The 72089-nt window shown below is 46.3% G+C and overlaps 1 protein-coding gene across 1 annotated transcript; it reads right to left on the reverse strand.

Annotated features, from left to right (window-relative positions):
• Positions 1 to 5098: 5098 nt before the first annotated feature.
• Positions 5099 to 46447, reverse strand: NFE2L3 (nuclear factor, erythroid 2 like 3). The gene is made up of 5 exons (XM_040433616.1): positions 45704 to 46447; positions 15390 to 15545; positions 11507 to 11587; positions 9053 to 9154; positions 5099 to 7834 (listed from the first exon to the last, which is right to left on the reverse strand). Exons 1-5 carry the CDS (start codon positions 46205 to 46207, stop codon positions 6599 to 6601), a joined length of 2079 nt encoding a protein of 692 aa, XP_040289550.1. The 5' UTR covers positions 46208 to 46447; the 3' UTR covers positions 5099 to 6598.
• Between the last annotated feature and the right edge of the window lie 25642 nt (positions 46448 to 72089).

The following is a 72089-nucleotide window of genomic DNA, read 5'->3' on the forward strand; positions in this document are numbered from 1 at the left end:
TGACCGAACACTGACTGTGAATAAGGCATTAGCAAATAAAAAGGTCAGGCAGCCTTTCTTCTAGAAGAGATGGTGGAAGGGGCACAACCTCCCAGCATGGTAGGATGGAGATTGGTATAGGTAAGGCTGGTTTCACCTCACCGTTTCATTTTCCGCTCTTCTGAAACGTTAGAATAACAGAAAAAAAACGAAAAAAAAAAAAAAACAGGTTGCATCAGTTATGTACATTTGGCATTCGTTTTAGCCATTTCCATCTGAGATTTTTATTTTATTTTTTCAGTTTTCAAAAAACATCTCAGATGGAAATGGCTAAAACGAATGCCAAATGTGCATAACTGTCAGCATATACAGTGCTGATGTACATGGAGATAAACAAGCTATATAGTCAATCGGTGCTCGTTTCGGGTAAAAAAAAAAAAAACTGCCCATGTAAAAGCACCCTAAATTATGTTTTTATTTTGTATGATTCGATTACTTTGTTAATTTCACCATATATTATAACAGATCTATTTTAGAACTGTTTACTGTAAGTAACATACCAGTTTTGCTGTTTTAGGTAGGGATATACAGTCATGTTTTTGGGACATTAGGAGGATATGTCCATTATTTATGGTTCTTGTCAACTGTGTAGCCTGGGATTACTTGAATATACAAGAGACATCCATCACCCCACACAAAACCATGCAATGAGAAATCCTTATGCATATAGGCTTGCCTTGAAACCTGGCATAGTTATATACAGTTGCAAGAAAAAGTATGTGAACCCTTTGGAATGCTATGGATTTCTGCACAAATTGGTCATAAAATGTGATCTGATCTTCATTTAACTCACAACAATAGACAATCACAGTCTGCTTAAACTAATAACACGCAAATAATTAAATGTTATCATGTTTTTATTGAACACATCATGTAAACATTCACAGTGCAGGTGGAAAAAGTATGTGAACCCCTAGACTAATGACATCTCCAAGAGCTAATTGGAGTGAGGTGTCAGCCAACTGGAGTCCAATCAATGAGATGAGATTGGAGGTGTTGGTTACAGCTGCCCTGCCCTATAAAAAACACACACCAGTTCTGGGTTTGCTTTTCACAAGAAGCATTGCCTGATGTGAATGATGCCTCACACAAAAGAGCTCTCAAAAGACCTACGATTAAGAATTGTTGACTTGCATAAAGCTGGAAAGGGTTATAAAAGTATCTCCAAAAGCCTTGCTGTTCATCAGTCCACGGTAAGACAACTTATCTATAAATGGAGAAAGTTCAGCACTGCTGCTACTCTCCCTAGGGGTGGCCGTCCTATAAATATGACTGCAAGAGCACAGCGCAGACTGCTCAGTGAGGTGAAGAAGAATCCTAGAGTGTCAGCTAAAAACTTACAAAAGTCTCTGGCATATGCCAACATCCCTGTTAGCGAATCTACCATACGTAAAACACTAAACAAGAATGGATTTCATGGGAGGATATCACAGAGGAAGCCACTGCTGTCCAAAAAAACATTGCTGCACGATTACAGTTTGCACAAGAGCACCTGGATGTTCCACAGCAGTACTGGCAAAATATTCTGTGGACAGATGAAACCAAAGTTGAGTTGTTTGGAAGAAACGCACAACACTATGTTTGGAGAAAAAGAGGCACAACACACCAACATCAAAACCTCATCCCAACTGTGAAGTATGGTGGTGGGGGCATCATGGTTTAGGGCTGCTTTGCTGCGTCAGGGCCTGGACGGATTGCTATCATCGAAGGAAAAATAAATTCCCAAGTTTATCAAGACATTTTGCAGGAGAACTTAAGGCCATCTGTCCACCAGCTGAAGCTCAACAGAAGATGGGATGCAACAGGACAACGACCCAAAGCATAGAAGTAAATCAACAACAGAATGGCTTAAACAGAAGAAAATACGCCTTTTGGAGTGGCCCAGTCAGAGTCCTGACCTCAACCCGATTGAGATGCTGTGGCATGATCTCAAGAGAGCGATTCACACCAGACATCCCAAGAATATTGCTGAACTGAAAACGTTCTGTAAAGAGGAATGGTCAAGAATTACTCCTGACCGTTGTGCACGTCTCATCTGCAACTACAGGAAACATTTTGTTGAAGTTATTGCTGCCAAAGGAGGTTCAACCAGTTATTAAATCCAAGGGTTCACATACTTTTTCCACCTGCACTGTGAATGTTTACATGGTGTGTTCAATAAAAACATGGTAAACATTTAATTCTTTGTGTGTTATTAGTTTAAGCAGACTGATTGTCTATTGTTGTGACTTCGATTAAGATCAGATCACATTTTGGGTTCACATACTTTTTCTTGCAACTGTATATATTTTTGTAGCCTATAGAGACTGCTATAAATGCTATATATCCCCATTGTTTCATCTTAACTTTTCCTAGCTTTTAGATTCTATTATATTATACTTATGATTGCATTTCTCCAGATATAACACAAATAGTACCTCGGAATACTTTATAGGAAGGCAAAGCTAATGCTAGCCTCTGGTGAACATATACAGCAATACTGCAGTTAGTGTTTACAGGACTTGTACAATGTCGTACGTAGTATATTTGATTTTATGTCTTTCAGTCAGATGGATGAGAAGGATTAAGAGGGGAAACGTCTTTAAAAGGGGTTCTCTGGGAGTTAAGAAAATAAAATAACTGAAAATACTTAAATATTACTTTATCACAAATATATTCCCAAATACCCTTCATTCGTTATAATAGCTCGTTTTGTCTAGGGAGCAATCATCAGGGGAAACAAAATGACTGCCATCCTATTAGTACACACAAAACCTGTCCTAATCACACAGCAGGATAAATTACTCCACCACACTTAGCTAAAGAGCTGCCTCATCCTCCTCTCTGCTCTACTTGTCAGGGATTATAATCCTAAATACAGCTGATAATATGAATCTCTGTAGGAATGGAGTTCATGAAGAGACATGACGTACAGAGAGGAGGTGGAGATGTGGATAATGAGCAGCAGCACTTGTATGCAGTATCCATTACCACAGTCTGTCCTGTACATCTCTGTACTGAAGATCTTATCTGTATTTAGGATCATAATACCTGATAAGCAGAGCAGAGAGGAGGGAGGATGAGGCGGTTGTGAAGTAACTTGTCCGGCTGTGTGATTAGGACAGGTTTTGTGTGTACTAATAGGACGGCTGCAAATTTATTTATCCTAATTATTGCTCCCTAGACAAAACAAGCCATTGTAACTAATGAAAGGCATTTGGGAATTTATAATAAAGTAGTATTTAAGTATTTTCAATTTTCTTAATTCCCGGAGAACCCCTTTAAGCACAATTTGTGGCATTACGAGACATCTGGCCATTCACTATCTCAGGACAGGTCATCAATTTCTTTGTACTGCACAAGCCCTTTAAGAGGCCTGTGTAGCCGACAGGGTTTGGCAGTCAGGGGGCCACCAGAAGAAATCGTCAACTGATTCCTTTGACTTTCATCTCAAGTGTACCGCCAGTGGTGATGAGGGCTTCTGAATTCTAGAAGCGTTTGTTTACTGCTCAATTATGGTCCTAAAATTTGGATTAGTCATAAAGATTGGACCTTTGACAAAAGTGAAGGGATGTTTGCTAGCCCTGGCAGAAGATGCCTTAAAGCGGTAATCCAAAGTCTAAAATATCCCCCCCAAAGCCCAGGCCCCTTGTATCGATTATACTTACCTGCATCCCTGCACGGCCGCCACATCTCTCCGTTGCATGGATCAAAACATCTGGCGACGTGGGGAGCAGCCAATAGCATGCTGCGACGGGATGTTTTGACCTGCGCAACGGGAAGATGCAGTGGCGGCCGTGCAGGGATCCGGAGCGACGTGGGTGCTGGGGAGCCGGTAAGTATAATGTATAGGAGGGGCCTCGGAACTGGGGGGATACTTTAGACTTTGGATAACCCTTTTTATTTTGGAGCAGCTGTCATATGAAAGATCTACCAGCAGATGTTTATACTAAAATACAAGGGCACTTTTAGATTAACAAATGAACATGAGAAAAAGTTCATACTTTGGCTAAAATGCTTAAAGGGCATCTGTCAGCAGATTTGCACCTAGGAAACTGGCTGACCTGTTGCATGTACCCTTGGTAGCTGAAGGAATCTGTGTTGGTCCCATGTTCATATATGTCACTGCATCTCTGCGAAAAATGAGGTTTTGATTTATGCAAATGAGCCTCTAGGAGCAACGGGGGCGTTGCCATTACACCTAGAAGTTCCACTTTTTCTGCTACTGCTGCGCCCTCTCCACTTTGATTGACAGATGCCCCTTAAGTGTAGTTCAACAATACAGAAAATGCAAATTACTAGCACACAACAATGGCCGATATAATAAGAATACGACACACTGGTGTCTTTCTGGCATACCGATAGATATACAGTGGTCCCTCAAGACACAATGGCCTCAGGATATAGTATTTTCCACTTACAAAGGTCTTTCCTGGGCCACCGTAAATTGAAACTAGATTAAACATACAATACCTCTGATCCAAACAATCAATATATGGCTATTTCTCTGGTAAAACACCTGTATTGGTTGTCTAGTATCTCCTTTTTACAGTACAGTGCGGTACTACATCTCCTGTGCCGCCCTCTGTCTGTACCAGGATGAGCTGCTCCTTTGGATGTCGGGTGAGGGCGGCTCCATGTTATTTTTCTGGCACACTGTGTACTATACAGGACCCTGAAGAAGCTCCTGTCCTCATCATAGATATTGATTTACAGCTCCCAGCAGGTATTCCTGACTGTTCTATGTAAAGACTTGCTTTATCTGTCTTAGTTATCTGCTTATTTTTATTACATCTTCATTTTCTCTTATCTTGGGGTGACATTTCGGGGCTTTGGAACCAATTACTAGCTTTCCAAGGAGTCATGGAGTCAAGTTACAATGGTTGCTGGCCATGTTATTAGATGGAGTATGAAAACAGAAATTCAATCATAAAATCCTGCGTGATACCTATGCTTGTTATATGTTACTCAAATATAGGACTATCAAACTGTAGTGAGATATACAATCTGCATGGGTACATTGGGCTTTGTATATGTGTGTATGTATGTGTGTATGTATGTATGTATGTATGTATGTATGTATGTATGTATGTATGTATATATATATATATATATATATATATATATATATACACATACACACACACACTTAGTACTGGTCGAAATTATTACTTCACATTAAAATGGCGTAAACATTATTTCAATATATATATCATAAGCTTGAAGAATATTTGACATGTTACAGTGATATATGTCTCTTTTAAAAAGTCTAACCTAGTCTAAGAGAGAGCTCCTGGCACTTCAAAACACTTAAAGGGGGTGTCCATTTATGAGCAACCCACCCATGGTAAACTGTAACGGGCTCCCTTTCACATTAGCTCGTTTTTGGACAAACCTGCTGTTTTTACCGGGACCGGATGGCAATCTTATGTGTATGGGGAGCTTTTGTTCTCCCAGGAGGTAAGCCGCCACGAGGCACCTACATGCTTAGATGGACAGAGTGCGTATGTGTATGGGGAGTCTAGAGAGATAGGTGTCGGCCAATGGGTGTTCAGCCAACAGTTATTGAAGGTCCCAAAATATCACTTTTCATCTTATGCAAGGCCAAGAGCTGCTCACTTTCAGCTCACAAAATGATTGGGACTGAGAATAACTTAAGACAAAGTGGGAAGAGAGAAATTGGAGAAAGAGGTTCCAAACTGGGGTTCTGGAACACAATGGTATATGGTTATTGTGTAAATCCCTGTAGTATAAATGCAAAATAACATTATCGTAAATTAAAATTTCTTTTGCAAATATTGCCATGGTACAAAAAATACTATTTCAGCCAACATATACACTGGAGAAATCACATATATCAAATAATATAAAATAAGCAACTCCAGCTTGCTAGAAATGAAAGTCTTAAACACATGACCAAAAATAAAAAATTATCCATGATCAGCCACCAGGACTTCTTGAAAAAGACAGAGTAGAACAAAAACTAAAGTGTAAAAAAAAAAGTACAAACCATAATTTATAGCTCCTTAGACACACCATAAGTATAAATAAAGACATACGTAACATAATAAAAATGTTAAGCCAGAACTTTACATGAACAATGTGCTCCAGTGCGACAGACTAAATCTAAGGTCACTTTGTATTTTAACAACTTTTCTAGTGGCAAGGTCTTTTGTTGATTTGCCGAATGTCCATATTTTATATCTTAAAAAACCCAATTTTACCAGAAAATTGGCCTCATTTTAACTTAAGAATGATCATTTCTTTTGATACAGGTCGTAAATTAAATCTATACTTCTGAAGGAGAGAGAGCTGCATATAACAGGTAATATTGTACGACCATGCAGATATTCATTTGTGGCATATCAGGAGGTCTGGTCAAGTTTAGCGCCAGATTAGGAGGGAGGGTGAAAGCAGCGTCTTCGTAAGATTTTGTGTTCTTGTAAGGACCAACGACTGCGTTCAGCTGCCACCTGAACAAACGATATCTTCAAAGTCCTTTTATTTTAGCCTCTCCCAATTGGCAGCTTTTTTAGTTCATGCCACTACTGTTTTTAGATGGTTTGTCTTAGGTCAACGTTCATTTTTGTTTCTTGTCCTTTTGTGTGTCTTTTTTTTGCTCTGATTTGAACAGTCTCCTTGGGACAACCATGATACTGCCATCACTATTACAGTGCAAGGCATACTGGTTTGGATTGACAGGTCTACCCTGCTCATCTCGTAGTCGGTTGAATACATCTCGGTACAGGTCATTTAGTTTTTGCTTCATATGGCTCACAGACTTACCACACTGAGCTTGTTCTTTCAGTAGCTTTTCCTTCTGAACTTTCAGATGATTGACATCGTCCTCCAAGTTCAAAATTACATCCAACTTACGCTTGCGACAGTTCTGAGCAGCCACCTTATTCTTACCCCGACGCCGAATATCTCGTATAACAGACACCTGGGTCTCAGTCAGATAATGCTTGGTCAACATACTATTAAACATCTCTACAGGCATACTCACAATTTCATCCACTGAGAATGGAATTCTTAAGGATTTTGCTCTCCGTTCATCTCGGCTGAGGTTTTTGTCCATTGCATTGACACACGGGCTCCTTATTTTGTTGGATTTCACTGACCAGCTATAGTGATGTTCTGGACTAGGCTCCGTCTGATTAGGCAATTGATTATATGTATGGTTATGATGAACATTATGTAAAGACATCTCACTGTAATAGTTTGAATCATCCATTTGACAGAACTTGTTGATTTCTGGACCGCTCCCACCTACTGCTCCCTCTAAACCGTCATATGAAGTGGATTCAGAGTCACTGCTGTAGCCAGCTGCACCTTCTTCCTCCCCAAAGGTTATAGATGAAGTGTCAGATATGCTTGCAGATGTTGGGCTATGGCTTGAATTTAAGGAAAGTCCAGAATCTGAGTCTGGTTCTTCAAATAACTGAGAGACTTCCAGAGGATCAAACCCTTCTTCCAGGGCTAGAGACATTAAATTTATTTCATCAAATACATTCTCATCAAGACCAGAAAGAAGATCTTGGTTGGTTGAGTTTCTGGAATTATTGTCAGTAGTTGGAAACAGATTGGTCAGATTTGTGGCACTTAAGGGATCTCCAGGAATAGCACTTGAATTTAACTGCAGTAAGTTCTCTGGTTTCTGGTCCTCACTGGACCTGTCGGCAAGAGTTGATGCAAACATGGCTTCCTGTAGGCTTATATCTTGGCTAATTGCCTCCGTCAGATGCGCACTGAACGGTACTGAAGTGCTGATAGCATTGTTGGTGTTGGAAATGGACTGAATGTCTTCCAATGTAATCTAAAAAATATGTAGCAAGAAAATAGCATGATATACTTTGTTTATATTCTTCATTATTTCCAGAACTACTTTTAACCTAAAATTCTAACTAATTTGCAGAGCGACTTATGATGCAAACAATGAATTTGAGGAGCACACGCTAGCCTTGTTTTAGCTACATGAAGGGCTAAAGCTTCCCTCACACAATTTTTTGTTTGTTTTTTGTTTTGGTGACATGGACTGACTGAGAACTTAATGTGGCCCTGGAATTAAAAAAAAAGTGGCCCCATGTTGTAGGTAGGTCAGAAGGCAGGGCAACACAAGTAGGCAGGACCAGCAATACCATAGAGCAGAACAAAATACCACCATGCAGCACAAAATACTGCCTCTGCAAAACCAAATACCACAGTGCAGCACAAGCTACTGTCGCCCACGCCACAGTATTAAACTGTATCATCATCCTGAGGATGGCAATACAGTTGAATTCAGGAGGGCACCTCAGCCACTGGCCAGGTACATAAGTGCCTGATGCTCCTACATTAATTAATGCTGAGAACATCAGATCTTTATGTACCTGGCTGGCGGCCACGAGGAGGGCTTGGGCGGCACCCTGTGCATCGGCTCACTGGGATATTTCCCTGTAGTGTCTATGGCCAGTTCGCCCCCCTTTGGTGGTAAAAGGGGCCATGTGTTTATATTTTTGCGGTCTTTCACCTGTAAATTTAGAACGGACATTTTTTCAGGTGTTTTTCAAATAGGAATTCCTATGGAAAAAATGCCTGAAAAAAACCAAACAAAAAAAAACTAAAACAAATGTTGTTTGTAGTGAACATCGGTCACATAAAGTGGAAAAAAATGGCATGCAAAAAAAGTAAAGAACGGCAAAAGAAAAACTAATTGTAAAACCAGAAAAAAAAAGAGCCGTCTGATAAAGTCAACCCCGTTTTAAAATGGAAGCTGGCCTCGGTGATTAGCTGGCCTGACATTTCCCCTGCGTGGGTCTCTGCATACCACATGTAGTATTACATGGCGGCCAAATTAATGGCTGTTTGTTCAATGCAGAATGAGCCAGGAGAACTTCTCTATGACGTCCATGTGGAGAGGAATTGTCTTTGGGTTCAATGTGCAACAGTGACATCAATGATACATGAATACATCATAGTTACATAATTAATACGGTTTAAAGAAAGACATAAATTCCATCAAGGTCAACCAGGGGACAAGGTGGGGTCATCTTACATTTAAATCAGGCAGAGATAGGAAGTCTTGCCACAATTCTCCAACTGAGTTTCCAGATCTGGAGGAAGGTTCCGCACTTTGAAAAGAATTTTCACTAGTGCCCTTTAAGAAAAGAAAAAAAATAAAGCGAAGGAGATGATGTATTAAATTATCCCTGTGTTCAGGTGATGACACGTAACAATCATGAGATACAATGTTTTATTACATGGCAATTACTGCTCACCAAGCAAAGTGCCAAATGAGGGCCTGGGAAGCCTTAGAATAGTGGTGAGGGTCGGCAAGGTGACTATTACTTGTGTTATTATTTTAAAGCATTTTTAGAATTAATTTTTTTTGTTTTTTATGTAAAAGTGGCTGAACAACCCCTTTAAAAAAAAAAAAAAAAAGAAAAATTAGATGATTGGCCATAAGACCAGGTAACCCAAAATTCACCCTGACACAGCCCATAAAGCCTAGGACTTGCAAATAATACCATGCTACTACCATCAGTGATACGATGTGTTGGACAATCTGTGGCTTAGGAGCTGCACCGGGACTACTACTCCTCTGGTGTAAAGAGCATTAACAACGAATCAGCTTCACAAGGGAGGGCTTCTCTGCTTCTCCTGCTAGATCCCATTTCTAGGTTTTTAAATTGCTTATTTTAGTTTCTGAAAACCCCTGAAAAGAGACAGTTAGGGGTGGAGGTGCACTTTAAGCTATCAAGTGCTAACATTTCAAGCTTTGACTAAAGACAAGGTACAGTATTGTCTTTGCTACTTAAGCGGCATCAATAGTTTTGTACTGGTGACAATCAGCGCTTTACAAATTGAATGCGTCTTAGAAAAAAAAAATCAATTAGGCGCCTCATCTGTGGACCAAAGAGGTACTGTTTCCTGAACAGCAGTAACAAATGACGGAGACAAAGCCCCAGAGCACAGCACTCATCATCTCCTACAGTGACGTCTCTATGTAACAGCAGCATCGGGACAATGCCTGACAGATGGTTTAGTAAAGGCTTCACGTTTCATATACACAGTCGAGTCACATTATTATGACCACCAGCTAATATCCAGAGTGACCGCCGTGTGCAGCACAGACAGTAGCTAGACAGGCTGAAGGGACTGGTAGGTTGTCACAGGTATCTGGAGCCATGCTGACTGCAGTGCATCCCACAGCTGCTGGAGGGTTTTAGGGGAAGATCCAAAGATCGAACACGATGATAGAGGTCGTCCCATAGATGCTCAACTGGGTTCAAGTCTGGGGAATTAGGCGGCCAGGGTTGTACTTGGAAGGCTTGGTCATACTCTTCCAACCAATGTCAGACATTTCTAGCCGTGTGACATGCCACATTGTCTTCCTGGAAGATCTCATCTGCTGTGGGGAAGACAATCAGCATGTATGGGTGTGTACGCGATTTGCAAGCATGGATTCATACGCAAATTGGTTGAGAGTGCCTTCCACATGGATAGGTGGGCCCAGAGAATGGCGCAAAAACATTCCCCAGAACATAACGCTGCCACCACCAGCTTGTCTTCTCCCAGCAATGGTTGTTTGTTTGCAGGACATTTTTCTCTGATGTTTCTGCCGTGAGACGCCAACGTCCATGTGTTTAATGAAGCAGAAAACGTGACTCATTGGAGAAGGCAACTCTTTGCCAGTTGACGGAGGTCCATTTCCAATACTGCTGCGAAAATTGAAGCCTTTTCTGCTGATGCAACTTCGTTAGCAGAGGTGCAGTGACCATCCTTGGGAGCCTCCTACATAGTGGGGTTCGCTGGACTGTTGTTTTAGATACGTGTCTGGTAGCCTCTAGGTACGTTTTGGCAGTGAGCTGCTTCACAGTGGTATGTTGGTCCACCCTCACGCACTTTCATAGCGGTCGTACACCTCTCGCATCACTGGCACGCGGTGCTCTGGAGTTTCCACCTCGTTTTTCTCTATGGTGCCATTTGACCACTCATGATACACTTTCACCACAGAATCACATGAAGAGTTCACAAACTGCGCAGTTCCATAAATACTATTACTTTTGGCCCGAAAACCAAAAATCATCCGATTATCGTCCATTTTACGAAGCATGTGTGTGCACAGAGCATATTAGAACCTTATATTCCCACCAAGCCGGCTCTCCACACGGGACTTCCTTCATGAGCTGCCGACGTCAAAAGTGGTCATAATAATGGGACTCTACTATGTAGTTTTACAATACCTGGTTATGCACTGGAAATACAGTTTTTACATCTAGATCATTTCATCTTCTATTGATTGTGTGAAACGCGTGCCCATATACAGTATGTGTATACCCATGTATCCTGGACATGTATACAGAACACATCCATAAATGCAAACCATCTTTAGCACCACAATAAGTGCATTATATATACACAGAACAGCGACAGCATATCCACCGTCTGGCTAATAATCCAGTTACCACAATTTCAAATCCATTAGCAGCATCTGAAAGCGATTTACCTCAAGTGCATTTTCAGTTTGTGCCAGGAGCTGAATAAATTCTTCAAAGAACAGAGAAGGCTCGGTGGTGTTCCGGTCAATCTGCAAAACAGGAGGATGGGAGTGAAAGTCAAAACTAATTTGAAACTAGTGACGGTGGCATTGGGTAGGTGCTAAAGACTCCACTCACAGAGTATAAGCTGTTGTAAAGGGCACTTGTACGCTGCTGCAGCCCTTTAGGCTTATAATTGAAATCACTGTTGCCTAACGTGGGTCCCAACTGAATTCTACTCTAAGGCCCCTTTCACACAGGCGAGTATTCCGCGCGGATGCAATGCGTGAGTTGAACGCATTGCACCCGCACTGAATCCTGACCCATTCATTTATATGGGGCTGTGCACACAAGCGGTGATTTTCACGCATCACTTGTGCGTTGCGTGAAAATCGCAGCATGCTCTATATTCAGCATTTTTCACGCAACGCAGGCCCCATAGAAATGAATGGGGGTGCGTGAAAATCGCAAGCATCCGCAAGCAATTGCGGATGCGGTGCGATTTTCACGCACGGTTGCTAGGAGACGATCGGGATGGGGACCCGATCATTATTATTTCCCCTTATAACATGGTTATAAGGGAAAAGAATAGCATTCTGAATACAGAATGCATAGTAAAATAGGGCTGGAGGGGTTAAAAAAAAAAATATATATATATTTTTTTTAACTCACCTTAATCCACTTGTTCGCGCAGCCGGCATCTCTTCTGTCTTTAACTGTGAGCAATAGGACCTTTGATGATGTCACTATGCTCATCACATGATCCATCACCATGGTGATGGATCATGTGATGGACGCAGTGACGTCATCAAAGGTCCTATTGCTCACAGTTAAAAAGACAGAAGAGATGCCGGCTGCGCGAACAAGTGGATTAAGGTGAGTTAAATTATTATTATTTTTTTTTTAACCCCTATTGTACAATATACACTACAACTAACCCAAACCTGAACTTACATAGAAACATAGAATGTGTCGGCAGATAAGAACCATTTGGCCCATCTAGTCTGCCCAATATACTGAATACTATGGATAGCCCCCGGCCCTATCTTATATGAACGATGGCCTTATGCCTATCCCATGCATGCTTAAACCCCTTCACTGTATTTGCAGCTACCACTTCTGCAGGAAGGCTATTCCATGCATCCACTACTCTCTCAGTAAAGTAATACTTCCTTATATTACTTTTAAACCTTTGCCCCTCTAATTTAAAACTGTGTCCTCTTGTGGTAGTTTTTCTTCTTTTAAATATGCTCTCTTCCTTTACCGAGTTGATTCCCTTTATGTATTTAAAAGTTTCTATCATATCCCCTCTGTCTCTTCTTTCTTCCAAGCTATACATATTAAGGTCCTTTAACCTTTCCTGGTAAGTTTTATCCTGCAATCCATGTACTAGTTTAGTAGCTCTTCTCTGAACTCTCTCTAGAGTATCTATATCCTTCTGGAGATATGGCCTCCAGTACTGCGCACAATACTCCAAGTGAGGTCTCACCAGTGTTCTGTACAGCGGCATAAGCACTTCACTCTTTCTACTGCTTATACCTCTCCCTATACATCCAAGCATTCTGCTGGCATTTCGTGCTGCTCTATTACATTGTCTTCCCACCTTTAAGTCTTCTGAAATAATTACTCCTAAATCCCTTTCCTCAGATACTGAGGTCAGGACTGTGTCAAATATTCTATATTCTGCCCTTGGGTTTTTACGCCCCAGGTGCATTATCTTGCACTTATCCACATTAAATTTCAGTTTCCAGAGTTCTGACCATTCTTCTAGTTTTCCTAAATCCTTTTCCATTTGGCGTTTCCCTCCAGGAACATCAACCCTGTTACATATCTTTGTGTCATCAGCAAAAAGACAAACCTTACCAGCGAGGCCTTTTGCAATATCACTTATGAAGATATTAAACAAAATCGGTCCCAGTACAGATCCCTGTGGAACCCCACTGGTAACATTACCTTGTTTTGAATGTTCTCCATTGACTACAACCCTCTGTTGTCTGTCACTCAGCCACTGCCTAATCCACTCAACAATATGGGAGTCCATGCTCAATGACTGCAGTTTATTGATAAGTCTTCTATGTGGGACAGTGTCAAAAGCCTTACTAAAATCTAGATATGCGATGTCTACTGCACCTCCACCGTCTATTATTTTATTCACCCAGTCAAAAAAATCTATAAGATTTGTTTGACATGATCTCCCTGAAGTAAACCCATGTTGTTTTTCATCTTGCAATCCATGGGATTTTAGATGTTCCACAATCCTATCCTTTAATAGGGTTTCCATTAATTTGCCTACTATTGATGTCAGACTCACTGGTCTATAGTTGCTCGATTCCTCCCTACTACCTTTCTTGTGAATGGGCACGACATTTGCCAATTTCCAATCTTCCAGGACGACTCCTGTTACTAATGATTGGTTAAATAAATCTGTTAACGGTTTTGCCAGCTCACCACTAAGCTCTTTTAATAATTTTGGGTGTATCTCATCAGGCCCCTGTGACTTATCTGTCTTCACCTTAGACAGCAAACTTAGAACATCTTCCTCTGTAAAGATACATGCATCAAACGATTTAATAGTCATTCTTTCTAGTGGAGGTCCTTCTCCTTTTTCTTTTGTAAAAACTGAACAGAAGTATTCATTAAGGCAGTCGGCTAGCCCTTTATTCTCTTCTACATACCTTCCGTCCTTTGTTTTTAATTTAGTTATTCCTTGTTTTAATTTCCTTTTTTCATTTATATATCTGAAGAATGTCTTATCCCCTTTTTTCATAGACTGAGCTAGTTTTTCTTCTGCCTGCGCTTTAGAAGTTCTTATAACTTGCTTGGCCTCTCTCTGCCTAATCTTGTAGATTTCCTTATCTTCATTGCTCTGGGTTTTTTTATAATTACAAAATGCTAGGGTCTGGGTACCACAGTCAGTTTTTTTATCACATTGCACCCACGCGATAAAACCTGAACATCGGAACGCAATCACAGTCAAAACTGACTGCAATTGCGTTCCTACTCGCGCGGGTTTGCCGCAACGCATCCGGACCTAATCCGGACACGCTCGTGTGAAAGAGGCCTTACTTGTGGTTTTTGGTGCGGATCTGATGCAGATTTTCTGTAGATCTCATACTTGCATTGAAAAGAGGGAAATCCACATAAAAAAAATTCCACAAATAATTGACATGCTGAATGACAGGTCAATTTCAGCATGGAACGAAAAAGCAAACTGTACATGAGATTTGTCTAATCTCATACCCCAAGGGTATGGGAGTGAAAGTGCAGATTTCAAAACAGAAATTCTATGTGGTTTTTCGTGCGGATTTCGCTTCGAATTTGCACCAAAACCTGTATGTGTTACTTGCAGTTTTTGGTGCGGATTAGATGTGGATTCTCCGCGGACATCACCAGTGCATTGCAAAAATTGCATAATCAATTGACATGCTGCGGATTTCCAAATCCACACGGCAGATCAATTTCCACAGAGAGAAAAAAGCAAAGTGGACATGAGGTTAGTCTAACCTCTAACACTTTGCTAGTACTGTATTACGCTGCAGCTTTTCCGCAACAAACACACGAAAACCCGCACATTATCCACAGTGTGTGCCGTCCACTAAAGGTGCTGTCCCATCTGGAGAAAACCTTTAAAATTTTGTAGCTCCCCAACGGGCCGCTCTGATAGCGACCAATCATGTAATATATCGTTGTGCTGAGATTGTAGGAGTGGGAGCTGCTTTTCCCTGTATAAACATTAGTAGGTCCTATATCTGACCATAAAGTACTATGTGAACATAGCCGTATAAAGAGGTCTTGTGACCAAACTGACCCAATCTGAATACAGCACATCCACTAGAAAATACTTGGTCGTACCTCTGCTCTTATGTCGTTGCTGTCACTTGCGGCGGTATTGCTAGGGTCACATCCTTCACTGCGTTGAGTTACCTCCTCCTCCAGCTCGGCCTTCCCATTGTCGTTGTGAAGGTAGCTGTAGGAGTCTTCACTATATCCCAGTTTATCTTCTTGTTTCTGAAATATGAAGAAGCATTTACAATGGCCGTACTTAGATCTTTGTAAGAGAATTGCTATAATAATAATATTATAATTACTGTATTTTTCGCTTTATAAGACACACATTTCCCCCCCCCAAGTGGGGGGAAAAGTCAATGCGTCTTATAAAGCGAACGTGCCCAGAAATATGGCCGTCACATTGCAGGCTGATATCTAGAGACGCACCTCCAGTGTTAATAATGTGAGGCGGCGCCCTCTAGTAAGAAGTGTTGGGCGGGCGGCGGACATGGAAGCTAAATGCCGCCAGCAGGCATGTTTAATAGGACGGTGTGAGCGCTCAGTCTGCTGTTGCTTAGCAGCACTGACGCCGTGCTGTCCTCCCAACCATACCTCCCCCCCTACTGTGATGCACTCCGGCACTGCTGCCCTGTATGTTGAGCTGATTGGTGGTGAGCACGGCGGGAACTGCTGCTCAGCCGCCTCCAGCAATCAGTTTAGTTAGTTGCCCGACCGCTCGCCACTGCTAAGAAGCATTACTGAACCTCCGGCACCCCGACTACTGGGCTGTCTCTACCTGGTGAGTGACAGCCTGGATATCAAGAAGGGGATCTCAAGGGCCGACCTGGACAAATACCTACAACCTCTCCTCATCTATAGGAATACACCCATGTACTGCAGTACATTGGTGCACTCTTTAGGATGAGGGGGGTTATAGTCACATTTAATATGAACATTCCTATGGATGAGGGGGGTTATAACATTCAGGTGAATTACAATACACTGGACAGTGTTTATATTACATGACTATAACCCCCCCCCCCCCCCCCCCCCCCCCCTCATCCACATGTATGCAACCATGTACTGACATGTTTTAGCCCACCTTTTGGTTGAATTATTATTATTTTTTGTTATTTTCCTTCTCTAAAACCTGGGGTGCGTCTTTTATTCAGGTGCGTCTTAGAATGCAAAAAATACGTGTTAAGAATTAGGGTTACGAGTGCACATCTTGCTGGCTATCCAATAGCGGAGGTGATAACTATGTGGATAACTATGAAACTATTCAAAGGGGTTGTGTTATTGCTAGGATATGCAATCAATGATGGTACCTGGGATCCACAGGTATCTAAAACGGACCATGCAAAGTACAGGAGACTGGACCGCGCAAGCGCCGACGCTCTCCGTTAATTTCTATGGGAGTGCTGAAAATAATTGAGCAGCATGCTCAGCTATTTTCAGAAGTCCCATACAAATGAATAGGAAGCGCCCCGTGCAAGCGTTGCCACCGCTCCATTCACTTCTATGGGGATAATGAAAATAGCTGAGCCGGCAATTGGCTATTTTCAGCAGTCCCATGAACAGAGAAATGAATGGAGGGTGGCCGTGGATGCTCCAGTCTAAAGATAGGTGCTTGAAATGGCACAACTCCTTTAATTCCCTACGTTCTAGAGGTACAGCTTGTGGCACGGCATGCAAAAATCGAAGAGGCCTCCCCAGATCCCTGCTTAGTTCCCAGCAATGAGAACAGTCTGATGGTTAAGTGCTAGGACAAGAGGGATGTCCTTGTACTGACCACAGTTCATGGGAATACCAGCTCCCCTGCCCCCTGTACAAGGTAGACGGCATCCTGGACTACAATACCAACATGAAGCCTTACAGTGCCATGCAGAACACAAAGGTGTGGTACAAAAATCTGGCCATGCACATTGGCACAGATGGCACTGCATAATGCTTTTGTGTTATTTCGATCTGCAAGCCAGACAGGATCATTTTCAAGATGTGGTGACCAAGGCCCATTATTTTTAATACCAGGAAAGGGTTGGGCACTAGAACTTCAGGAAGTGATGGTTCCCATATTATACCAGGGCAACATTTCCCTGCTGAAGTCATCCAAACAGCAAGGAAGGGAAGGACTTAAAAGGGATGCAGAGTGGGTTCCAAAAGGGGGATACAAAGGGACACCATATATCATTGTGAAACCTGCCCAGGATTGCTTCATAGTGTACCACTCATCCATGGATTATTCATTTTATACTTTATGCCCCTTGTAACTTCACCACCTTATTACACCCCGCTATACACCACACAGCTTACATATTCACTTTCCACCAGTCACGACATTCATTTCTGGAAAACACCTGTGGGGTAAGAATGATCACTACACCCCTTTAAAAATTCTTTGAGGGGTGTAGTTTCCAAAATGGGGTCACTTTTTTTTAAAAGAGCATGCAATGTTTTTTTGTCCGGCCGAAAGCCGTCATTTATGGCAGAAAGCGGCCGGATCGCTGCCAGACCTCATTACAGTCCATGGGGATCTGGCGGTGAACTGGAGAATCGGGCAAAGCCTGCTGGATCTGCTTGAAGGAGACGTGAACAAGGCTTAAAGATGGTAGTCATGTTGTGAGCCACGTTCCTTGATGCAATTCCGCCAGAAAACGGATAAAACTGCACTGATAAATGTGTCCTATTATACTGTCATACAACAACAGCATTCATATAGATTCAAGTCTACATTTGTGTTGACTCATTCATTTACTGTGTAGCTGGAAACTTCCCACCCACAGATACACAATCGCCTGGCCCCAGCCACCGTCTACAGCGCATCAATATTCATCAACATCCTCCACTTTCTAGTAGATTGAAGTTCTGTTCTCCCGAGACCAAATGTGAGTGGACCCGGGCGGTGGGAAGACGCGTAGTGAATGCTACACAAAATCTTTACAAAAACCACACAAAAAGAGCAAAGTGTATAAAACAACATAACTTCTAAACAATTAAACAACTCTATCCACATACAATACTTCTAGAACCAGACAAGACATCAAATAGGAATTTGCTAAATATTTGCTGCCGGAAATATTCTACGTTCATAAGAAAAAAAAATGGTAGGACGACTAGAAAATGCTCTTTCCTGTTTTTCGCTGTTGGACGATCTTCGGAGATCCGTCTACGATATTACATACTGCACGAGATATGGGGATGTCTGTGTGGAAAGGAGATGCAGTATAAAGCCGTCTCTACTGGGTTCAATGTCTCCGGCTGACGGTGTCTCGTTGGTCTTGTGCTAGTAAGGTAACTCATCAAAATGACACAAAGGTACCTTTTGATGTATTCGGCTGCACACGAGTCACGGCCAGGTATATACACATCGGGCTGGGAAATAGCAGAAGATAGCACGGACCCGCTAGTGCCATGAATTTCTACTGCAGATGGCGACCACAGTGTGGAGCTACCACGCTCAGGAGAAAGAGCAAGCACACGGCCGATAGACGAAGGCTTAGGGGGCAATATGTCATTTGATTTACACCTCTGTTCATTTCAGGGGGTACGGGGCTCCCATTCTCATGATCTGTGGGTGTCCAAGCTGTAGGACCCCCACCGATCTAATAGTTGTCCTTATCCTGTGGAATACGGAATAAAAATATAACCAGAATACCCCTTTAACTGATATCTGTCAAACAGGTTGTGAAACCACAAGCAGAATATAGAACGCGGGGTGGCACTGGGGGCGGTCAGTCGGAGTAGTCAAATCTTCAACAGATGGGATCCCTTCCCCCAGCAGCTTATAGGCTTTAACATTTGTTCTCTTGTCCACCTGTTATCAAATACTATACGGCATCTATCTGTCCTCCTGCCAAGCACAACCTACCCCTCCCCGAAACTACAGTCCACACAAAGTGGGGATTTTTACTGTTTATTTGTCTTACATTTAGACCTTTTTCTACATCCATAACAGGCGTAGAAAATGGTAAAAGGAGATGGGCCCGCCAGCCCGTCCCGTTAGGCTACTTTCACACTCGCGTTTTGTGCAGATCAGTCATGGACGGATCCAGGATCTGTTTGTATGTATTATCTGTAACATAGCCAAGACGGATCCGTCTTGAACACGGATCAGTTTTCTATTGTGCCAGATTGTGTCATAGAAAACGGATCCGTCTCCATTGACTTACATTGTGTGTCAGGACGGAACCGTTTGGCTCAGTTTCATCAGACGGACACCAAAATGCTGCAACGGAGGCAAACTGATGCATTCTGAGCGGATCCTTTTCCATTCAGAATGCATTAGGGCAAACCTGATCCGTTTTGGACCGCTGGTGAGAGCCCATGACGGATCTCACAAACGGAAAGCCAAAACGCCAGCGTGAAAGTAGACTTTAATCTGTTTGTTCCAGTGTCTGCCCTGTGTGACCTTGGACAAATCTTTCGTCTCCTGGTTTCCTACCATCCAAAAAATCACATTGAGCATTGAGCCCGCATTGTTCCTTCAGTCATTATGGGTTTCAGGTATTATCTCATCACAGACAACCCCTTTGATATGACAGCCATCCTGGTCACTACATGGGACATGTGAGGATACGGCCATGTGTGCAAATTTTTTACTCCAAAACTAGGAGTGGATTAAGATAAAGTTGTATCTGTCCTAAATATGTTCTCTCCTTTCATGATCCACTCCTGATTTTGGCTGCACGGGTGGCCGTACTCCAATATCACATGCAGCCTTACAAAGGAATGGCTGCCCATAGAACATCAGAGCTGCTGCTTGATGGCTCTCTGTTCTGGCTCATATGCAGGGGACCCAAGCAGAGACCCCCTTTAGCGACCAGGTGCCCTAATAGAGTAGATGGAAAGGGTATGTTGAGCAGAAACAACCCGCACAGTTTCACATAATACTGCCCCAATTCAATGATGGGTAAATTCCCAAACAGAACTAAGAATCCAATTTTTTAGGAAATATAAGATCTGAACTGAAGATGTGCGCTGTCAGGGTCCTCTGTTACATGAGCCAATAAAGCGTGCTGACCGAGGATGTACATGTTGATCAGTACTAGTTTAAAGAGCCTTTCAAATGGCCGATGTAAAAATCAACGGGGGACGAATGATCATTATTGCGATATCGTTCGTGCCCCGTTCAGTTTGCATATTGTCGACAGCACTTTCCTGTTCCACAGGGTCATGATTTTAGGTGCTGTGTGAAAGATACGATTACCGCTCCTGATCCTCGGTCCATGTTAAAGGGGCCTAAAGGCACTATTAGACCGCACTATTTTCCCCAATAATCGGGAACAATCGTCCTTACAAATGCTTGTTCCCGATAAGTGGCCTGAATAATCGATCAGATGATGAATGAACAAACGCTCATTGATCAGCTGATAATTCATCAGGATAACAGACGCCTGATTATCCATCTGCCCCTCACTCTGCCCAAAGATCATGCAGTGTAATTCCAACCTTAAAGGGGTTTTCCCATCTGAGACACTATCACTAGGATTTGCCCCCATTGTCTGATAGGTGCAGGTCCCACTTCCTGGGACCCGCACCTACACTGAGAACGGAGCCCTGAAAGTTGTGGAGGGTGCACTGCACATGTGCAGCCGCCCTCCATTCATTTCTACGGAGGCCACCGAAAATAGCTGAGCGCTGGCTTGGCTATTTCCGTCGGCCCCTTAGAAATAAATGGGAGCTGTGGCTGCGCAAGCGTGGTGCGATCCCATTCACTACTATGGGGAGAGCGCTTGGTGGTGGCTGGACCCGGGTCAAACTGGGGTCCTTCGACACCACCTTCCCTGCTCCGTTCTCGGTGTAGGTGCGGGTCCCAGAGGCGGGGAACATATCCTAGTGATATGGCCCCATTGTCTTAGATGGGAAAACCCCTTTAAGGTCCAATTACACCGCACGATTTCAGGCCAATTATCAGGAACGAGCATTGAGCAGCTAATCGGCCTATGAAGGAGCAAACGCTTGTTGATTGGCATCTTTTATCAGGATGAAAGATCCCCGATTATTGGCAGTAATCGGGGATGTGCAGCCGATAATAAATAGAACGGAATGAGGCAGGAATGACTGCGGTACCAATCGTTCCTCCCACAGTCAAAGGCCTCATGCACACGGCTGTTTTGGCCCGCATCCGAGCCGCCAGGATGCGGACACATTCACTTCAATGGGGCCGCAAAAGATGCAGACAGCACACGTTCCGTGGCCCCGCAAAAAAAAAAATAACATGTCCTATTCTTGTCTGTTTTGCGGACAAGAATAGGCATTTCTACAATGGGCCGCCTGTTCCGTTCCGCAAATTGCGGAAGGCACACGGGTGGCTTCCGTTTTTTGCGGATCGCAAAAAACTGAACAGTCGTGTGCATGAGGCCAAAGTTTGCACTAGCTGACGTTCATTCATTGGCACCCGCACTGTCTGAAGATCGGGCAGTGTAATACCATCTTACACACAAAATGCTATAAGAGATCACAAGACCATAAGATCATAAAGCTGTCTGCTTCGGTATTACAGGTAACTTAATCTTTCAGAGGAGGGTGGAAATCTGCAAAGCACAAGCCGCCATGATTAGCACGCAGCAGATGTTAAGTTGCCTTCTAAACGTATTGTTCTCAAGTATTCTGCAGCAGCTGCTCCTCTGTCAGCGAGACATCTGCCCCTCCAGCCATGTGCAAGAACGTTTGTTAATAGATTCTACAAAGAAGAGCCTATGTAAAGAAAAAGGAAGGGCACGCCCATTCAAACAGGGGGTCAGGTTACTTCTCAGTTACCCCCACAAAGCAGATGTAGGTGATGCCTGTAGGAATACTGACGGCTACTGATACTTGCTTTAGGCCTCATACACACGACCGCTGTGTGTTTCCTGTGAGTAGAGGAAAGAAGATGGCGATATCTAGATTGATGTTCCCCTGCTTTACTGGTTATACTGGTTATATTTCAACATGTTCATGCAAAACTGGGGCATAAGGTCTACTCCATTGTGAGCACACTGATCCCACTATAGTGAATGGGGATCCGGCTATGCCATGAACTCCGGCAGTGCGATTTCACAGCGCAGGTGTGAACCCGGCCGAGTCCTGGCATGACCTGGAAGGTGGCAGATTAAGGTGGCTAGGAGCCCAAAAATATTGTGCGCCTGACCATTTAAATCTATATATTCATGTAATATACGCAGCAAAAACCGGTTCTGAAATGTGTCCAAATCTCAGAGGGGAGGTACAGAAAACCAAGCAGACCTTAGATGACGGCAGGAGATGGGCAATTACAGACCTAATAGATATGTCTGCATTCAGTAATTACAAGCTCCTTACTAGAAATGACATATCTGGGAGCTAATAATCATCATGGGAACGGTTAGAATGATAAAGAAAACCCCTGGCTCTTTCTACGAGGGGCCGGGTCACCTCAGACGAGCCCTATTAACTACAGGCACGAACAGGACCCCTGACGCTGTCTATACTACAGAGGACTCCTGAGGGCACGAGAGGAGTCCACTCTATGCATTACTAGGTCAGAAGGAATGACCATCCAGATACACATTACTGACCACAGCTCGCGGTCAGGTGTGCTATTCATGCATTACTGTAGTTAATAGGGCTCGTCCGAGGTGACACTGTCCCTTTTATTTTCCATGCCCCTAGCTATAGTTAAAGGGGTTGTCTCACTTTAGCAAATGGTATTTATCATGTAGAGAAAGTTAATACAAGCCACTTACTAATGTAGTGTTATTGTCCATTTTGCCTCCTTTGCTGGCTGGATTCATTTTCCCATCACATTATACACTGCTCGTTTCCACGGTTACGACCACCCTGCAATCCAGCAGTGGTGGTCGCATGAACACTATAGGAAAAGTGGCGGCCTATATGCGTTCCCACAGTCCCAGCCACCAGAGAGGCCAGTGCTTTTTCCTATAGTGTACAAGCGCGACCACCATTGATGGATTGCAGGTCGGACATAACCATAATCAAGGTGGATTAAAATCAATGATTTTTTTTTTTAAATAAATAAAAGAAAAATAGATTTTTTTTAATTTAAATCGGATTTTGTTTGTATAAAATGCTTTTTGGAGGAAAACATATTACCATCCAAAGGTTATTCCATCATGAAATAAAGATTCGTTTTTTAATTATCTAGAATAAGGCTGTACGTAGACTCCCATATTGTTGAATGGATTAGGCAGTGGCTGAGGGACAGGCAACAGAGGGTTGTAGTCAATGGAGTATATTCAGACCATGGTCTTGTTACCAGTGGGGTACCTCAGGGATCTGTTCTGGGACCCATATTGTTTAATATATATTGCAGAAGGCCTCGATGGTAAGGTGTGTCTTTTTGCTGATGACACAAAGATTTGTAACAGGGTTGATGTTCCTGGAGGGATACACCGAATGGAAAAGGATTTAGGAAAACTAGAGGAATGGTCAAAAATCTGGCAACTACAATTTAATGTTGATAAGTGCAAGATAATGCACCGGGGGCGTAAAAACCCAAGAGCAGAATATAAAATCAGTGATACAGTCCTAACCTCAGTATCTGAGGAAAGGGATTTAGGGGTCATTATTTCAGAAGACTTAAAAGGTAGGCAGACAATGTCATAGAGCAGCAGGAAATGCTAGCAGAATGCTTGGGTGTATAGGGAGAGGCATTACTAGTAGAAAGAGGGAGGTGCTCATGCCGCTCTACAGAGCACTAGTGAGACCTCATTTGGAGTATTGTGCTCAGTACTGGAGACCATATCTCCAGAAGGATATTGATACTTTGGAGAGAGTTCAGAGAAGAGCTACTAAACTAGTACATGGATTGCAGGATAAAACTTACCAGGAAAGATTAAAGGACCTTAACATGTATAGCTTGGAAGAAAGACGAGACTGAGGGGATATGATAGAAACTTTTAAATACATAAAGGGAATCAACAAGGTAAAAGAGGAGAGCATATTTAAAAGAAGAAAAACTGCTACAAGAGAACACAGTTTTAAATTAGAGGGGCAAAGGTTTAAAAGTAATATCAGGAAGTATTACTTTACTGAGAGAGTAGTGGATGCATGGAATAGCCTTCCTGCAGAAGTGGTAGCTGCAAATACAGTGAAGGAGTTTAAGCATGCATGGGATAGGCATAAGGCCATCCTTCATATAAGATAGGGCCAGGGGCTATTCATAGTATTCAGTATATTGGGCAGACTGGATGGGCCGACACATTCTATGTTTCTATATGTGTAATTTTTTTGGTAAATAAATTCCATTAATCCATTCACAATGTCATGCTCTTCCAGAGGTTTTTGTAAGATTATTGGGCAGTTTCTCTGCCTTCAAGATATTATCACAGATGCTTGGTTTACTTTTGCAGCTCTCAAAACTGAATTTGACTCAGCAGAGATCACATGCCTCTTCTTCACAGCAAAAATGTTATAACATGAACAGAGTTGAGAAAAATACCTTAATCCGAACTTCTACAAACCTATGAATACAGAATCAACCTAAACAAACTAATATGAAAAGGTGTTATTCTAAAAATCTTCATCTACTTGCATATTATAAGTTATACCAGCTAGAATTAGTCTTTATGTAGAAAACTATGATTTAAATCAAATCCACCCTGACCATAACTATAGTGTTCAAGCGACCATCACGGCTGGAAACGAGCATTGTATAATGTGATGGGAAAATGAATCCACCCAGCAAAAGGAGACAATATGGATAACAATACATCAGTAAGTGCCTTGTATTAACTTTATCTACATGATAAATGCCATTTGCTGAAGGGACACTACCCCTTTAAGAAAAAAAAATTCTACAATTTTTTTTTAGTATTTCTTTTGGACGGTTTTCACAAATCTGCCCCAAATGTTTCAAGTTCTCATGATTTTCAATATATCTGTGTTATATGCAGTGGCTGAAAAGCAGCACATACCAAATATTGAGAATTGTCTACAATCGTATCCAGTCTAGACAATCATCTGTGTGATACAGACATCATCAAAATCCATTCTAGATCAATGTAATGTGTGTCTGCCTGGAATTCATATTGGTAGACAACAACCTAGACTGGATACAAGTGCAACAAAGTCTCAGCTGTGAGAAGTATTACAGAAGGATGAAAACAAGAATGCTAACATTCACTGACAGCAAACAGAGATTTGAAAATCCTGAAGAAATGAAATACAAAGTGGGAGATTTATCAAAACTGGTGTAAAGTAAAACTGGCTTAGTTGCCCATAGCAACCAATCAGATTCCACCTTTCATTTTTCAGACCTTCTTTGGAAAATGAAAGCTGGAATCTGATTGGTTGCTATGGGCAACTAAGCCAGTTTTACTTTATCTCCCTCGTTGAATACCAGAAACTTGCATACTTTTAGGAGGATAAAACTGGAAGACTACTTTAAGTCTGACACCATTGGTTGCTGGCGCACCATCTAAGGACATGCCATCTTAACGCTAATAGCCTGTTGTCAGTTTATTCATACAGTTCCAGGAGTAATCATAGAGGAACAGCACAATCCATAGTTCTACGAAAAGATGTTCCAGGATATTTACTAGAACCAGACACGTCCGGAGCGGTGACAGGTCCTCTTTGAAATGGACTCCCTTGAAAATGTAATTTCATGCAAACAGCGTATGTTCTGTGCCATACACTCTCCGCAGATGACCTACTTGCCAAGCTAAGTACCAGTCCATGATCTCATTAGGCCTGCATATTAAATCATCAAAACACATCAATATTCATCATTGGGACTAAGGAGACAATAAAAGGTTCAAGGGAAAAGCAGGTCACTGCAGATAGCACCAAGCTGTACGTCTTGTGTTAGGTCAGCAGTTACCAAACCGTGTGCGTACTGAAGGCGCAAGACGGAACTCGCTGCGTTAAAGGGCATCTGTCAGGAGATTTGTACCTATGAAACTGTCTGGTCCCATGTTCATATGTGCCTGCATTGCTGAGAAAAATAATGTTTTAGGCCTCATGCACACGACTGTTTCATTCCGTGTCCGTTGTGCCGTTTTTCGTGATTTTCTGCGGACCCATTGACTTTCAATGGGTCCGTTGAAAACTCGGCTAATGCACCGTTTGCCATCCGCGTCCGTGATCCGTGGTTCCGTCAAAAAAATATAACTTGTTCTATTATTTTCGCAGAAAACAGTTCGCGGACCCATTCAAGTCAATGGGGAACGGTAAAAAACGCGGAGGCACATAAGATTGTCATCCGCGTCCGTTTTTTTCCTATCATTTGCATGGCAAACCTGTCTTAGACTTTTTTTTACTTTCCTGGTGGTCCTCCAAAAATAAAGGAAGACACACAGAAACAAAAACGGATCACGGAACCCCATTTTGCGGAACGGAACACAACAACGGTCGTGTGCATGAGGCCTTACTATATGAAAATTAGCCTCTAGGGGCAATGGGGGCGTTACCGTTACACCTAGAGGCGAAGCTCTCTCTGCACCTTGACAGGGCCAGGGGGAGATGACGTTTTCACTGCCTGGTCCTGTCAATTAAATTGCAGAGGGTGTGGCAGTTGCAGCAGGAGCTTAGCCTCTAGGTGTAACGGTAGCACCCCCGCTGCTCGTAGAGACCCCTAGGAGGTCACAGTGAGACGGTTTCGCAGTGCAGGGTTTGCCACAATTACAGGAAACCACAGACAAAAAAAGCACCACAGCCGGTGGGGTGCAATGTGTAAACCTGGTCTAACCTGTCAGTAATCATCCGTTAGGCATCATGCACACGCTCGTTGACGTGTTGCGATCCGCAAAATGTGGATCTGAAAGATACGCATACTGGCCCTGTGCATCCTAAACTTTCCTAGGTCCCTACTGGACATGCGCTATAATTTTCGGAACGGCAGCACGGATGAGGACAGCACATGGATGACATCAGTGTGCTGTCCGCATTTTATGAGGCCCCATAGAAATATATGGGTCCACGTGCGATCCACAAAAAGTACGAATTACACACGGACCCAAAATATGGTCGTGTACATGAGGCCTTATTGCCAGGGGAAGCAATGTCTGCCGAGGAACCCTTAATCAGCAGAACGAAAGGGTCATAGCCCATAGTTAAGACAGGAACAGCGGCTTATCCGCACGGGTTGCTGTGCCTAAGGCCTCATGCACACGGCCGTATTTTTGCTCCGGATCTGAACCTTTTTTTTTTTTTGCGGCTCAGATGCAGACCCATTCATCTGACATGGGCCACAAAAGATGCAGACAGTACACCCGGGTAAGTCTGTTCCATGGCCCCACAAAAAGGATAGAATATGTCCTATTCTTGTGCATTTTGCAGACAAAAATAGGACTTTGGATAGGGCGCTGTGCAGGTAAACAATGTAGGGACCCTTTAATATGCTGATTGGGAGGGATCCTGGGGATCGGCACAATACTGTGAAATTAGAACATAAAGTCAAGGGCTCATGCACACGGCTGTTGCCCGGCCATGCCCGTATTGGGTCCGCATCCCGGAAGGTCCAGTGTGGAACGGAATCACGGAACCACTACGGAGTGCTTTCGTGGGGTTTCTCTCTGTGCCTCCGCACCGCAAAAAAAATAGAACATGCTCTATTTTTTTGCTGTGCAGACAGATCACGGATCCGTCTGGGGAATCCGCACTGATGTTGCCCATGCAAATTAACAGCTGACCAACGGCCGTGTGCATGAGCCCTAAAGGGGTTGTCTTGGATTTTAAGAAACAGCATGAAATGGTACAAATACTACAAAATAAACCATTACTCACACGCCTTTCCAGCGCTACTGCTTTGGGGGTCCTGCAGTGATGATGTCACTGGCCACTGAAGCGGCAGTGCTGGAGAAGTGGGGGATTTAACCGAGTTATTTTTGTTTTTTTACACCATTTCCTGCTCTTGGGTGGCTTTCCTAAAATCCCCGACAACTCCCATAAAATAACTGGCCGGCCTGCACAATGTGTCATAACTTTCACTTCTGAAGCAACAACAGGAAAGGTAAAATAAAAACTCCCTAGAACCGACAATATTTAGGCTGAGCCCCGGGCGTACGGTGACACTGCTCCAAGCAGATCTAAAGGATCCGGGCAACGTGATTCCAGCATGTCATAACCTCAGGGTTCCAGAAAGATCAACTCTAATCTACACAAAGATTGTACTATCCTTTGTTTTACAAAAACAGAAGGCTCTATATGAATGGACCTGAGCTGCAATACCAAACACGGCCACTATACAATGTATGGCACTGTGCTTGGTAAGCTGTGAGGAGGCAGCAAGAGCGCCGCCACCTCTTCAAACAGCTGATCGGCAGGGAGCTGGGAGTCAGACACCCAGCGATCGGATATTGATTACCCGCCCGTCAATATCAAAATCCCTGACAACCCCTTTAACATTTCCTTGTAGGAAAGAAAGCCTCAAAAAAACTTTGGAAAAATGGCAAAATAGAATGAAGTGGCCAACAAGTTTTTTAAATATACTTAACGGGTGCAGAAAGAGCACAGATACAATTATCATAAGGGTGCATTCACACGACCGTATAAATGGATCTGCATCCGTTCCTCAATTTTAAGGAACGGGTGCGGACCCATTCATTTCAATGGGGCCGCAAAAGATGCATCCGCATTCGTTGTTCCATTCCGCGGCCCCGCAAAAAATATGGAGCATGTCCTATTCTTATCCGCGGTTGCGGACAAGAATAGGCATTCTCTATATAGCGCCGGCCATGTGCGGTCCGCAAAATGCGGAATGTACACGGCCGGTATCCGTGTTTTGCGGATCCGCAATTTGCACACCGCAAAACACTTACGATCGTGTAAATGCACCCTTATGATTAGAAGGATTCCAACCACTTATACGAATACCCTGTGAAAAAGGCACAAAAAGGGTCATCACTGGAGGAAATTAATTAATTGTAAAAATTACAAATACATAAAAATGAGAATACAAAACGTGTTCGATCTAAGCGGGCCCACTCTTGTGGCTATAAAAGCCTCCAGTGTAAATCTTCTCAGAAGGTTTTCCACCAAATCTTGGACTGTCAGTGGAATTTGTGGCCATTCAGCCAAAAGAGCATTTGTTAGGTCAGGTTTTAATGTTCCATGGGAAGATCTGGCTTCCAACTGACCTTCCATTCTGTTCCAAAGGTGGTCGAGGAGTATGGGGTCAGGCCTTGGTGAAGAACGCTGGCACAGACCACTAGTGCAGAGCTGCACAAACTGATGCCACAAGCTGGAACGTGGTCTGAAAGGTCTTTGCATGTTGCAGCCTGATCATTACTCTCCACTGGAAATAAGGATCCGACTCTGACAAACAGACCCATGTCATTATCCTTCCTCCGCCACATTTACAGTAGGCGACATTCTCCAGGCATCCACTGAACCGTGCTTTACACCATTTCAGCCAATGCTTGGCATTGTGCAGGGTGATTTTAGGATTTGACAGGGGGGGTAGTGCAGCATGCAGTGTTAGTCTACCCATCGAAACGGTGGATAGTGCAACTGAACTGTGACAGACGTCATTGTAAGGGCTCGTTCACACGAATATGTGCTGCTCATTTCCGTATTGCGGACCACATTTGCGGATCCGCAATACGCAGGCACAGTTCCCTGGCCATTCTGCATCACGGATGCGGACCCATTCATTTCAATAGGTCCGCAAGTCCGGAGATGCGGAACGGAAGAATGGAACGCAACACTACGGAAGCACTACAAAGTGCTTTCTGCGGTTCCGTTCCGTGCTTCCGCACCGCAAAAAAAGATAGAGCAAGTTCTATCTTTTTGCATGCGATCCCCATGCGCCTGCCCCACGGACGATACTCGTGTATTGCGGCCTGCAATTTGCAGTCAACAGCACGGGCACAGCCTTCACACGTTCGTGTGAACGAGCCCTAAGTCAACTGGGTCCACTGTTGTGACTTCTGCAATAAATGGGAGGCTTAGGGTACTTTCACACTTGCGGCAGGACGGATCCGACAGACTGTTCACCCAGTCGGATCCGTCCTTCCGCTACGCTCGGTCCCCATTGACTATAATGGGGACGGGGCGGAGCTCCGGCGCAGTACAGCAGTTCGCGGTGAGAGGCCGCCGGACTAAAAAGTCGGACATGCAGGACTTTTAGTCCGGCGGCCTTTCGCCGTGCACTGCCGTGCTGCGCCGGAGCTCTGCCCCCATCCCTATTATAGTCAATGGGGACGGAGCGGCGATCCGGCGAAATAGCGGAACGACGGATCCGTCCTGCCGCAAGTGTGAAAGTAGCCTTAAAGTGGTTGTCTTACTTCAGCAAATAGCACTTCCCCAAATCAGATCTCCATTCTTCATCAGTCTCCGATCAAACCCCCAACCTCCATTAGTCTCAGATCAGCCCCCCCCCCCCCCCATCAGACCCCAATCATCCTCAAATCAGACCCAACCAGCCTCAGATCTGACCCCCATCAGACCATATCTCCCTTTGATTGGACTCCCAGCCCCAATCAGCCTCAGAGCGGAACCACCAGCCCCCATCAACTGGGTCCGCCACTGTTGTGACTTTTGCAATAAATGGGAGGCTTAAAGGTTGTTTCACTTCAGCAAATAGCATTTATCATGTAAAGAAAGTTAATACGAGCCACTTACTAATATATTGTGATTCTCCATATTGCCTCCTTTGCTGGCTGGATACATTTTTTCTAGGGATCGACCGATTATCGGTTTGGCCGATATTGAGGATTTTGAACGTTATCGGTATCGGCATCTATTTTGCCGATATACCGATAACGTATGGGGAACACAGAACGCGCTGCTCTCAGCGCTCTCTGTGTTCCCTCCGCAGCACAGGGGAGAAGGAAGCAGTGTCTCCTCCCCCTGTGCTGCTGCCACCAATGACAGGAGAGAAGACAAGAGGAGGGGAGGGGCTGTGGCCGCTGCGCCACCAATGAAGATAAGTCTCTCAATCATTCATATACAGGAGGCGGGAGCTGGCTGCAGAATCACATAGCCGGCTCCCGGCCTCTATGAGCGGTAGCTGCGATCCGCGGTAGTTAACTCCTCAGGTGCCGCGGATCGCAGCTACCGCTCATAGAGGTCGGGAGCCGGCTATGTGGTTCTGCAGCCAGCTCCCGCCTCCTGTATATGAATGAATGAATGAAAGGCTTATCTTCATTGGTGGCGCAGTGCGCCCCCCCCCCCCCCCCCCCAAGCACCCCAGTATTAATCATTGGTGGCGCAGTGCGCCCCCACCCCAATCCCGGCCAATAGTAAAAACATTGGTGGCGCAGTGCGCCCCCCCCCACCCACCCAGTATTACTCATTGGTGGCAGTGGCCACAGGATCCCCTCTCCCCTGCTCATCCGATCGGAGCCCCAGCTGTGTAATCCTGGGGCTCCGATCGGTTACCATGGCAGCCAGGACGCTATTGAAGCCCTGGCTGCCATAGTCAGCTCCATGTTGCTGTGTGCACAAAGCACAGAGCAGCAGGGACAGTGTGAGATCCTATTCACCCTGATAGAGATCTATCAGGGGGAATAGGACAAGGGTTCTAGTCCCTAAGGGGGCTAAAAGTTAGTAAAAAAAAACACAAAAATATTAAGTATAAATGAAAAAGACTTTAACATACACATTAACAATAAACAAAAAAATACACATTAACAATAAACATATTAATTTTCAGCAGATTTGTGTAGGAATTTTTTCTCTCTCAAAAATGAAAATTCCCAGAATATCGGTATAAATTATCGGCTATCGGCCTCAAAGTTCACAAATTATCGGTATCGGTATCGGCCCTAAAAAATCAATATCGGTCGATCCCTAATTTTTTCTATCACATTATATACTGCTTGTTGCCATGGTTACGACCACCCTGCAATCCATCAGCGCTTGTCGTGCTTCTACACTATAGGAAAAAGCACCAGCCTATGTGCGCTCCTACGGTCCCCGGCCATCAGACAGCCTGGCGCTTTTTCCTATAGTGTGCAAGCACGACCACCACTGATGGATTGCAGGGTGGTCGTAACCATGAAAATGAGCAGTGTATAATGTGATGGAATAATGAATCCAGCCAGCAAAGGAGGCAATATGGACTATCACAATACATTAGTAAGCGCCTTGTATTCGCTTTCTCTACATGATAAATGCCAGTGAATCAACACCTTTAACTCAGATGTAAATAGAGCCATAGTGCGCTCTCAGTTCTTAGAATTATAAAAATAGTCGCGTCGGAGACAAGATCCCCTTGACCATTTGTCATGATGTAAGGGGCGCGGGTCACTGCTGTGGCCAGTGATTGGCTGCAGCAATGTCAAACCAGATGCTGACATCGACGGAGCCCAGCGGAGCATCGCAGGCTTGGCGGAGAAGGAGCCGGAAAGTAATCTTCCCTTTATGGGTTTGCCAAAACCGCCCCCATTCTTACACAATCCATTTAAAGTTCCGGAATACAAGATGGCTGCCACATCTCTACTATAAAGTACTCAGTACATATAAAACAAATCAATATCACACACAAATGACAGTATGTTCCCATTCGCAGAGGCAGCCTTGATACAAATGCCTCGTATACAGTACGTACATGAGGGCTTGCTATACTATTGATTACACCGTGGATGTGCGATCCATGCTTTTCTCTTTTTGTTGGAAATTTTCTGTTTGTTATGTGAGATTTTTTTTTCCTAAGGCAAAACACGACTGTTCATTTTCTTCCAGAAAATCAGTCTTTGTGGCGCAACGTCTGAATGACTAAAATAGAAACGAAAAGTAAAAAATGCTAATTGTTTGTCCAAGATCCTAAAAAGCTCAAAATGTTAATACGCCGCCATGGGAAAGATCTGCAAAAAGTGTCATTTTCCCTTAGTCACAAATGGTGCAGGATTTATTAGACTATCGAGGCACAAATGTATTACAATTTGATGCAGATTCTACAAGACATCCTTAAATATGACATAAATGCAACAAAAATTAAAATTGAAACAAATTAAGCTCAGATATTTTATGCTTTTTGTGTGAAAAATGAACAAAAAGACCAAAACATCTGTGCTGCCAATAACTTTTTTGGGGACAGTATGGGTACGCTCACACAGGCCTGAATCTGCAACAGAAAATATTCGCTGCAGATCTGACGCAGATTTTGAGGCGGATTTTGCTGGAGATTTGCAACGGATTTCGCTCAAGGTATTGCAAGGGGTGAAATCTGCTGTAAAAATGTACAACATAGGCTGGGTAGGTTCACATCTGCGTTGTGAACTCCGGCACTGTAATCCGCTCACTGTATACGGTGTACATGCCAGCTTTCAGACGGGCAAAAAATGCTGCACGCAACATTTTTTGTTCAGCCAAATCTCAGCATATATGGTGGAAAGTGTCCGGAATTACCACCGGATACCATTACAGTGAATGGGGATCTAGCGGTGCACAGTGGTATCCGGTATCATATACGGTGAACTCCAGCAGTCTGTTCCTCCGCTAAAACAGACTGCCGGAGTTCACAGCGCAGCCATAACGTATTTTTTAGACTATAAGACGCACCTAGGATTTGGAGTGAGGAAAATAAGAAAAAAATTCACGCAAACCCCCAAATCAGACCCCCATTCTTCATTAGCCTCAGATCGGTCTCCCCACCAGCCTCAGATCAGACCCCCCCTGCCCCAACAGAAACCTATTCAGACCCTATCAGCCTCTGATCAGACTCACCAGCCCCCCATCAGACCTCAGATCCAGGAGTCACTGCTCCATTGCTTCTTCCAAAGTACTGTGTACTGTGACCTGACGGCACACAGCGTCAGTTCACAGTGTACACCTACGTACACTACATCCTGGCGCTGTGCGCGGTGCGGAAACACAGCAGAACCCCGAGTAAGACCAGAGAAGGCAAGTACAGCCATTGGTCATTAGCATTCAGACTATAAGATGCCCTGCCACTTTCCCCACATTTTTGGAAATTCGCAGTGTGTGCGTGGGATACGTAAACTCTTTTCCACTTTGCTGCTACTCTAAATTCAAATTTTCCACCCGCGATTCCACCACGTATCCCTCCCATGTGGACATACCCTATTGGTGTATATCAGGTATATTAGGTAGTGCAGTAGGTGTTCTTGCGGTAGCGTCCGTGCAGCCTACAGCATCCTCAATATGGTCTCTGTGCTACAGAATAATATAGATCTTCATCAGGAGAAGAATTCTCATCACCCCCCTGCACACAATCAATAACCTAGCTGTCACGGCGGACGTGCACAGTATAAAAGATAACACACCATTGTCACACCTAAAAAACGGGATGCTCTTTGGGCTCCTTGGCTTCGCCATTCCTCTTATCTTCCATAACCACCCACACTGCTCGTAGGTTTATCTCCCCTAACCACCTTAAAAGCATAGTAGATCTGATTTTGTTTTGTTCACTTATTTGTTTGATTGTTTTGCACTACATTCTGTACTATGAGGTACGGTGCAGTATCCCCCGAACCATCAGTAGTGGGAAACTCACCATTAGTTTGATATGTTACACGCAACGGTGTTGGGTTGGCAGTATCCGAGCGGATACCCCGACACTCTGAGACTTTAATCTGCTTTTATTTTAGTCTTGTCCATATATGACTCATCTAACATATCATATTGTTTAATAGTGGCTGCGTCCACTGTCTAATTGTTTGTGACTTATATATTCTGAAAAACTCAATAAAAATTTATTGACTCTAAAAGATAACACACCAACCAGGCTCTGGACGAGATACAGGGGAATGGTCACCTCCTAGTTTATCCCTGACCTCTTTCCCTGCACTGCTCAGCCCACAGTCAGACCTTGAAGGTAGGTGTGCTGTGTCCTCCAGCCTGGACTGACAAAAACCCTGAACTCCCTGAGATGGCGAAGTGGGGAGATAGTAGCAGCCTGCTCGCACAGAACCTGGATGGGATAGATGACACCAACAACCAAACAAGAAATGACACTTATCTTCTGAGAGCAGGAACTGACAGCCAACCTTCCCTCCAAACTTCCCAGACCAAAATGATCAGTATAATCCGCTCAGAGCACTTAGCTGGAGACCATTTAAACGAATGACTCCACCCAGTGCACCTGATGAGAGGCGGATCCAGCACGACACCAAAACAAAGACTAAACTCGTGCTGCTATCCTGGCCGACCTCCGCACATCGTCAGAGTGGGGCATGACACTAGCTTTCTGCACCTATTTAATAGTCATGTTCACACGTCAGTAATTTAAAGCCAATGGGGGAGATTTACGAATTTATGACGAGGCCCAAGTCTCACCACGAATTACCGGTAGGTGCTTTCTCTACCAGCGCTCGGGGAAACAAAGACCGGTCTTTGTAAATGACCCCCACTGACTACACAGCCTTTATGTAGCCTGATCCCGCAGTCATGTATTCCGGGGAGAGCACGCTTCACTGCTGAAGCACCACAAACAGGCATGTTCCATCTTGAAAATATCAGTTGTAATACAAAAATCAAGCAACACGAACGTATTTTCTTTCTGTGTCCATTCTGTTGTTTTTTTTTGGACCATATGCGAAACCATTCACTTCGATGGGTCTGCAAAAAAAAAAAACGGAAGTTACTCCGTGTGCATTCAGTTTCCGTATGGGAAAAAAATAAAACATGTCCTATTATTGTCCGCGTTACAGACAAGAATAGTACTGCTCTATTACGGGCCAGCTGTTCCGTTCCGTAAAATACGGAATGCACACGGACGTCATCCGTATTTTTTGCGGACCACAAAATACATACAGTCGCGCACATGAGCCCTTAGACAGAAATAAAACCTCATGTCACACAGCAGACCCCTTACAAAATCCTACATAGTTTCATGCAGTTACAATGGAGGGCCCTTTTACACAGCAGTCTTCATCTAAGCCCTGCTGGCATAACATGCTCCACAATTATTAAGAGGTGTACACCCCTACCCCTTATAACTGTTGCACATCTGTACAGATCCGCGTGTGAACTGAAATCTATGCCAGCAAAAGAGCTGGTGTAGATTTAAAGGGCTTATCCAACCTCTATAATGAATCCCCCCCATGCCCGGGCCCCTCATATAGGTTATACTTCCCTCCCCAGCATCCGAGTGGCTCCTGATGCCAGCATGGCTGCCGCTGCATCTCCCCGTTGACCGCATCAAAACATCCGGCGACGGGGGACAGCCTCTAGCGTCACCCGGGATGCTTGGGAGGCTCGTCCCGGTCACAGCCTCCTATTGGCGGCTCCCCTTTATGGGGAAATGCAGGGGATGAGAAGCGACAGGGGTGCCGAATAAGTATAACCGATATGAGGGGCCCAGGCATTAGGGGGGGTCATTGTAGGGGATAACCCCTTTAAGGTATTATCTGTGCCAGTTTTTCTTTAGAGATTAAAATAAATATGCCGGGCCAGCCATGCCCCACACCGCCCACTTTTTATAAAGCCCTCGAAACGTTGCCCTTTTTAGTGCACGCCTGGCGAATGTCAAAATGTGCAGTGTATCGATGCCAGAAAATGATAAATGCCCACCTTCATGTCGGTTTTAAAATGTACAAAATGATCTATGTATACACTGCTTGTTACCTTTTAAAAGGTTTTTTTTTCCCCCGGAAATGTCAGAACAAACAATTCAAAATTTTCACGAGCCACTTGTTTGGCCAATAGCCATCTCTGCTGACTCCCCCGACTCCCCCATACACACTTAGCCAAGCATGCATGTGTCCTGAACAGGAAAAGGCTAGAAAAATCACTGCCAGACTCCTCTGGCAATAGCTTATCTCTCTGTGAACAAAATGATTGGGCATGTTGAAATCCAACTGCCCGACCCTTATCTCTGACGCCTGACACCAGGGGAGAGTTGGGAGGCCCCCATGCACATTAGATGGTCAGCCAGTCCTGCTGAAATCAGTGGACATTTATCGGAGGCCTGTTTCACATTTGCGTTAAAACAGATTCAGCAGGCTGTCCCGGCCAGAAAAAGCCTGCCGGATCCGTGAATACCAGGCGCTACCATGGTTCTGTCCAGCTCTATTCACTATAATGGGGACTGGTGGAGATTCGGCTGCTACCCGGCAGAAAGGCTGCCAGACGAAAATTGCTGCGTGCAGCGGTATTTGCCTGGCTGCCCCTCATCATATTTGCTGGATTGCGGCCGGATCTCCACCAGTCCCAGAGATCGGAACCTCGGCATTCACGGATCCGGAACAGCCTGGCTAGGTTACAGATCTGCCCCACTTTCACTATTAAATTCAGCAACTAAAAGAGAAACCAGATGACCTTGTGTGGAAGTTCCCCGGCTGAAGTAACACTGATATGGAAAAAACGCCGCTTCTTACAGTAAATACTTCCTTGTAGACTTCATGTCTTGGAATTTCAAAACATTTATGGAAGTTATAAAACTATAGGGACAATGAACAGCGCTCCTGATCCCACATTACCAGAAAATAAGGATTCTACAGCCTCTTTTCAGAGAACTCTTGGAGAAATTTATCAAAACTGGTGTAAAGTAGAACTGGCTTAGTTGCCCATAGCAACCAATCAGATTCCACCTTTCATTTTCCAAAGGAGCTCTGGAAAATGAAAGCTGGAAACTGATTGGCTGCTGTGGGCAACCAAGCCAGTTCTACTTTATACCAGTTTTCATAAATCTCCTCCTCTGTGTTGCGCTTTCTACATTTAAATTCCTGCTCATTCTGGTCTTTGGAGTCCAGGAGGCGGTCCTATCAGTGATTGACAGCCTTCCCTCTAGGACTGTGTATACAGAGATAACGGTCACTGATAGGACCGCCTCCTTGAGTCCAAAGCCCTGAATAAGCAGTAATGAAATACAACTTAGGGCTCATTCACACGTATAGTCGCCGTGCTGGGGACCTCAAATCGCAGTCCACAATGCACGGGCGCAGGCCACGTGAAATCCGTATTGTGGTGCAGACAGACTCACTGACTTGAATGGGTTTGTGATTTGCAAGATACAGCAAAACATAGGACGTCTTCTCTTTTGCAGTGCGGAGTGAAGGACCCGTAAGCCGACAGAAGCTCTTCCGATCCGTGCCTCTGCACCGATGTATCTTGTGGAGTCAATGGGTCCGCAACGCAATACGGGATACACACAGCTGGTGCCTGTGCATTGCCGACTGCTATTTGCGGTCTGCAATACGGGCAAAGACGCCTTACCTTCGTGTGAATGGGGCCTTAAGCTGAGATCGCACCAGTTACTTGGCAAGGTATTGTGGGTCAAAAATACAGAACTGGAGCAGATCTTTCCAATATACCCGATCTCTGAGCAGGCTCCGCTCGTGGTTTTGGCTTGCAATAACTGATGTAAATCACTGATCAAATAACTGATGTGAACTCAGCCTTAGGGCTCATGCACACAAACGTATTTTTTTCCGCATCTGATCCGCAATCCCGATTGGTGGGTTGGATGTGGACCCATTCACTTCAATGGGGCCACAAAAGCTGCTGCCAGCCCACCTGTGTGCATCCGTAGGTGCGATCCCTGGCACCGCCAAAAAAAAAATAGAACATGTCCTATTCTTGTCCCTTTTTAATGGACAAGGATAGGACAGCACTATAGAGTGCAGGATCTTCCATTCCGTAAAATGTGGAATACAAATTGCTGGTATCCGTATTTTGCAAACCTCAAAAACGGCAATGGCTGTGTGCATAAGCCATTATACCGAATCTTTTCCCATAAACCTATTATACATCAGTCTGCTCAGCTCCTCCTGCTCTATAACAGGCTGCCTGTACCTTCGACTGCATTTTCATGGCGATAGATTCCCTTTAAGTATATATATTTTTATTTTAGGGTCAATTCTCCCAGCCCTAATCATTCCCATCTAGACAGTTGGAACTGCTTACAAGTAGTCGGGTTCACATCACCGCTTAGTTTTCCGTTCTTCTGATCCATCAGAAGAACAGAAAACATTATTTAAAAAGCAAAAAAGAAAACGACCCAAAAAAAAAATAAAAAAATAGGTATCCTAAGGCCTCATGCACACGACCGTTGTTTTATTCCGTGTCCTTTGCGCCGTTTTTCGTGATTTTCTGCGGACCCATTCATTTTCAATGGGTCCGTTGAAAACTCGGCTAATGCACCGTTTGCCATCCGCGTCCGTGATCCCAGTCCGTAAAAAAAATATAACCTGTCCTATTATTTTCGCGGACCCATTCAAGTCCGTCTGTTTTTTCCTATCAATTGCATGGCAAACCTGTCTTAGACTTTTTTTTACATTCCTTTATGTCTGGTGGTCCTCCAAAAATAAAGGAAGACACACGGAAACAAAAACGGAAAGGGATCACGGAACAACGGAACCCCATTTTGTGGAACGGAACACAACGGTCGTGTGCATGAGGCCTCAAAGGGCTTTTCTGAGAGATTTCTTTTACTGATGATCTTTACTCTAGATCGATCGGATACTGATGACCTGTGGGGGTCCGACACGTGGGACCCCCGCAGATCAGCTGTTTGAGAAGGCATTGGCGCTCACAGCAGTGCTGCGGCCTTCTCTCAGCGCCATACATTGTATAGCGGCTGTGCTTTGTATCGTGCTCAGCTCCATTTACTTCTGCGCCTTGGCCATGTGACCATGAACGTGCCGTCACTGGCCTACAAAAAGGTCCGCGATCCCTCCGTTCCGCAAAAGGACAGAGCATGTTCTATCTTTTTGCGGTGCGGAGGCACGGAACGGAACCCCAGAAAGCACTCCGTAGTGCTTCCATATCTCCAGATTTGCGAACCCATTGAAATGAATGGGTCCGCATCCGTAATGACAACGGAACGGTGCCCGTGTATTGCGGATCCGCAAACGCGGTCCGCAATATGGGAAAGGGACACCCAACGGTCGTGTGAACCAGCCCTTATGGAGCTATTTTTCTACAGAAGCATTACCTCTGGAGCACACCGCGGACCTATAGAGCGGTCTGAGCTGCGGCAGATGGCACTGCTATGTGCATGACTTCTAAGCTATTCAGGAAATGGTGCACAGCACCTGTGGGGAAATCAGATTCTCAGCACCTGCACTTCCAGCGCATCCACAGTGAAGTCTGTGAATGGAGAGGGAATCTTAGAATGTCACAACCACACTCCTCTCACCAGGGTCAGACTGGCCATAGAAATTACAGGGAAATTTCCCAGTAGGCCAATGCCCAGGGAGCCAACTAAACCCTCCGCCGGCTGGTTCCATAGCAATCTGATGCTCTCAGCATCACATCATGCTAGGAGCATCAGGACTTACGCATCTGGCTGGTGGCAGAAAGTGCCCTCCTGCATTCAACTATATCACCATCCTCAGGACGGTGATATAGTTGAATATTGCAACAGGGGTGGCAGTATTTTGTGCTGCACTGTGGCATTTGGTTCTGCTCGGGTGTTATTTTGTGCTGCACTACAGTATTGTTAGCATCTGTTGGCCCTGCCTCATGAAAATTTGGACCTGCCTACAAGATGGGGCAATATTTTTATTTATTTTTTACAGGGCCACTTTAAGTTCCCCTAGTCTGCCCCGTCTCTCACATAAAGGTGGACTAAGTCCCCTTTCACACAGGCGAGAATTCCGCGCTGGTGAACGCATTGCACCCGCACTGAATCCAGACCTATTCACTTCAATGGAGCCGTGTACATGAGCGGTGAATTTCACACATCACTTGTGCGTTGCGTGAAAATCGCAGCATGCTCTATATTGTGCGTTTTTCACGCAACGCAGGCCCCATAGAAGTGAATGGGGCTGCGTGAAAATCGGAGTGCTTTCTGCATCTTTTGCGGCTCGGATGCGGACCAAAACAACGGTCGTGTGCATGAGGCCTTAGTCTGTCAATGATTGTCAAAAGATCTGTAATTACCTTATAATAACAGCTTTCATTAATGTCCCCTGTCCCTTTCCATTGGTCCCTTAAAAGAAAGTTGCTATTGCTTGTCTGTCTCCGGCTAAGGCTCTATTCACATGTCTGCAATTGTGCGGAATGGGTGTGGACCCATTCATTCTCTATGGGGACATTTGGGGCCATTGCTCCATCAATATCATGAGTGCCCATTTGTACCTCATTCGTTTATGCTTACTCCCTACTGCATCACTACAGTCCTCTAGGACCCCATATGCAGGAGGCCCGGCAGCTGGGACTTATCCCTACCTCCGTCACCAGGGTTAGGCCTGCACACTTGGACAACCTCAGGACACTGGGTTCCTGTGGAGCTTTTCCCCTTCCCTTAAGGGGGCATTCACACAACCGTATCCGTTTTGCAGTCCACAAAACACGGATAATGGCAGTGTACGTTCCGCATTTTGCGGATCAGCACGTCGCCGCCCTTTGTTAGAAATGCCTATTCTTTGCGGCACCACTGAAATGGATTGGCGTGGATCAGATGCGGACCGAAAATATGGTTGTGTGAATGCCCCCTTATTCTTTCTCCTATGAAATACTTTCCATACACTGCTGTTCTGCCATAACATTCATGAACTAAAGCGCATCTGTCAGCAGATTTGTCCCTATGACACTGGCTGACCTGTTACATGTGCACTTGGCATCTGTGTTGGTCCCATGTTCATATGTGCCCGCATTGCTGAGAAAAGTGATTTTTTTACTATATGCAAAAAAGTCTCTAGGAGCAATGGGGGCATAACGTTTAGTGATTTTTTTTTAAACGCCCGTGCGACAATATTTTGTTACCCGGGTGTTTTTGCATCGTCCTTGTCGTTTGGTAGTAGCGGGGGCCAGGGTCGGGCTTTCGGCCCCGCCAGTTTTAGGCGGAAAAGTAGTTAAAAATCTACTCACAATAGGCGCAAACAACAGGACGATGCTCCTAATTTAGGATGAGGCGCACACCTAGTCATAATTTAGGCTCATCCTTTACCAGCGCAAAGAGGAAACAAAGGCTCGCGTAAAAACCCAGTCTGTAAGTGACGACAATGTCTGAAGGACGCTGTGGAATATGTTGGCGCTATAAGTCGGTAAAGTAATGAGTTCACTGTGGAGACAAGCATTGCATAGGGGTTGGGTCCTCCAGGATATAGGTGACCTGGAGGTCCATAATACAGCACCCATAAAATATGGGACCACACTGTGTAGCATGCTCTGTTGTGAGGTATCCTGCCCTGTGTGGCGGCACCATAGGCACGGTCTGCATTACTGAACTATAGGAACTCTGTCACCATACAAGCTCCATATGGGGGACACCAGATGAGCCCTCTGAAGTTTACCGTTTATGAGAGAGGCGAGTAGCAAAAACAAAAATATCCATAGAATGGGCCCCAAGAATGTCCACTTTAGAGCCCCCCATGAAGTTTGGGGAAGACTGGACACACCTGCTTATGGGACTAGGTAAGTGGACATGGTATTCAGCATCTTTAAATTCCGGCTTGGCTGGCTGTAGAGGAGAATTTACAGGACCCACAGGGACCTGGGTGAAGACAAGATGGGCACCCAGAAGGCATAGGTCACATTAGGGGGTCATGTGACGCTGAGACAAGTGATGGGTAAAGGGGGTGGCCCATCTCATAGACTGATGGCATATCACCACCTCTGGGACCTGTTCCTACGTCCAGAACGGGGCCCCCAAAGTGAAGGACAGTGCACCGTGCATGCATGGAGTGCTCTCCATTCACTGTTATGGGAGTTCTGAAAATAGTTGAATGAGTATGCGCAGACATTTTCAGAAGTCCCATAGGGTTAATGGAGAGTGCACCACACATGCGAGGCAGCCTCTGAAACCGCCAGAAATAACCGAGCTAGCACTTTGCTATTTACGGAACTCCCATAGAGGTAAATGGAGGGTGGTTGTGCTTGTGTGGTGCGCTCTCCTTCACTTCAGGGGCCCGTTCTGCTCTGGAGAAAGGAGTGGTCCCATTGGTGGGACCCACACCTATCTGAAATTGATGGCATATCTTAGCGATATTCCACCAATGTCTGAGATGGGAATACCCTTTAAGGGTACTTTCACACTTGCGGCAGGACGGATCCGACAGGCTGTTCACCCTGTCGGATCCGTCCTTCCGCTATTTCGCCGTGCAGCCGCTCCGTCCCCATTGACTATAATGGAGATGGGGCAGAGCTCCAGGGCAGTACGGCAGTTCGCGGTGAGAGGCCGCCGGATTAAAAAGTCGGACATGTAGGACTTTTAGTCCGGCGGCCTTCCGCCGTGCACTGCCGTGCTGCGCCGAAGCTCCGCCCCCCGTCCCCATTATAGTCAATAGGGACGGAGTGGCGGTCCGGCAGCACGGCGAAATAGCGGAAGGACGGATCCGACAGGGTGAACAGCCTGTCGGATCCGTCCTGCCGCAAGTGTGAAAGTACCCTAAGAATAGTGTTTAGGAAAGTACCACGTATTCGAGGGTGTTTTTTTTTTTTTTATGGGTACATTCTACGTGGACTGCGTTTTACAGTACCGGCAGAGTAGATGAGATTTTAAGAAATCTCATTAACACGAGTAAAAAAAAATCCTCAGCATAAAGTGACCCGTGGTTCTGACTTTAAATCTGCAGCTTGTCAATTTATGCTCCAAAATTTCTACCAAGGATTTCACTTTTGGCAAAGTATAGGGTGAAATCTGCCGCAAAATCCATGACTAATCCACATGATGTGGATTAGTCACAGATTTTGCTACAGAAATGCCCTGTGTGACTGTACCCTAAGGCCTGAGCTACCTGAGACAGGCGTCGCGCAACATTTTTTTGAAATGATAGTCAATGGTGTTGCACTGCAACAGGCTGCTACTGCAACAGTCTCAAAAAATCCATCCAAGTTGGATTTTTGTGTGACTGTTGCGTCACAGTAAGTCGCAATGTGACACCATTGTCTATCATTAAAAAATATATTGCACGACACATGTCTCCGTGTAGCCCGGGCCTAACAGGGGCTCTGTGAGGTCTCCTGTCTCTATTAGGGCTCATGCACACGGCCGTTGCTCCGGCCGTGGCCGTATTGCAGCCTGCATCACGGATGCGGACCCATTCACCTAAATTGGTCTGCAAGCCCGGAGATGCGGTGCGGAAGCACGGATCGGAACCCCATGGAAGCACTACAGAGTGCTTCCGTGGCGTTTCTGGCATTGACTCCGCACCGCAAAAAACTACTTTTTTGCGGGGGCGGACCGTCGGATGCAGGTCGCGGCCCCCATTCAAGTGAATGGATCCGCGATCCGCATGCAGCTGGCCCACGGTCGGTTAGGGTTAGGTTTAGGCCCCATAAACACGATCATAGCAGTTTTCCAGCCCGCAAATTGCGGATCTGAAAAATAAAGATGAGGTCCATATGCCATCCGCATTTTATTTGCAGACCCATCGACTTCAATGGCTCCGAGGTCCACATTTTGTGGACATAGTCTATCTTTTTGCAGAATGGCCATACAGATGCAGAACGCACGGGGATCATCATTGCGGATACGACACGGACTGATTTTTATTGCACAGATCTGTGATTTACAGACCACGAAATGTATATGGTTGTGTACGTTGGCCCAGGGTATGCACATGGGTTCTGAGGATCATTTGGGGACAGGGACACACATTCCAGTAACAACACTAGGAACACCCCAAGCCAGAGGCGGCACTCAGAGCCCTCTCTGTGGGCACCCGCACCCTGGAAACAATCGATGGTATACCAATATGCCTTAGACTTTTCCTGCGCAGGGCGCACTATGACTGGCACAGGCAGCACATTGAATGCAGGCAGGCTATTATAGATAAATAATAAAATACATGGAAGATAGACTATATTGGACTGTAGTATTCAGGTTAAATTGCCGTGTTGGCACTTTGCGATCAATAAGTGGTTTTGGGTTGCAGTTTGGGCACTCGGTCTCTAAAAGGTTCGCCATCACTGCCCTAAGCTGTTGTAAAACTACACCTCCCACCATGCCCTGCTGTAGGCTGCTAGTAGAAGGCAGTCTGGGCATGCTGGGAGTTGTAGTTTTGCGACAGCTGGAGAGACGCAGGTTGGCTATCCCTGCCCTAGAGCATCTTCAAGAAGCGCACCTGTCTCCTATCAGACATTGACACGGCCACCTCCGAGGTGCACCGAGACACCCCTTTATTCTGCCTCAGGACGCAAAACCTGTTGTGAAACAGAAAGCTATCAGCAGAAATCTTTACTGTATTGCCAACGATTTCTTAAGCTTACCCTAAAGTTACATAAGCGAGGCAACACCTTGAAAAACCGAACCTTCAACTTCACCTGAAGATCTACAGCCAAAGGGGCAGGAGGTGCCAGCCCCCTCCCCCCCCAACACCCTGTAACAAACCCCAGCCCTGTACACAAACAGCCTGAATACAAAGGGAAGATGTCGGATGAGGGGGGTTGTGTTCCTTCCAGATATTACAATGAGGATCTGGGCAGGGCGTGGTGCCTCCATATTCCTTCTGTGGCTACATGAGAGGACACAATGGGGCCCCTCGTCCTGGGGACACATGACATGACCTTGATCACACCACACGTTCATTTGCATCAAGAGAAGGGGAAAAAAACGTCACATGAACATGGCACCGACAGCTGTGGCACTACTAGGCGGATGTCACCTGTTATCCCATAGTTACCTCTTTGGTATAGTCTCCGGGGCTGGAGGTGGCACTGGTGCCAATGTGTGGCTGTGAGGGGGTGGCATGGCTGGGCTGCTGGCTGCTGCTCGGGCCTGGGGTGTCCTCCTCCCCGGCACTCAGCAGGGCACTGGCCGGCCCGGTCTCCGCAGCATCCTCCGCGGGCACCGTGTGCACCAGCCAGGCGCTGAGCTCCGTCCTGGGCACCCGCGTGTCCCCCAGCGCCCTCACCTCGTCCAGCAGCCTCCGGGCAGTGAAGAAGGAGTCCAGGTCCGGGCTCTTGGGGTGCAGGCTGGAGCCCCCCCAAGTGTCCCTCAGGCTGTGGAAGGGGATCTGGGAGTAGGCAGAGCTGGTCCCCAGGATGATCTCCCTGATGGGCGGCAGGTAGGAGTCCAGGTCCACCCTCACCCCGGCCAGGCTCAGCAGGATGGCGAACTGCAGCAGACCTTCTGTCATATACTTCTTCAGATCCTTCATTGTATCCCTGCCGGGCCGAGAGGACATGGAAACTTCCCGGGACCGCTCAGTCTGCTGCCAGGGGCCGTGCGGGCATAACCGGGCGGGGGATCAGACGGGGAGCGGCCGCAGCTTCCACTGTCCTGGGCAGAAGACAAAGAGCTCGCCGGCTCCTCCACAGCCAGACACAAAGGCATCAGAGCACGGGGCCGCTGTCAGCGCCGGGCATAGCCGCACTTCCCACAGGCAGGTCGGCGGGGCGGAGGGCAGAGCGGGGGAGGGGCCGAGGAGGAGGAGGAGGATGGGGAGGAAGGTGTGAGCAGAGCCGGGGACTGTCACATGTCACAGGGGACCCGCTACACTACTCCCATCATACACAGCGTGCCTGCCCTCACTACTACTCCCATCATACACAGCAGTGCCTGCCCTCACTACTCCCATCATACACAGCAGTACGTGCCCTCACTACTACTCCCATCATACACAGCAGTACGTGCCCTCACTACTCCCATCATACACAGCAGTACGTGCCCTCACTACTCCCATCATACACAGCGTGCCTGCCCTCACTACTACTCCCATCATACACAGCAGTACGTGCCCTCACTACTACTCCCATCATACACAGCAGTACGTGCCCTCACTACTCCCATCATACACAGCAGTGTCTGCCCTCACTACTCCCATCATACACAGCAGTTCCAGCCCTCAGTACTCCCATCATACACAGCAGTGCCTGCCCTCACTACTCCCATCATACACAGCAGTACGTGCCCTCACTACTCCCATCATACACAGCAGTGTCTGCCCTCACTACTCCCATCATACACAGCAGTTCCAGCCCTCAGTACTCCCATCATACACAGCAGTGCCTGCCCTCACTACTCCCATCATACACAGCAGTACGTGCCCTCACTACTCCCATCATACACAGCAGTACGTGCCCTCACTACTCCCATCATACACAGCAGTGTCTGCCCTCACTACTCCCATCATACACAGCAGTTCCAGCCCTCAGTACTCCCATCATACACAGCAGTGCCTGCCCTCACTACTCCCATCATACACAGCAGTACGTGCCCTCACTACTCCCATCATACACAGCAGTACGTGCCCTCACTACTCCCATCATACACAGCAGTGTCTGCCCTCACTACTCCCATCATACACAGCAGTACGTGCCCTCACTACTCCCATCATACACGGCAGTGCCTGCCCTCACTAGTCCCATCATACACAGCAGTGCCTGCCCTCACTACTCCCATCATACACAGCAGTGTCTGCCCTCACTACTCCCATCATACACAGCAGTGCCTGCCCTCACTACTCCCATCATACACAGCAGTACGTGCCCTCACTACTCCCATCATACACAGCAGTACGTGCCCTCACTACTCCCATCATACACAGCAGTGCCTGCCCTCACTACTCCCATCATACACAGCAGTGCCTGCCCTTACTACTCCCATCATACACAGCAGTGCCTGCCCCTACTACTCCCATCATACCCAGCGCTACCTGCCCCTACTACTACCATCATACACAGCAGTTCCGGCCCTCAGTACTCCCATCATACACAGCGTGCCTGCCCTCACTACTCCCATCATACAAAGCAGTGCCTGCCCCTACTACTCCCATCATACCCAGCGCTACCTGCCCCTACTACTACCATCATACACAGCAGTTCCGGCCCTCAGTACTCCCATCATACACAGCGTGCCTGCCCTCACTACTCCCATCATACACAGCAGTGCGTGCCCTCACTACTCCCATCATACACAGCAGTACGTGCCCTCACTACTCCCATCATACACAGCAGTGCCTGCCCTCACTACTCCCATCATACACAGCGTGCCTGCCCTCACTACTCCCATCATACACAGCGTGCCTGCCCTCACTACTCCCATCATACACAGCGTGCCTGCCCTCACTACTCCCATCATACAAAGCAGTGCCTGCCCCTACTACTCCCATCATACCCAGCGCTACCTGCCCCTACTACTACCATCATACACAGCAGTTCCGGCCCTCAGTACTCCCATCATACACAGCGTGCCTGCCCTCACTACTCCCATCATACACAGCAGTACGTGCCCTCACTACTCCCATCATACACAGCAGTACGTGCCCTCACTACTCCCATCATACACAGCAGTGCCTGCCCTCACTACTCCCATCATACACAGCGTGCCTGCCCTCACTACTCCCATCATACACAGCGTGCCTGCCCTCACTACTCCCATCATACAAAGCAGTGCCTGCCCCTACTACTCCCATCATACCCAGCGCTACCTGCCCCTACTACTACCATCATACACAGCAGTTCCGGCCCTCAGTACTCCCATCATACACAGTAGTGCCTGCCCCTACTACTCCCATCATACCCGGCACTACCTGCCCCTACTACTCCCATCATACCCGGCACTACCTGCCCTCACTACTCCCATCATACCCGGCACTACCTGCTCTTACTACTCCCATCATACCGGCACTGCCTGCCCTCACTACTCCCATCATACACAGCAGTGCCTGCCCCTACTACTCCCATCATACCCAGCGCTACCTGCCCCTACTACTACCATCATACCCACTACTACCTGCCCTTACTACTCCCATCATAAACAGCATTACCTGCCCTCACTACTCCCATCATACCCGGCACTACCTGCTCTTACTACTCTCATCATACCGGCACTGCCTGCCCTCACTACTCCCATCATAAACAGCAGTGCCTGCCCTCACTACTCCCATCATACCCGTAACTACCTGCTCTACTTCGACTATCATACCCGGTGGTACCTGCTCTTACTACTCCTATCATACCCGGCACTACATGCTGTCACTACTGCCATCATACCCGGCAGTACCTGACCTCAATCTCCCATCATACCCGGCACTATCTGCCCTCACTACTCCCATCATACCCGGCACTACCTGCCCTCACTACTCCCATCATACACAGCAGTGCCTGCTCTTACTACTCCCATCATACACAGCAGTGCTGTCACGACTGTGACTGATCCAGACAGGTCTGAGAGGAGAAGGTCGCAGTGACTTGCTACTCGCGATAGCTTGTGAGTTTGCTCCGTGGTTCAGGGTATGTCATCTGGGTTTTGCCTTGTGAACCTTTTTGTCCTGACTGGGAGTTTGTAGGCATCCTTCTCAGGTGAGTCCTTACTTCCAGTTCTATTCTGACCTTTGAAGGAGATCGTTTGATGGTGTTGCTGTGGAGCTCTTGTCCGGCATGGACTGTCGTGATTGGGATCGCCTTCTCTGCTCGTGACTGGATAAGTCTATCTTTGATATAGTTTGTTTGTTGCTGTCTTCCCCTGCTGTTCTCCTAGACATGAGTGATGGTGACTTTCCCATCGGCCTTTCCCCACTCTAGGCCTTTTTAGGGTGACTGAGGGTTTAGGCATCCTGCTCGCCGCACGGGTTCACACCCCATCTAGGGTATCAGGGCAGACAGGTGCCAGCTTAGGGTTAGTCAGGGGTGGCCATACTATTCCCATCCGTAGATAAGGGTTCCCCTTCCCCTCCGTCTTGTGCGACACGACTGCTGCTGGGGTAGCGGTCGGGACAGTATATCTGGCCTTTTAAAAAAAGAGAAAAAAGTGACATTTCCTTTTTTTTTCTTTTGCTTGCTGTTTTGCTTTGTATTTTTCTGTTCCACTATGGATCCGGTTACGGTTTTGGCGAAACAATTACAGGGATTATCCCTTGAAGTGGCAGGATTAAAAAAACAGTGCTGCAGCAGCAGCAGCCATCCTTGGGTTCCACCGTTGCTACGGGAAACCAAGGTACTCCTGAGCCAAAAGTGGCTTTACCTGATAGGTTCTCAGGAGGGAGAGACCAATTTGTAACCTTCAGAGAAGCTTGCAAATTGTTCTTCAGGTTACGCCCTAGATCCTCCGGCGGTGAGGAACAACGGGTGGGTATTGTAATTTCTCTCCTGCAAGGAGATCCGCAGGCTTGGGCTTTCTCCCTACCATCAGACTCTCTGGCCTTACGATCAGTGGAGGAGTTTTTTGAAGCCCTGGGTCTCGTATATGATGACCTGGACAGGGTCTCACTGGCTGAGTCTAAGCTACGTAGACTTCGGCAAGAGAACCGGTCTGCTGAACTATATTGTTCCGAATTCCGTAGGTGGGCTACTGATACATTATGGAACGACTCGGCCCTTAGGAGTCAGTTCTGCCAGGGGTTGTCTGAAAAATTAAAAGACGCGCTGTCGGTATACGAGGTCCCTGGGTCTCTGGAGGCTGCTATGTCTCTGTCCATAAGAATCGACAGACGACTCAGGGAGAGACTATTAAATTTTATGGAGGCCTCTATAGGGCAGGGATCGGTTTGTTATGATCCAGTCGAACCAATGCAAATAGGGGGCGCCACTAGACGGGTGAATCCTCCTAAGTTCCGCTGTAGGTCAGAGGTTTGTTTTCGTTGTGGGGGGAGGGGTCATTTTGTAAAGGTTTGTCCCTCAGAACCCAAGAGACCACAAACAAAGGAGCCGCCGGAAAACTAGAGTCCCCAGATTGTGCGGAGGATAACAGTCTGGGCTTATTCGTTTCCTCCATACGCATGTCTCAGTTTTTGTTGTCCGCTATCGTTGAGGCGGGCAATAAGACTGAGATCTGTTCCGTCTTTTTGGACAGTGGGGCGGGGGTCAACTTGGTGGATTCACGGTTTGCTCAGGCTCTGGGTTTTACTCCAGAACCGATACGCAGAACTATTCCTGTTTTTGCCATCGACTCCTCCCCTCTTACTCAGAAAGAGTTAACTCAGATCATTCATAATATCCATCTGCAGGTAGGGGACCTCCATAAAGAGCATATCTCGTGTCATGTCCTGGACGGTCTTCCGGCTCTTATGGTATTGGGGCTTCCCTGGCTGGTGACTCACAATCCAGTGGTGGATTGGCAGGCCGGGGAGATTGTGGAGTGGAGTGAACATTGTAAGGACAACTGCTTGAGTAGTAGGTGCTCAACACTCTCTGTAACATCTTTACCTGCCTTTCTGTCAGATTTTATGGATGTGTTCTCTGAGAAGGGTTGTCAGGGGTTACCACCTCATCGTCCATATGATTGCCCGATTAATCTACTACCTGGGGCCAAACTACCTAAAACCCGGTTATACAATCTTTCCGGCCCGGAGAGGAAGGCTATGAAAGATTATATTTCGGAGAGTTTGGCTAAGGGACACATCAGACCCTCTTCTTCACCTGTGGCTGCAGGGTTCTTTTTCGTTAAAAAGAAAGATGGGGGCCTACGTCCTTGCCTGGATTTCCGGGAATTAAACCGGATAACTATCCGAGATCCCTATCCTCTTCCTCTCATTCCCGACCTCTTTAATCAGGTTGCTGGTGCTAAATGGTTCTCCAAAATGGATCTCAGAGGAGCCTATAACCTGGTTCGCATCAAAGAGGGGGATGAGTGGAAGACGGCTTTTAATACTCCGGAAGGGCATTATGAAAATCTGGTCATGCCATTTGGTCTTACTAATGCGCCTGCGGTATTCCAACATTTTGTCAACGATATTTTTAGTCACCTTATCGGGAGATTTGTTGTGATATATCTTGATGACATCCTGGTCTATTCCCCGGATCTGGATACACATAAGATCCATGTGAGACAAGTGCTGCAGATATTAAGGGCCAACAAATTGTTTGCTAAATTAGAAAAATGTGTGTTCGCCGTAAAAGAACTGCCATTTCTGGGGTATGTGTTGTCAGATTCAGGTTTCCGCATGGATCCAGAGAAAGTCCGGGCGATTATAGACTGGGATCTGCCTGAGAACCTGAAGGCATTGCAACGCTTCCTGGGGTTTGCCAATTTTTATAGAAAGTTTATAAAAAACTATTCCTTGGTGGTCAAACCACTGACGGACATGACCCGAAAGGGATCCGATTTTTCCAAATGGTCACATGCAGCCAAAACTGCCTTTGCATCTCTGAAGGAGAGATTCACCTCGGCCCCTATTCTCGTACAGCCAGATGTCTCGCTTCCTTTTATTGTAGAGGTTGACGCATCAGAGGTTGGGGGTGGGAGCGGTACTATCTCAGGGCCCGTCCCCTGGTGAATGGCGTCCGTGTGCTTTCTTTTCGAAGAAATTGTCTACTGCAGAAAGGAACTATGATATTGGCAACAGGGAACTTTTGGCTATTAAGTTGGCTTTTGAGGAGTGGCGTCATTTTTTGGAGGGGGCGGTTCATCCCGTCACGGTGATTACTGATCACAAAAACTTATTATATCTGGAGTCTGCTAAACGTCTCACCCCTAGACAGGCTCGGTGGTCGTTATTTTTTACTAGGTTTAATTTTGTAATAACCTATCGCCCGGGGGCAAAAAATACTAAGGCGGATGCATTGTCTCGAAGTTTTCCTGGAGGGGGTGATGTTGAGGTACCAGAGCCCATTTTGCAAAAGGGGGTGGTGGTCTCTGCATTACACTCAGGTTTAGAGGGGAGGGTGTTGGAAGCTCAGGGGGACGCCCCGGCCTCCTGCCCCTCGGGTAAACTGTTTGTGCCAGAAAATTTACGACTGGAGATACTAAAAGAACACCATAACTCCACACTGGCAGGACACCCAGGTAGTAGGGCAACCTCTGAATTAGTGTCTCGTCGGTTCTGGTGGCCTAAATGGCGCCAGGAGGTGTTGAATTTTGTGTCTGCATGTGCTACCTGTGCTCGTTCTAAGGTAGATCATACTCGTCCGGCAGGGCGTCTTTTACCTCTGGCCATCCCCAACAGGCCTTGGACGCACCTGTCAATGGATTTCATTACGAATCTACCAGTATCAGCGGGGAAGACTGTTATTCTTGTAGTTGTTGACAGATTCAGTAAAATGGTGCACTTTATTGCTCTTGCCGCATTGCCTAATGCTAACACACTGGCTCAGGTTTTTATTGACCACATCGTGAAGCTTCACGGGGTCCCTTCCGAAATTGTTTCGGATCGTGGTACCCAATTCGTTTCTAAATTTTGGAGAGCTTTTTGTTCTCGTTTAGGGGTTCATCTGTCGTTTTCTTCATCTTTCCATCCACAGTCCAACGGTCAGACTGAACGTACCAATCAAAACCTAGAGACATATTTGAGATGCTTTGTTTCCGAAAATCAGGAGGAATGGTCATCTTATTTACCGTTAGCCGAGTTTGCCATTAATAATCGTCGTCAAGAATCCACTGATAAGTCACCATTTTTTGGTGCGTATGGTTTCCATCCTCAGTTTTGTACGTTTAGTGAGGGGGGGCCGTCTGGGATTCCCGAGGAGGAACGATTTGCGTCTTCACTTTCTTCAGTGTGGCAGAGTGTGCAAGAAAGTTTGAAGAGAATTGGTGGTAGATACAAACGTGCGGCTGATAGGAAGCGCTCTGAAGGTCCGGACCTTGGGGTGAATGACTTGGTGTGGTTGTCTACCAGAAATATCAAGTTGAAGGTTCCCTCGTGGAAATTAGGTCCGAGATTTATTGGTCCTTATAGGGTAATTAAGATCATTAACCCGGTGGCTTTTCGTCTGGAGCTACCTCAGACTCTAAGGATCCATAATGTCTTCCACAGATCTCTGCTTAAGAGATATGTAGAACCTCCTGAACCATTGCCACTACCGCCTCCACCGGTGGTTGTTGATGGCAGTCTTGAGTTTCAGGTAGAAAAGATTGTTGATTCACGATATGTTCGCCGCTCTCTTCAGTACCTGGTGCACTGGAAAGGTTATGGTTCCGAAGAGAGAATGTGGGTTCCAGCATCAGAGATAAAAGCGGACAGACTCATTCAGGCTTTTCATAGCTCCCATCCGGAGAGGCCTGGTCTTGAGGGTCCAGGGGCCCCTCGTAGAAAGGGGGGTACTGTCACGACTGTGACTGATCCAGACAGGTCTGGGAGGAGAAGGTCGCAGCGACTTTCTACTCGCGATAGCTTGTGAGTTTGCTCCGTGGTTCAGGGTATGTCATCTGGGTTTTGCCTTGTGAACCTTTTTGTCCTGACTGGGAGTTTGTAGGCATCCTTCTCAGGTGAGTCCTTACTTCCAGTCCTATTCTGACCTTTGAAGGAGATCGTTTGATGGTGTTGCTGTGGAGCTCTTGTCCGGCGTGGACTGTCGTGATTGGGATCGCCTTCTCTGCTCGTGACTGGATAAGTCTATCTCTGATATAGTTTGTTTGTTGCTGTCTTCCCCTGCTGTTCTCCTAGACATGAGTGATGGTGACTAGTGCTCCCATCGGCCTTTCCCCACTCTAGGCCTTTTTAGGGTGACTGAGGGTTTAGGCATCCTGCTCGCCGCACGGGTTCACACCCCGTCTAGGGTATCAGGGCAGACAGGTGCCAGCTTAGGGTTAGTCAGGGGTGGCCATACTATTCCCATCCGTAGATAAGGGTCCCCCTTCCCCTCCGTCTTGTGCGACACGACTGCTGCTGGGGTAGCGGTCGTGACAAGTGCCTGCTCTTACTACTCCCATCATACACAGCAGTGCCTGCTCTTACTACTCCCATCATACCCGGCACCAGGGGCGTTGCTAGAGTCTGAAGAGATCCGGGGCACGAGCTCATGTGAAGCCACGCCCCCAACCATGAAGCCATGCCCTCATCACCACCGGGGACCTTAACAGTAGTTATTAACCCCTTTCAGCAGTCCCCCCTCCAGTGAATGGGGGACTGCTGAATGGGGTTAATAACTACAGTGAAGGGCCTAGCCATCTGGGCAACCCCACAGATCATCCATAACAATGTCATCCACAGATCCCCCATAAGTGTCATCCACAGATCCCCCATAAGTGTCATCCACAGATCCCCCATAAGTGTCATCCACAGATCCCCTCCCAGCCCAGCGCCGCCTCCTAGGTAATTTATTCACTTCATTTATTTACCACATGTGGACTGAGTATACATAAAATTTAACTTTTACTATAATTTCACTTAAAAGACGTTGGTGGTGAGACAAAGACAAAATGACATACATACATGTAAACACTTATTTTCCAACCATATATGACCGGGTGGGTCTTACCCCGTCCTGCAGGTACACGACAAGGGTTGGTGGGTGGCGTCGATGCTCCAGTGTGGTCACAGGCACTGGTGTCCAATTGTTAAGTTGGTATGGCAATCTGGATACTCCTATAATGCCCTGGTCTAGAGCACTCCCTATATGGATGGTCGGGGGCTATCCTCATAGACCTGCCTCAACGACACGGAGCACCCGCCCCGACAGGGGCGACCCCATACAGAACCTGTCCCTAAATGGGGCCTATTCCCTGTAAGTCCCTTACTGTATGGCCCTACATGCCATGTTTCGTTCCATAAAAAATGGAGCTCATCAGGGGCTCATTGAAATCAGAAGGTTTCTATAAAAAATACACAGAAAAAGGTATACAGAGCATAGTCACTACAATGTGCCTATTTTGATATACATTTAGACAACATTATCAGGTATGTAATCTCGACTTACTTACATTGACGTGGAGGCCCTATATTCATCCATTCCGCATAAATGGGGCCTACACGCAGTGGCACATATCCTGGGCACACGTGGATGTCAATTCATGACACATAACAGTTTTGTCCTTCAATTATTGGAGTTTGTACTATGTAGAAACTATTTCCTTTTCAATGGAAGGTTCTACCACCAGCTCAGGGGCACCGCAATGGGGTGTTTATGTGCCCCATCGTATGCAAATCTGCTCCTGGGCTGGTGGGAGGATACTTTGGTCTTTTGTGACGAGACCATCTGTGAGGTCCAAAATGTCCAGATATGGGCACGTTATATAGATGACGTGCTGGTTGTCTGGAAAGGTGGCCGTAAGTCCTTCTCAGATTGGGCATCAAGTTTAAACAAGAACCAGATTGGCTTACGTTTCACGTCAGAGTGTGACGAGAAGCGGTTGCCATTCTTAGATATCCTTATTACCAAAAATCAGGATGGCTGCGTTGAAACTACAATCTTTCGTAAACCAACCTCGACGAATTCCCTCCTGAGGTGGGACAGTTGCCACCCTTTCCCCCTCAGGAGGGGAATTCCTCGGGGCCCATATCTGAGAATAAGGAGAAACTGCTCCAAGGAGGCGGAATTCCAGAGACAGGCAACCAATCTGAAAAAAACGTTTTATGGATCGGGGTTACCCTATTGGCACATTGACACCAGCTTACAAGGCCGCAAAAGCTCGCTCCCGCAGCTCCCTTCTTACCCCTAACAAGACGAGCAGTATCGATAATGTGTCCCCAATAGGGATTCAGGAGACACGTTTAATTAGCACATATAATGAGGCCTCCGCAGGCATAAGAGAAATAATTGCCAAACACTGGCATGTACTCAGGATGGACCCTGACCTCTGTACCACCATAAAAGAACACCCAAGTATAACATATAGGAGGGGAAAGAGTGTACGAGACTGGACGGTGAATAGTCATTTCTCTCCTAAACCGGCACAAAAAACCTGGCTGGAAAAAGGTGTTCATGGTAACTATAGATGTGGGGGGTGCATAGCCTGTAAATACATGCAGTGCGGAAAATCGTTTAGGAGCTGCAATACAGGAAAAACATATTATCAGGGATCTGATAAACTGTAAAACTATGGGGGTTGTTTAAAAAATCACATGCATCTGTAACAAGGAATATGTTGGCAAAACAAAAAGGGAACTGAGAAGAAGAATCGGTGAGCATATAAATTATGTCCATAACAACAGGGACACCGTGGTCTCACGCCATGTACGTGCTGAGCACGGCGGGGACTAGGGTTGGACGATATCAAAAATATTCCCACGATAACGATATTAAGAAATTTATCGCGATAACGATATATATCGCGATAAATGCCCATTTAGAAGAAAAAAACACTTGGGGCCACAAGGAGACATTATACTGTATGGGGGCAGCCACAAGGAGACGTTATACTGTATGGGGTAGCCACAAGGAGACGTTACACTGTATGGGGGGCAACAAGAAGACGTTACACTGTATGGGGGGGGCACAAGGAGACGTTACACTGTATGGGGCAGCCACAAGGAGACGTTATACTGTATGGGGGCAGCCACAAGGAGACGTTATACTGTATGGGGGCAGCCGGGCAGCCACAAGGAGACGTTACACTGTATGGGGGCAGCCACAAGGAGACGTTACACTGTATGGGGGCAGCCACAAGGAGACGTTATACTGTATGGGGGCAGCCACAAGGAGACGTTACACTGTATGGGGGCAGCCACAAGGAGACGTTACACTGTATGGGGGTAGCTACAAGGAGACGTTATACTGTATGGGGGCAGCCACAAGGAAACGTTACACTGTATAGGGGCAGCCACAAGGAGACGTTATACTGTATGGGGGCAGCCACAAGGAGACGTTATACTGTATGGGGGCAGCCACAAGGAGACGTTATACTGTATGGGGGCAGACGGGCAGTTCCCCAGCCTCTGATCAGCCCCCCCCAGCCTCTCCCTCTTATCAGACCCCTCTGGTAACCCCCCCCCCCCCTCCTAGTATTAATCATTGGTGGCAGTGGCCACAGGGTCCCCCTCCCCATCATTGGTGGCAGTGCCCCTTCCCCCCTGTATTAATCATTGCTGGCAGTCGCCACCGGGTCTCCCCCCCCCCATCATTGGTGGCAGTGGGCAGTGCACCCCCCCCCCCCAGTATTAATCATTGGTGGCAGTGGCCACAGGGTGCCCCTCCCATCATTGGTGGCAGTGGGCCCCCCCCCTCCCCAGTATTAATCATTGGAGGCCACAGGGTCATCCCCCCATCATTGGTGGCAGTGGGCTCCCCCTCCTTCCCCAGTATTAATCATTGGAAGCCACAGGGTCTTCCCCCCGATCATCGGTGGCAGTCGCCCCCCCCTCCTCCCTCCCCAGAATTAATCATTGGAGGCCACAGGGTCGTCCCCCCATCATTGGTGGATGTGGGCAGTGCCCCCCTCCTCCGTCCCCCCCCCGGTATTAATCATTGGAGGCCACAGGGTCGTCCCCCCATCATTGGTGGCAGTGGGCCCCCCCTCCTCCCTCCCTCCCCAGTATTAATCATTGGAGGCCACAGGGTCGTCGTCCTCCTCCTCCCCCCATCATTGGTGCCAGTTTGCAGTTCCGATCGGAGTCCCAGCAGTGTAATGCTGGGGCTCCGATCGGTTACCATGGTAGCCAGGACGCTACTGAAGCCCTGGCTGCCATGGTATGTTAGTGAGCAGCATTATACTCACGTGCGTCGTGGCCGCCGGTCGCTCCTTCTTCTGTCTGTGCGGCGCATTGCTAAGGCTTATAGCATTAGCAATGCGCCGCACAGACCTATGAGAAGAAGGAGCGCCCGGCGGCCACGACGCACGTGAGTATAATGCTGCTCACTAACATACCATGGCAGCCAGGGCTTCAGTAGCGTCCTGGCTACCATGGTAACCGATCGGAGCCCCAGCATTACACTGCTGGGACTCCGATCGGAACTGCAAACTGCCACCAATGATGGGGGGAGGAGGAGGACGACGACCCTGTGGCCTCCAATGATTAATACTGGGGAGGGAGAGAGGAGGGGGGGCCCACTGCCACCAATGATGGGGGGACGACCCTGTGGCCTCAATGATTAATACTGGGGAGGGAGGGAGGAGGGGGGCACTGCCCACATTCCCGGCACCCGACCTCTGAGAGGACGCTGTGATCACCTGAGGGGTTAATTGCGCGGATCACAGCGTCCTCTCAGAGGTCGGGTGCAGGAAATGCGAGTGACAGAATTCCTTCCCTCCCCCACGCCGGCCGAACTGCTAAGAGCGCCGCCGCAAGCGGCCAGCAGGTATCGGGGACATTTGCACGAGTAGAAGTACTCTGCAAATGTCCCGTATCGGTTCATGCTGGGGCGGACGGCCGCAGATTTAGAAGCGGTCAGCGTACATGACCGCTCCTATGACGTCACGAAATACCGCGGTATTTACAAAACGGCGATATCGCCATATCGCCGTTTTTTTAATACCGCGGTATATCGTGATACCGGTATATCGCTCAACCCTAGCGGGGACCCAAGGTGCCTTTCTTTTATGGGAATTGAAAAAGTGAGGCCACCTCTAAGAGGTGGCGATTGGGATAAGAGAATCCTCCAATGTGGGGCGAGGTGGATTTTTTATTTGAAGACACTATATCCCAACGGCCTTAATGAACAACAGAGTTATACATGCTTTATTTGAATGGCCAGCTATCATGACGGCCATAACATTATAATGATTCGATGTAAACTGGATTGTCTGATTAAGATCTAATATGTGCGGTAAACTGTCCTTTTGGACCTTACAGTGGTTGATATTATTGTTAAATTAAGCTATATCAAAGATCAGAATAGCGTAAAAATACTCTTTCTAGCCCTATATATCTGACGATAGAAAAATGACATAAATTGAGAATCCTTGTTTCGATGTAGGAACAGATTTTTATGTCCAACATATATTTCCGATCTGCACCGCATGACTAATTGCATGTGGGAACAGTATGTATGAGAACCTGCCAGAGAAATCCATCTTTGAATGATTGTATTCTTTAAAAGTTACCGTCCGGCATCTGAGGCGGCTTATCAGCGTGCAGTGCCTGCGCGTCATCCGGTTGCTGGGCGAGGGGTGACGCTCAGACACATCCGCATGTAACTTCCGGCAGCCCGAGCGATCACGTGACACCGACTTCCGGTGGAGTGGAGCGCATGGAAACGGCGTGCGTTCCACCGGAGGAAGGTGGAGCAGGAGGGCAGAAACAGCTGGAGGCGCTGATTTTAAAAGGCCAGGCAGCTGAATGGGCTGTGTTCCCACACTGCTGGCATTCAGCAGTGAGGTGAGGCGAGGGTATTGTTGGGGACACTTCTCCATACCCCGGCGGGGACGTGTACCACTGACCGTCCACATCGCTCTGTATTTATAAGAAACTCTCTACTGAAACAGTAAGTCGAGATTACATACCTGATAATGTTGTCTAAATGTATATCAAAATAGGCACATTGTAGTGACTATGCTCTGTATACCTTTTTCTGTGTATTTGTTATAGAAGCCTTCTGATTTCAATGAGCCCCTGATGAGCTCCATTTTTTATGGAACGAAACATGGCATGTAGGGCCATACAGTAAGGGACTTACAGGGAATAGGCCCCATTTAGGGACAGGTTCCGTATGGGGTCGCCCCTGTCGGGGCGGGTGCTCCGTGTCGTTGAGGCAGGTCTATGAGGATAGCCCCCGACCATCCATATAGGGAGGGCTCTAGACCAGGGCATTATAGGAGTATCCAGATTGCCATACCAACTTAACAATTGGACACCAGTGCCTGTGACCACACTGGAGCATCGACGCCACCCACCAACCCTTGTCGTGTACCTGCAGGACGGGGTAAGACCCACCCAGTATTACCTTACCACGGTCTTATATGGTTGGAAAATAAGTGTTTACATGTATGTATGTAATTTTGTCTTTGTCTCACTGCTACCACCAACGTCTTTTAAGTGAAATTATAGTAAAAGTAAAATTTTATGTATACTCAGTCCACATGTGGTAAATAAGTTTATAAGAGGTGTGACATATCTCTGCACACACACACCTGGTGCATTGAGATAATTTTTGTATATAAATTTATTCACTTCACTTGCCTCTGTAATCTCGCACAGGCGCACTGGCAGAGGCATCGTCGAACAAGGTGCGCTGGAAGACAGCGCATGCGCACTTTGCTCGACGATGGCTCTGCCAGTGCGCCTATGCGAGATTACAGAGGCAAGTGAAGTGAATAAATTAGTTAGGAGGCGGCGCTGGGCTGGGAGGGGATCTGTGGATGACAGAGGCAGTGAAGTGAATAAATTAGCTAGGAGGCGGCGCCGCGGGCCCCCGCCGACTCTGCATTCGGGGCACTGGACAAAACATCCGGGGCTCCAGGCCTCCAGCCCCGAATGTTTTGACCTAACGACGCCCCTGCCCGGCACTACCTGCTCTTACTACTCCCATCTTACCCGGCAATACCTGCTCTTTCTACTCCCATCATACCCGGCACTGCCTGCCCTCACTACTCCCATAATACCCGGCAGTACTTGCTCTTACTCCCATCATACCCGCCAGTACCTATCCTCACTACTCCCATCATACCCTGCAGTCCCTTCTCTTACTACTCCTATCATACCTGGCACTACCTGCCCTCACTACTTCCATCATACCCTACAGTCCCTTCTCTTACTACTCCTATCATACCTGGCACTACCTGCCCTCACTACTTCCATCATACCCTACAATCCCTTCTCTTACTACTCCTATCATACCTGGCACTACCTGCCCTCACTACTTCCATCATACAAGCAGCCATTCACAGAGTGTCCAATAAACCAAATACCACTAATACTGGACAGCTTGACCAGTGCTAAGTGCTCATCCCCTAGCAGTGCGGTCAAGTCTTTGGGCATGTTCACATGACGCATTTCTAAGAACTGTTCCTAGCAGTCATCCTGTAGACAGGGACAGCCTATGCAATCATATTACAGACCTGTCTGGACGTCACATGCTTGTGACCCCTGCAAACTAAGAATCAGGAGGAGAAGTGTAATCTTTTAATAAAGATAATAGTGTGTGTGTGTGAGAGAGAGAGATGTATATGTAGTAGTGCTGTGTTTGTTAGCTGTGTGTATAGCATTACTTTGTGTGTGTATCAGTTGTGTAGCAGTGCTGTGTTTGTCATGGGGTGTATGCAGCTGTTCTGTGTGTGTCTATGTGTAAGCTGTGTTTGTTAGGTGTATATAGCAGTGCTGTGTGTATACATGTAGCGGTGTAGCAGTACTGTTTGTATGGTGTGTATGCTGCAGTGCTGTGTGTGAAGTTACTGACCTTGACCCCTTCACTTAAGTAGTAAATATTGTTTCTAATTTTCTGTAGTCTAAACTTGGGGTGTCAGGTACATCTTCTAGTCTGGAAAATACAGTATATATGTGCCAGTAGAGGGGGACTTGATACTGTAGAGGACACTGTGGCCAGCCCTCACCAGCCGGGGGGTTGGGGGTTGATGGACAACGATGCAATGCCACCCGCTGACCAGTGTGGCAGAGAGCAGCTCCTGCTACACTCACATTCAGCACCCACTGTGCCCTACAATCAGCAGTGTAGCGGAGATTGGCTTCCACTAAACTAAATTGCGTGTATGGCTCCGCTGCTCCTGCTGCACCAACCTGCGGCCGGCCGCTTCTGCTGCATCCAGCGCCCACATCGAAGCATTGTACAGGAATGTACAATGTGATGTCGGTGCTAGCAAGCACAAGGGGGTCCATGCTTACCGGCACCTGTTCCAAGCGGTTCCTGCCGCCTAGGCACAAGAGGTGGATTCCACCAGTGTCTACCAAAGTAGGACGGTGGGGCAACATGCAAAGGGGTCTCCACATTGGTTTGTCCTAGGTATTTTGTGTATTCAAAATACCTAATACCTTTGTATTTATTAGCATTTTCTGATATAGTCAGTGTCCTGAGACATCTACTAGTAATGGCACACTTACCAGCTTTTTAGTTGTTAAAATCAGGTCATCTAAGCCCCACCCCCGGGAACAACCTGACTCCAGCTGGGAACGCCCAATTATGGGGGTTTACATTAGCCCTGCCCATTTTTGGCTTGGGGTTGCCCAAATTTACCACTGAAAACGATGGACTGTCCTGGCAAATTCAGGACAGTTGGCATTAACTATATAATGGTGAGCAATGAATGAGATGGGCTGTAATAGCATCAAACTGTTTGCAAATTAGCAGTCCTAAATTAAAGGGGTATTCTTATTTTAGTTTAGAGATGAGCGAATCGATGCTAATTAGATTCATTAAGAATTCCACAAAAATTTCTCAGCCAAACAAATCCAGTTTTGACTATTTCCTTGAAAAATGCATAAATGGCACTCAGTGCCATTTTACTGTGAAAATTGGTGGGAAAACAACACGAAGGAAGAAGATGGAGGATCACGTGACCCTGGGGGAGGAGGGGGACGGCTTGCCCTGATTGGCTCAGAGGCTGACAGCCTGATCAGCAATCAGGTGTCACGGACTTTGGTGTGCGCCGTAACACGGTGGCCGTGCATGCTGTTGCCAGCTGTAACATGTTGTGGTTTCAGCATGTAGGTGCCTCCTCCTTTCTCCTGGGGCCTTCCCTGTCTGGTGCCGGAGGGGTTAATTATCTAGCTGGTGGGGATTTAGGTGTGTCCTGGATGTGGCCACTGGGTTCTTATTGCCTGTGGCTTCCAGTCTGGAGTAGTTGTCCTCCAGCCTTGGTGTGTGCTGGAGTTGCTCCAGTTCTGGATATGTCATCGATCCAGTTTGAGGGCCACCTAGTTTAAAATTGATGTCACTATGATGTCTTCCCTTTGTTCCCTCTGTTCTGTACCCTTCCTTACATGTTTGGTGTGGGTTTATGTTTTCGGTGTGTTGTATTGTCTAGTTTGGGGTTCCATGTCTGGCATGTTTGGTGTTGTTATCTAGCATGGTTGCTAGACATTTCCCCTGTCTCTTATGTCCTCCGTAAGGGGGTTCCTGGGTCCCCGGAGGTGGAACTACAAGTCAGTTAGCAGCCCTGCCTGGGGCCGCCATGCATCCTGTCCGCATGGGGGTCCAGGCAGTTTCTGGTTCGCTGGACTCCGTGTTTGTTGTCTTTGTGCTGTGTCCTGGTAGGTGATCGGGTTCCAGTACGGAGGCACGGGTTCCTGATGTTGTTGCCTCGGCAGGTGAGTGCTTGTTCTTGTGGGCTCTTACCTGCCTATCCAGTTGCTGTTTTCTGCCTTTCCTTTCCTTGCACCTAGGCCTGCTGGAGACTCCGGTTCATCTGTGTTGTGGATGAACTGGTCGTCTCCTTTTCCTGACCTTTATCCCAGGGATCATCAGGGCCAGTTACGGTTCCGAGGTTCCGGCGCATGAGCCCTCCTACTATCAGGGTTCGCTCATGCGGTTAGGAGGTCATGGCTAGGATGAGGGTTGCAGTAGGAGGTGATCAGCTCCCTTTTCCCAGCATCCAGGCCTAGTTGCTACCCCATCTTCTTCCTCATTGTACGGTGGGGGTTTCCCCCACTCCCCACCGTGACATCAGGAGGCAGTATTTAGCCAGGTCCTTCTGCTCAGAACGAGCCAGACGCCATGCAGACACAAGCCAGTTACTAGGGACACTATAGGGAGAAAATATGGAGATGTAATTGGGTAGCTTTTTATCAGGGAAAGCGTAGAGTGGGAGGGAGGGACTGGTCACTGTCTCAGTTGTTTCATACAGCTTGCTGGCAAGTTCTGCATTACAGAATCCTGCAAGAAACTCATATTTTTCTGTATGAACAGCCAGACAGCTTTTTTTTTTTTTTTAAGTTTGCACAGTTCATAGGCTTATTGCCAGCACCCCAACAGCATATATTCTGCTACAAACATTAAACAATTGCCCCTTTTTTCCCTAGAAACCATACCATGCATTATTACTGAATGTGTTGTGCTACAATAATAGCATTAATATACCAGTTAACCGTTAATACATTGTAATACATCAAGATTGCTGTGTATTATTACTGTGTTGCAATAACAGCATTTAGGAGGTTAACCGTTAACGCATTGCATTGTGTCAAGATTACTGTGCATTATTACTGAACATGTTGTACAGTATTAACTACATTCATATAGCAGTTTCAGTCCACAAATTGTATTACTATTGTAAATTCTCAATAACAGTGTGCAGTGTGTTTGTAGAAGGGGAGGGGCATTTATTTGCGCCTCTGTCTATAAGTTATAGAAAAAAAACACTTGCAATTTTGTTAGTACTGTTTAATAATCAGTCTGTACCAAACGTATGACTTTTCACATAGGCCTCATAATAAAATATCTGGTAAACGGAAGACTGCAAAATGAAAGACCCATGCTTTATCATCCAAGAGTCGGAATTTGGGTAGTAGTAAAAACAGCAGTAGCAGCACCAGCCGTCCTGCCAGTAGTAGTAGGCCACAGTTCTTCCTCGCTTCTGATAGGGGCCACATTGTTATTGAGGACAAAGAGGATGAGATTGTGGACTGGATGGACTCTTCCTCTCAGTCACAGCAGGATGATATGGAGATCACCTCTGAGTCTGGCACTGTGCCTTGGAGTCAGGGGTCACAGCATTCCTCCTACTCCTCCTTCTTGTGGTCCTATAAAAGCCTTTTACTTGCATCATCTATAACTTCGCTACCCCTCCTAGTGGGATGCCTTCTTTTTTCCTAGAAGGAGATAACAAAACCACATGCGCTACGGAAGATACTTAAGAAAGTCTGTTTGGCCTGTCATGAGGAGGTTTAGGGGTAAGTGGGGGACCCCACGCATAGCTGTGTTGGTGGTAGTGGTTGCGCCTCTTGTAGCCACAGTGGTGGTGGCGGTAGGAGCAAATACAAAGCAGTCAACATACGGCCAGAACCTCCCAAAAACTGCCAGGGTTAGATCTGCTTTTATTATGTTCAGCTTGGGAACTCGTTATACTTATACTGTGGGTGCAGGATCCAAATGTATCAGACCTAGCCCAAGCTCAGCTTCCGCTAGTTCTGCGTGAGTATCTCCCGACTGGCAGTTTTTCTAAAGCAGTCCGATGGTTTGAAAGGTTACCTCACACTTAGCTAAGTTGGTGGTGGTGTAGCCGCTGTCATACCACTTAGTGGATTTTGCTGGCTATAGGGAACTGATGGCGTACGCTCAGCCTCACTGGAAGATACATAGTTGCCACTATTTCTCCAACAAAGCCATCGCTGCTTGTACCCTCATGCAGAGAATATGGATCGCAGTTGTCACTATCCAGCAAGGGGCATGCCACCATGGACACCTGGAGCAGCTGTTACAGGCAGGGACAATACATGTCTTTCACAGCCCACTGGGTCAATGTTTTTCATGGTGATGCAGCACTGTAGCAATGATGCCAGATCCTATGGAAACCTCCACGTTTGTTACAGTCTGGTACTCACACCAGGCACTTATCTGCCTCCTGCACATGTTCCTCCATGGACATGCCCCCCCATCCCCAAAAGAAGCACGGCTGAGCGTCACTCCCACTCCTCCCTGTGGCTGTGGAGGCACACGTGACAATAGCTGGGGTGTCACAAATCTGGTCCACAGGGGACTGAAAGCAGCACCGATCGGACCATCAGTGCAGGAATGGAGCTGCTTGGCAGAGATGAGTGTCTTGTTTTCTTAATTATATACATATTTCAGCCTTTAAAGGGATTTTATGGTACTTTAATATTGATGACCTAACCTCAGGATAGGTCATAAATATTTGATCAGTGGGGTTCCAACATCCTGCACAACCACATGTAGTTGCTGTGCAGTTCAGCTCCCATTCATAGGAACTAAGCTGCAATACGCCAGCACCAGAAACGAAATAGTGGACAGAGCCTCATGTCCACTGTATAGTTCCCGACACTGATGGCTGCACAAATTAGCAGATCAGAGGGGGTGTTGAACTCCCACCAATCTGATATTAATCACCTATCCTGAGGATAGGCCATCAATATCTGTCCTGCCGCCTCTCTGCATATTTGCTGTGCTGCGGCCCGATCTCTGCCGGTCCCCATTATAGTGAATGGGCCCGGGCGGACTTCAGGCAGCGCACGGCTGTACACGGTAGTTACGGATCCGGCAGGCTGTTTCCCTGCAGGAATGAGTAACGCCAGTGTGAAACAGGCCTAACCTGTTATGACATCACCATGTTAGATAAGCAGCTGTCACATCAGTCTTTCTGTTGGGTAATATGCTTTGACATCACAAGTGCATTTCAGACAGGTAGGCTACTGTGATATCACAATTTTAGGGTAGCTCATATCATCTACACCAAGGAATTGAAATTTGGAAACAAAGGGCCATGGTGTGTCCTCATGCAGGGGCCTTCTGTGGTCAGTGTCAGCCCCTGCACTGATTCACAAGTCAGTATTATCTGAGGTACCAATATTAAAACATAACATTCCTAGTATTGTATTATAAATGAATGTTGCATTCATTATTTAAGGGGAAGTTTACTTTCTGCTCATTGGAAAAACTGTATAAGGCTAGTTGCACACTAGCGTCAGAGATCCGGCCGGCTGTTCCAGCAGGGAGCACCCTGCTGTACATCTGTGCTCTCCAGCATTGCCAGAGGTTTGTAAGGCTCCGTTGGGCCCGTTATGGGGACCAGCGGCAATCTGGCAAATATGCCGGGAGAAAACTGCTGCATGCGTATTTTTTACACGCGGAAATTGACCTGCCATGCAGATTTTAAAATCTGCAGCATGTCAATTGTTTGTGCAATTCTGCTCCTTCTGTAGAGAGGTTTTCTCCATAGACTTTAATACAGGGAGTGCAGAATTATTAGGCAAGTTGTATTTTTGAGGATTAATTTTATTATTGAACAACAACCATGTTCTCAATGAACCCAAAAAACTCATTAATATCAAAGCTGAATATTTTTGGAAGTAGTTTTTAGTTTGTTTTTAGTTTTAGCTATTTTAGGGGGATATCTGTGTGTGCAGGTGACTATTACTGTGCATAATTATTAGGCAACTTAACAAAAAACAAATATATACCCATTTCAATTATTTATTTTTACCAGTGAAACCAATATAACATCTCAACATTCACGAATATACATTTCTGACATTCAAAAACAAAACAAAAACAAATCAGTGACCAATATAGCCACCTTTCTTTGCAAGGACACTCAAAAGCCTGCCATCCATGGATTCTGTCAGTGTTTTGATCTGTTCACCATCAACATTGCGTGCAGCAGCAACCACAGCCTCCCAGACACTGTTCAGAGAGGTGTACTGTTTTCCCTCCTTGTAAATCTCACATTTGATGATGGACCACAGGTTCTCAATGGGGTTCAGATCAGGTGAACAAGGAGGCCATGTCATTAGATTTTCTTCTTTTATACCCTTTCTTGCCAGCCACGCTGTGGAGTACTTGGACGCGTGTGATGGAGCATTGTCCTGCATGAAAATCATGTTTTTCTTGAAGGATGCAGACTTCTTCCTGTACCACTGCTTGAAGAAGGTGTCTTCCAGAAACTAGCAGTAGGACTGGGAGTTGAGCTTGACTCCATCCTCAACCCGAAAAGGCCCCACAAGCTCATCTTTGATGATACCAGCCCAAACCAGTACTCCACCTCCACCTTGCTGGCGTCTGAGTCGGACTGGAGCTCTCTGCCCTTTACCAATCCAGCCACGGGCCCATCCATCTGGCCCATCAAGACTCACTCTCATTTCATCAGTCCATAAAACCTTAGAAGAATCAGTCTTGAGATATTTCTTGGCCCAGTCTTGACGTTTCAGCTTGTGTGTCTTGTTCAGTGGTGGTCGTCTTTCAGCCTTTCTTACCTTGGCCATGTCTCTGAGTATTGCACACCTTGTGCTTTTGGGCACTCCAGTGATGTTGCAGCTCTGAAATATGGCCAAACTGGTGGCAAGTGGCATCTTGGCAGCTGCACGCTTGACTTTTCTCAGTTCATGGGCAGTTATTTTGCGCCTTGGTTTTTCCACACGCTTCTTGCGACCCTGTTGACTATTTTGAATGAAACGCTTGATTGTTCGATGATCACGCTTCAGAAGCTTTGCAATTTTAAGAGTGCTGCATCCCTCTGCAAGATCTCTCACTATTTTTGACTTTTCTGAGCCTGTCAAGTCCTTCTTTTGACCCATTTTGCCAAAGGAAAGGAAGTTGCCTAATAATTATGCACACCTAATATAGGGTGTTGATGTCATTAGACCACACCCCTTCTCATTACAGAGATGCACATCACCTAATATGCTTAATTGGTAGTAGGCTTTCGAGCCTATACAGCTTGGAGTAAGACAACATGCATAAAGTGGATGATGTGGTCAAAATACTCATTTGCCTAATAATTCTGTACAGGGTGTAATGTTGGTAAACAAAATCAACACCAAAAACCTCATAAAAAGTGCCCAAAACTGTGTTAAATAGTGCAGATTTATGTGTTGGTTTCCTCTGGATTTTCTGCATACAAATCTGCACCGTGTGCAGGTAGCCTTTCTGCCATCAGTAATGTTAATTGGTGGAATCAGAACAATTAGAGGGCATCTGTCAGCAGATTTGTACCTATTAAACTGGCTGACCTGTTACATGTGCGCTTGGCAGCTGAAGGCATCCGTGTTAGTCTCATGTTCATATGTGCCCGCATTACTGAGAAAAACGATGTTTTAATACATGAAAATTAGCCTCTAGGAGCAATGGGGGCGTTACCGTTACACCTAGAGGCTCCTCTTTCTCTGCAACTGTCGAGGCCTCTGCACTTTGATTGACAGGGTGGGGCAGTGAAAATGTCATCACACCTGGTCCTGTCAATCAAAGTGGAGAGGGCGCAGCAGTTGTAGAGAGAGCTGAGCCTCTAGGTGTAACTGCAACGTGTTTATTGCACTATTTGTATCTTTTCCTTGTGTCCACAAAACATGTGCTGCTCTACAGACATAGTAACTAAGAATTCCGTTATGGATTCCGCTACCACGGACCATAACTTATGGTCCGTGGTAGCGGAATTTATAACGGAATTCTTAGATAACCTGAACCTTGTACGCCGAACTTGTAAACATAAGTTCGTTCACTCATCCCTAATAGTAACTTGTAAATGTTTTTGATTCTGGATACTGTCACAATCAGATGCTGTTTAAAGGGGTTCTCCTGTATGAAACATCAGGCACCCTGTGGCTTTGGGTCCGACTTCGCTCCAGAGCTAGCACCATCTTTAAAGACCCAGCCAGCGCCGTACTAGTACAGCGCTGGTCAGGAAGGGGTTAAGGATAAGACAAATTTATTTCACAACTTGCGACATTTGATAAATGTGGCATAAAGTATGTCAACGCAGACTTCAAATGTTCCCCTCATGATAAATTTCCCCCCAATATCTTTGTCCCACATACAGGAAAGCCTAGCAGGCATTATTTATCTCAACAGCCTTACTAAAGAATTCCTTATTCAACAGAATTTAGAAAATAAAAACTCAAAATGTGGTTGGTTGTTACAGATGATAACTTTTCACTTTGATTTGGCACATCTTAGGTCATGCCTCTTTTCAGTGAAGCTCTGCCCTATGTTGAGCATTTTGGAAAAAAGTGTAGAAAGCCTACATGCGCTAATTGCTCCCATTTGTAGACAGATTGTTGACACAGACAAATTATTAAAATTTGTGCGTTTTCAGCCATGCTTAATCTCTTTTTTTTCTTTCAACGTTTACTTTCACATCACTTTGTTTTTTAGCCTTATACCGTGATAACACTGTATTTATAACCTTAAAAGGGTTTATGCGACAAGGTAATTTTTTTGTGTTTTTTTGTGGTTCTTTTCCTTTAATTATTAACTTTAAATGTTGTGAGTTAGTGATACTAATTGTTAATGTAAGGTAGTGAGCACTATTGTTCTACATATACCAAAACTGATGATTGGTACTAGGCCGCATTTCTAAGGGGTGAGAACACTTTACATGCCAACTGCATGCCAACTTTAGGAGGGGCTATTGAGCTTGAAAAGTTCTATTCATCTAACAGAGGCTTTTGCTCCACTGATGACATTGATTGGGTTAGATGGGGTCTTCTGACTATCTCCCTTTGTATTACCATTGGGCGTGGTCATGTTTGAGTGGCAAATGGAGGCTCGCCCAATTTGTCTGCAGGTTAGGCAATTATTAATATTTCTTTACTCTGTATGTTATCTGTCTGTATATGTATGTTGTGTATTTTATCACTGCTTAGTAAACTGTTTATTCACTTAAAGGGCTTCTGTCACCCCACTAAAGTATTATTATTTTTTTTGGGCTAGTTAAATTACTTATACTGCGATATATGAAAATATAATGGTCTTACTTACTTTGATTCAGCAGTTTCTTCTAAAAACAAAGTTTTATAATATGTAAATTAGGTCTCTACCAGCAAGTAGGGCGGCTACTTGCTGGTAGCAGCTGCAGAAAACCGCCCCCTCGTCGTGTTGATTGACAGGGCCAGCCGGGATCTCCTCCTCTGGCCAGCCCTGTCGGCATTTCAAAAATCGCACGCCTGTGTTCATTCGGCGCAGGCGCTCTGAGATGAGGAGGCTCGCCTCCTCAGAACTCCCTCAGTGCGCCTGCGCCGATGATGTCTTCTATTTCGGTGATGTCATCAGCGCAGGCGCAGTTTAAAAGAAACTGCTGAATGAAAGTAAGTAAGACCATTATATTTTCATATATCGCAATATAAGTAATTTAACTAGCCCAAAAAAATAAAATTACTTTAGTGGGGTGACAGAAGTTAAAGCAGTGGTCCCCAACCTTTTTCGCACCAAGGACCAGTTTCATGTCGCCCCCTTTCTCACTATATTTCATTTTGCCCCCACTCCTATATATTTAATTTTTTGCCCCTCTCTGTATATATTTCCTTTTCATTTTGCCCCCTGATTATTTGCTGCCCCTGCCCTCATATGGCCGGCGTGGGCCCCCCCCCCTTTCTGAATTCAGACATTAGTGCCGGTTATTATAATGTGATATGATATGAGGGCAGGGGCAGCAAATAATGAGGGGGCAAAATGAAAAGGAAATATATAGAGAATGGGGGCAAAATGAAATATAGGTAGAGAGGGGCCACTGACAAAACTTCGGCAATAATAACCCAGTTATAATTGCCAATGTTTTGTCAGAAGCCCCTCTCTACCTATATTTCATTTTGCCCCCATTCTCTATATATTTCAGTTTTTGCTGTCCCTGCCCTGCCCTCATATGGCCGGTGCGGGCTCCCCCCTTTCTGAATTCAAACATTAGTGCCACTGATCATCTACCCCCCTGTACTTGCAGGCTGTGGCCGGCTTCAGTTTGGTGCGCAATCCTGTGGCTCTGCCTGCGGCGCACCGCTGTGTCATTCCAGCAGTGATCCCGCGAGACCCGCCGCAGGAGGTCACGGGTCTCGCGGGATTATAACAGGTTATGAAGCGCAGGCGCACTCAAAATATAAGAAGGGGCCGGCCGCCGCACTGAAAAAAAAGCACTTGCGGGGCCGC

Source organism: Bufo bufo, chromosome 5 (genome assembly GCF_905171765.1).
Source record: "Bufo bufo chromosome 5, aBufBuf1.1, whole genome shotgun sequence".
In the NCBI taxonomy this organism is placed as follows: domain Eukaryota; kingdom Metazoa; phylum Chordata; class Amphibia; order Anura; family Bufonidae; genus Bufo; species Bufo bufo.

What these genes read in the sequence shown, in the direction of transcription:
- NFE2L3 (XM_040433616.1), bottom strand. Translation starts at nt 46,207, where the DNA reads ATGTCCTCTCGGCCCGGCAGGGATACAATGAAGGATCTGAAGAAGTAT. An exon ending in CCGGAGACTATACCAAAGAG is followed by an intron (nt 15,546 to 45,703) that starts GTAACTATGGGA and finishes TTCATATTTCAG; the next exon opens with AAACAAGAAGATAAACTGGG. An exon ending in TATCTCTGCCTGATTTAAAT is followed by an intron (nt 7,835 to 9,052) that starts GTAAGATGACCC and finishes CATATTTTTTAG; the next exon opens with ATTACATTGGAAGACATTCA.